This window comes from Mesocricetus auratus, unplaced genomic scaffold, assembly GCF_017639785.1.
Source record: "Mesocricetus auratus isolate SY011 unplaced genomic scaffold, BCM_Maur_2.0 Super-Scaffold_100009, whole genome shotgun sequence".
Classification (NCBI taxonomy): domain Eukaryota; kingdom Metazoa; phylum Chordata; class Mammalia; order Rodentia; family Cricetidae; genus Mesocricetus; species Mesocricetus auratus.
Genome location: NW_024429193.1, coordinates 54,714,993 through 54,786,935, shown reverse-complemented (window position 1 = coordinate 54,786,935; position 71,943 = coordinate 54,714,993). Strand labels below are relative to the sequence as shown.

Genomic DNA, 71,943 nt, shown 5'->3' with positions numbered 1-71,943 from the left:
CCCAGCCTCAGGGAAAGGCTTCCCCAGTGTATCAGCTCCACTCCAGCAAGACAGGGTCTTCCAGCTGGGGATGTTCACCCAGTGTAGCAGTTTTGCACTGCAGGAGGTTTCTCCAGTGAAGTTGTTACAGTTCAGCTCTGCTCCGGGAGAGCTGGCAACTCCGCTCGCCAAGGGAAGGTTTCCCTGGCAAGTGTTACAGCCCTGCTGGCTCTGCTCTGCCCAGGGTCGCCTCTGCTCTATCGCTGACGCAAAAGAAGATCATCACCCAAAGCTCACCCAAGGGGTTTATTGGGAGGGAAGGATCCAGGAGAGTGGCTGCCCTCTGCCAGAGTGGCAGAGGACAGCCTGGTAGCGCAAACAGACACAAGCTGAACAGACACAGGGTTTATATAGCGCTTCCAGGGTGGGGATTGGTCAGATTTTAGTGCTGAGCTCAGATTGGCTAGAGCTCTGCTCGAGGATTGGTTAGTTTTCTGCACAGCATTAGGGTCAGGTTTGGCTCTCGTTTCAGGGCCAAAGTGTGTTTCTTTCTCTGGTCCTTTTTAGTCTTTTGGCTCCAATTTTAGGGCCAGGGTGCATTTCTTTCACTGACTCTGATTCCAGGGACAAAGTGTGTTCTTTTGGCACTGGTTACAGGGTAAGGGCACATTTCTTTAGTTCTGGTTGCAGGGCCAAAGTGTGTTTCTTTGGCTCTGCTCAGGGTGTGTTTCTTTGGCTGGTCCCTTTTCCCTACAGTGGGAATTCTCAAGTAGGAAGTGTAGGACAGCAAAAAATCTGGGAAGACAGGTGCGGTCAGGCAGTGAGGGGCCTCATGGACCTAAGGAACTGAGAATTCTCAAGAGCAACAAGAAGCCTTTAAGTAGGCGAAGCTATTCTTTGAGGGACACGTGGTAAAACTGCATTCAGAAAGCCCAGTTAGAAAGTTTCTAGCATAGACCAGAAATGACAGCGCCTGGCTGAGGGAGATGGTAGGGGGACATTGGTGCATTTTGTAACCATTAGATATGCATACTCAACTGGATTTAGTACCTCATTAAATGTGGGAGGTGAGAGGGCAGAATCATGGATGGTAGTCATACTCATGACTTGCTCATTGGCTTTTCTCGATGTATTAATCTTGTATCCAGCAACCTGCTTGAGCATTCTGGCATTTCTAATGCTTGACTGTAAATGCACTTGGTTTCTGTATGTATATAATTATACTGACTACAAATAAGGATGGTTGAGATTCGCCGGTTTAGCTTTTTTTGTTGGACGTGTGTGTGTGTGTGTGTGTGTGTGTGTGTGTGTGTGAAAATGCATGTGTGCAGGTGCACATGTTGTATGTGCACATGTTGCATGCTCACGCAGAGACCAGATGTCAACATCAGGTGTCTTCCTCAATAGCTCTCAATCCTATTCTTGAGACAATGTCTTTCACTGAACCTGGGGCTCACAAATTCAGCTAGGCAGTAAGCACCAGGCAGCCTCCAGCCTCCATCTTCCTAGGTCCAGGGGTTTTCAGGTGTACATCCCCATGCCTGGCTTTTTACGTGGAGTGCTAGAGTGCGCTTAAACCACTAAGCCATGTCTCCAGAACTGTCTCTGCCTGGAGAACCCTCTCCTTCGCTTCCTCTGCCTCTTCAGCTCTTTCCCTTTTTTAATGACTTATTTCATGGGTGTTTCGTCTGTCAACATGTGTGTGCACCTTGTGTGTGTGTGGTGCCTGAGGGGACCAGAAGAGGGTATCAGATTCCCTGGAACTAGAGCTACAGATGCTGTGAGCTGCTGTGTGGGTGATGGGAAGTGAACCTGAGTCCTGTGTAAGAGCAGCCAGTGCTCTTAACCCCAGGTCCATCTGTCCAGCCTCTTCCTCTTTAGCTTTACATTCACTATGAAGCTTTAGGTTGGCCCTTGCTTCCTCCCACTTTCCAAGCTACAGGAGAAGCTGTGCTGGGTGCACAATCAGCTTCCTGCCTCCTCTGCTTCCTCAAGTACTGAAGACACCTTCTGGAATTGCCTGTTAATCTGCATTCACCATCAGTGCCACAAAGTCCACCAAGGCTGAGAGCGCCTCATTGTGTTTTTAGTGCTCAGACCTGGTGAGTGCTTATTAAATATGTATGAATAATAATCCCCTTCTATGCCCATCTCAGATAGCGGGTTCAAAATGGAGCTTGGGAAAAAAAGATCAGTCATGCTCTGACAGTTAAGGGTCTACCCATGGGTCTCTGCCATGCAAGAGCCACCACAGAGGAGCACAGTTCAACCACATCTCCAACAACTACAGATTTGCTGTCTCTAACTTCAGCACAGAGAACACTTAGGAGGCCCGGGCTTGCGGGAAAAGAATAGGGACCCCAAGAATAACAACACAGATCTGCCCGAGTGTGTCATGAACATGAGATGACTCAGATGTTCTCAAGTGGTGACACAGATTCCCTTTATTTCCCCAGTAATCCCCATGAGTGGGATGGCTTATTATCCTTAGTTGTTGATGAGCCATGCCATTTTTTCTATGAATTTTAACATTAATTCTTTGAGAATTTTGTACAATGTTTTTTGATAATGTCACTACCTTCCAGAACCACCTCCACTTCCCGACCTATCTATGTTTGTGTCCTTATTTTAAAAAAATCAGATACAATTGATGTAAATCGTATTCTTTTGGATATGTAGCCTTCTATTTGAGTGTGGTCAGCCCACCAGGAGCCACACCCTTGGGAAAACCAGCTCTCTCTTCCAGCAGCTGTCAGTCACCAATATCTCCTTAGCCAGGGTGGGACTTTGTGTTCACTTCCATTCTCTATGCTGGTCTGGCTTGTGCTTATACAGGTCTTATGAATACTATCTCAAATGATGTGAATTTCTATGTGCAAGAGGGATGGATGTGTTTAGTCAAAGCCATAATCTGTAGGAGACCATCCACCTTCCAACTTAATGTTTTTCCAAACATGACACAAAAACACGAGGTAAAGACCAAAATGTATTTATGTGAAAGGTTTTGTAGTTGGCCATGAGTCTATCCAATAAATGGGTCATCTTACCCGTATTCATTTAACAAGGTCTTTCAAGCTATCCTATGTGTCAACACCATTTTAAGAACCGAGAAAACATTGAGCAAAAGCAGAGTAGATAAGAATATGAGACATTTCTCTACAGTTGGTTTTATTCTTGGTTTTCCATGTCGGCACACACATGGCTTCACTGTCTTTAAAACCACAATGATTTGTTAGGGCAGGAGAATCAGTTACACATCCATCCTGTTGATAGGTGTTTGGATGGATTCCAGTTTCCTAACGTCTTAAGCAATTCTTCAGTCCAGCCACTTGTTTGTGCACCACACTTGTTTATTCGATCATCAACTCCGGTTAGGAGAGCTATTCAGGTGAAAGGTTATGCACTTTTTCATCTGGACAGGCACAAGTAAATCCCTTGCTCCTGTCTCTTGGGCTGCAGCAAGCTGTTGAACTTCTGGCCACACTGGAGAGGGTTGTCTCCCTTTGCCCTCAGTCAAAATGAACCTTCAAGCCAGGTGTGGAGGTGCACATCCGGAATCTTAGTACTGCAAGGCTGAGATAAGAAGATTACCTGGAGTTCAAGGTCAGCTTGTTCTATGCAGTGGTTTTCAGGATAGCCTGAGCAACAGGAGTGAGACCTCATCTTTAAAAATGTCCAAACAAACTGAGCGGTGGTAGTGCACACCTTTGATCCCAGCACTCGGCAGGCAGAGGCAGGCGGATCTCTGTGAGTTTGAGGCCAGCCTGGTCTACAGAGTGAGTTCCAGGGCAGCTAAGGCTACACAGAGAACCCTACCTCAAAAAACCAACCAACCAACCAATAAATAATAAAAATAAAAATGTCCAAAACAAACCGACCTTTGACATTTGCATGTCTCTGGAGGACTTCCTATATACTTATTTACATTATTTTCTCTATTTTTTTGCCTGCTGCTCCTTCTTCCTTATTGTTCTGTAGGAATACTTAAGTTTGTGTATCAGTCCTTTGAGTACAGGATAATGTCAAAAAGGCTTTCTCCCAGCCTTGTCCCTTAGACATTAACTTTGAAGATTTCTTTCTTTCAACATCGGAAGCGTTGCATAGTCCGCACAAACAGTCACTTACTATTTCAACGTTTGCTTTTTTTTATCCATTCATCTAGTGGGGTGGGGTGTGATGCAGGTGGGGGTCAGAGAACAACTTGTAGAAGTTGCTTCTCTCCTCTCACCGTGTGTGACTTGTAGGTCTCAGACCCAGATCATCAGGCTTGGCCTCAAGGGGTTTTAATCTCTGAGCCTTATGGCTGGCCTTGTTATGTCCTTGAAGGATTTAACATTTATTTAGAAAGACCTTATCACTTCTAGATTTATTTACTTATTTAGCATATATTCATGAAGCAATTATATGCAGGTAACTGTTCCATACACTGGTGAAAACTAGAGTCTCCTGTATTTCCCTTAGTAAGTCTATTGTTGGTGTGTTAGTTTACAAATAGGCTGTTACTTCTTTAGGAATTTACATCCAGGGATGGTATACCAAGGAGAGCTAACTTTCCTCGTGCCTGGGCTTGACTAGAAGACAACCAGCAAATGTGAGCTCCATGGCTGACAGCTGATTTCCATACATGAATGCTCTTGGGTCTGTTTTTAGCTGCTCTGCTGCTGAGCCTGCACCACACTGTTTTAATTACCATAAATTTGTAATATACTTGATACCGGGCAGCACAAGATTTCCTTAACTATCCATGCTCAATAGACAAATTTTTAGAACCAACCCAAACTGATTTCACACTTCTATTGTCATTTTGACAGAATTATATGGGACACGAATTAACATGGGGGTGGCCCATGGTCTCTCTGTAGTCCTGTTTCCACGGAACGCATCTATGCCATTTGGTTTAGTTTTTTTTTTCTTTCTATTCAAGAAAAGTATACTTTTTCACATGGATCTTGCATGGATGGTGCTAGACACATTTTAGTTTGCAGATAGAGGGTAGTTCATTCCTGGAGTTCCTGCCTAGGATGTTCAAGCCTCTGACTTGATCCTCCAATAAGTGCTCTAGGTTCCTAGTGATATTTATTAATTGCTAGGTGTCCTGGTTCTTGGTCAACTTGACACAAGCTAGGGAAACTCAGTTGAGAAAATGCTTCCATCTGATTGGCTTATAAGCAAGTGGGACATTTCCTTGATTAATATTTCTTGATTTATGAGTGATGGGGTAGGGCCAAGCTCACTGTGGGTGGTGCCACCTCTGGACAAGTGGTCCAGGGCTGGACAAAAAAGTAGGCCGAGCAAGCCATGGGAAGCAAACCAGTAAGCATCACCCCTCCATGGCCTCCAGTTCTTACCTTGAGTTCCTGACCTGACTTCCCTCCACGATGAACTGTCAACTGTAAGATATAAATGGAATAAATCCTCTCCTTTGCAAGTTGCTCTTAGTCATGGTATTTATCACAGCAATAGAATCAAGAGAGCATATTACGTAAAAGCAGCTTGTGTTGCACTGTAGTTATTAATTGGACGCTGCTGGCATGCAAGGAGACTATTAATTTTTTTCTGAAATGTTTCTTCTTTTCTGTTTATGTATTTTGTGCTGGAGCCCCATGAATGTTTTAACTGAGTAAAACCCAAAACCATTTTAAACTGACTAATATTCTTTTTCATTTTGAGACAAGGTTTCACTGTGTAACTCTGGCTGGTTTGGAACTTGCTATGTAGATCAGGCTGGTCTTGAATTCATAGGAATCACCCTAACTCTGCCTCGTACATGCTGGGGTTTAATTAACTAATTTCTGTTTTGGAAGTGGGTCTTAATTGCTTAGGCTGACCTGGAACTTTTGGCAATCCCCTTCTTCAGTTCTCTGAGTGCTGAGATAACAGGCAGGAGCCACCATGACCTGCTGATTCTATCACTTTTTTTTCCGGGTGTTTCAATGAGAAACCTTGCCTGAAGGGAATAAGGCAGAGCATAATAGAGCAGGGAACCCAAAGAACCTCCTCTGACTCTGCACATAGAGAGAGAGCTATAGAAGCTGATCAAATTGGTTTTGTTTTATTGTATTTTGTTTTTAAAACAAAGTCCTATTGTGTAGCTCTGAATGGTCTGAAACTCACTATGTAGATCAGGTTGGCCACAAACTCACAGAGATCCATCCATTTCCCTCTGTCTCCCAAGTACTGAGATTAAAGGCATGCACCATCAAACCTGCATTTTTTAACAATACTCAGCAAAATGATCACATGCAACTGATTTTCATAGGCAACAGGAATTATTCCCAGTGCTTTGTTATCCTAAATAAACAACACATATCTGATGATCTCATGCATTGAATTAGTGAGTTGCCAATTTTTTTTTAATGTATTTGTTCATTTTATTGTGGGCCTTGTGCACGCTAGGCAAGGGCTCTACAACTGAACTTCGTGCTCAGCTCCTAGTTTTTGGAGATAGAGTTTCACTGTGTACCCCAAGGCTGGTCTGAAACTCATTAGCTCCCTGCCTCGGCAAGAAAACTCCTCAGAAACGCAATGCAAGGAAGGAAGAGTTTATTTTGGCTCCCACTCTGAGGATACAGCCCATCATGGAGTGGGAGTCGTGGTAGTAGGAGTTCAGGGCAGCTGGTCACACTGAGTCTACAGAGTTGGGAAGCGGAGAAATGGAAGCTGGTGCTCAGTTTACTTTCTCCTTTTTATTCAGTTCAGGACTTCAGGCCATGGAATGCTGTCACCCACATTAAGGTGAGTCTGCCCACCCCAGTTAATATAGAAACTCCTCATTAGGTATTCCCAGAGGTTTGTTCCCATGGTGATTCTAAATTCCATTCATCGACAACCAAGGTTGACCCTCACACAGGTATATAGCACCACTCCCGTTCATAGAAGGAAGGGTTAATTTGGCTTGCCATTCTAGAGGGATAGGTAGATCTGTCACACTGGGGGAACTCGGAACAAGCAAGCGTGGCAGCTGGAGGAGGAAGGTGAGAGCTCACGTCTTAAGCTGCAAGCAGGAAACGGAGCAAACTGGGAATGGCATGAAGCTTTGAAATCTCAAAGCCTGCCTCCAGTGGCACACTTCCTCCAGCAAGGCCATGCCTCCTAAACCTACCCAAACAGCACCAGCTGGGGACCACGAGTTTCAACACACCAGCCTATAGAAACATCTGCGTTCAAACCACCACACCTGGATACTGCCGTTTTATTTTAAACCCTTCATTTTACGTGAGTCCTGAGTGAAGCACATTTCCCGCAACGTTATTCTCAAGCATAGCAGCTTTCCTTCCCTGGCAGCCTAGAGGCACCTGGCACACCCTTTCCAGTGGCTCTCACACTTCCCCGTGACGAGGGAGGCATGGCTAGGACTGCCGTTGGATAGCTGGTTCTCGTGAGATCTTTCAGTGCGTGTTACAGGAAACAACAGAAAGCTCTCCCATAGATCAAGGCTCTACAGGGCAGCTCCGAGTCTCCTGGGGTCTAAGCAGTTGGTTCAGGAGGACAATGACGGAGCTAGCTTGTGAACAGGAAAGGGCAGAAAATTGTGCTCATATCCACAGCAGGAAAAGTGGAGAGGGACAAGAGGGCAAGGACAACCTAGCTAGGTTTGGCCATCTTCCGTAGAAATGCCAACGCTTTCCCAGAATATATGCTTTTAGTTTCTTCCTTCGACACATCTTGGGTCATCTCTGGATCAATTGCCGAGCAAAGTCTCCAGTGTTTGTTGATGTTTTGACCAGGCAGTTTAACTATCCTTTCTGCCTCTCCTTGTTTCTAGAGGTCCCCAGAGGGTAACTAGAGAGACTGGGGATCCGATGAAGGGGAGGGGCAGATGTCAGGCGGTGTCTGTTAGCAGAAGCCCTGTGTCAGAAGGATTCTAATAGTGTCAACCACATTGTTTCCAAGACCAGGGCCAAACCGAGAATGCAGAATTCTAGGTTCAAACATTGAACGTTTCAAACCATCAGTGACCAAGTAGCTATCTATGGACCTGTGTGACTGTGGAGGCATGGGGAGGGTGAGGGGGTCAGAGAGAGCCCCAATGCTCGTTAAAAAAATTGCTGGAGAAAAAACGACAAAATAGGGGACATAGATGACAGTAGGTAGGTGCGGAATGCATGCAGCACTTTCTGTCTCCCTGCCTTGGGTAGCTTGGGTTGAGCTTGGGGGTAACTTTCACATAGGGCAGATAAGAGAAGGACTACAGGTGGGTGGGTGCTGCATTCACTCAGCATGCCCCTGGGGGTGGGGCATAGCCCTTCACAGGGAGTACCTAGTTGACTATAGCCTGAGCTTTGCTAGGCACTCACCAAACTCAGCCCCAAGGTGCCTTAGGCAGCTCACCGGCAATGTAAGCTCCCAACATGTGCCACAAGGTTCATCTGAGGAGAACTCTCTGCAGAGAAAAGGCATCATTGTTCCCTTCTGTGTGGACACCACCCACCCCCTGCCTACCTATCTTCCCACAGCTGACCCCAAGCCCTCAATGCTGATTGGAGGCTGCTAATTTTCAGAGATTCAGCATGAGTGGGGATGGCGTGTGCAGAAAGGGGAGGGAAGGAAGACGCCCTCAGAGCAGGATTTGTTTATGCAAACCTATCCTGTCCTCCTACCTTGGTCCTCCCCCAGCTGCTGTGCCTTACAGTGATGAGCACAGGGCCTTGGTGACGTCACCCCCTCTGCTGCCAGGAGACATAAATTCCATTTCCCAGAAGATGCGGCAGACTGTAGCTTCTGGGCAAACAGTGGCTGTAGCAGTAAATATTGGCAGAGAGACTTTTAAATGGAAGAGATGTGTAGACCTGGAGCAGGCAGGCTGCAAATCCCCAAATAGCAAAGGGTCTCGTGTTTCAGACCTGAAGACAGGACCCACAGTAGCCAAAGAAGTCACTTGAAGCCCACTTAAAAGTATCAGCTCCTAAGTGTAATCGTCAAACAAATACCGCGTTTGGCTGAGGAAGGAGACTGTAGAAGATCTCCCCTCCAGAAAAAAGGCCAGGGCACCACTCATTCCAGAGGGGTGACAGAAAAGGGCATATAGGGCACTCTGGATTGGGGGGGTAAGGAGAGAGGGAGAGCAGCTCTCCATGGGGAGATCTAGTAGGTCACAATTTTAGTCATCCCTGAGAGAAGTCACCAGAGAGTCATGGACTCTGAAGTTTAGTCAGGGTTCACCTGGAAAACACATTTAAAAAGGGGGGGGGGAGGTGGCAAAGTATAACTTGTGAACTTGTGGGAAAAGGCTGCTGGGATGTTTTAAATAATTGAAGTCAAGTTAACACGGCCTCACTCTGCAGAGTCAGTCCCTTCAAGCCCACCCGAGGAGGGAGACAGAGGCTGCTTTCACCTTGACTCTGTCCTGACACTTGATTCTTTCCAGCATGTTTTCCCAAAAGAAAGGCCAGCATCTGGGGACAGACTCCAGCTGTGCCAGGCCTAAGGCACTGAAAGCCTCAGGCTAAGGGTAACCCTGCCCAGGGAGGTGGCAGGACCCCAGAATGTGGTGGCACTTACGCAGCACCTCGTACCCGTTTATCCCGTCCCCAGACCATGCGCAGTGATCCTGGGGTCTCCTGGAGTTTCCTGGTGGACTTTGACACTCAATCCTACTCTGGAATCTTTCTTATGTGGGCTGAGAATGTAGCTGAGTTGGGAGAGTGCTCGACTAGCAGGCAGGAAGCCCCGGGCTTGATCACCACATAAACACATGGTGCTCACTTACAAGAGAGGCAGGAGGATCAGAAATCTAGGGTTATTTTAACTACCTAGAGAATTGGAGGCCAGCCTAGACTACAAGAAGCCCTGTTTGAAAAAAAAACAAAATGATAGTTAAAAAGAAAACAAAAAGACAATAGACTGTCTCCAAACTAAGAGATCAAATGAAAAAGAATGAGGTGAGAGGTAGGGGTGTCGATGGGGAGATATGGATCAACAGATATTAAACTCAGCTAGACAAGAGGAAAAACAATGTTCTGGACATCTATTATGTAGTGCAAATATCAGTAATTATGCACTGTTAAAAGTTACATTAGTATTCTCAACAGAACCAGGTGTGGCAGTAAGGCCTGTGATCTTCTTGCTTGATTCACAAGCATGATGGGTGGGTGGGTTGAGTTCCAGGCCAGGTTGAGTTATATAGCAAGATCCTTTCTCAAATAAGAAAATAAAGATGGATCGAGAGAGAAAGAGACAAACAGAGACAGAGAGAGATTGTCTCTCCCACCAGATAGAAGATTCCTCTGTACTGAGGAGTTGGTCTTGCCCCAGCCTCTAGTTGGGTCAGGGATGGAGGGGGATGATGGTCCTCCCCGCTCTCGCAGGGACCAACTTGGTCCAAGGCCTTTTGTCCCACAGGGTATTTGATTCATCCAGAAACCCAAGTCTTACAGAGCTCTACTGGGGTAGTCCAAGGCAGGAGCAACCAGGGAACCAGGCAGTGGTAGCACTTGGAGGATTGCAATCATTTTTTCTTCATCTTTATGTCACAAAGCTTAAGATTTGCTGTACTCAAAACTGGCTTACTGAGTAAGTGAGCAAATCCATTTGAGATTAAAAAAAAATACCTTGATCTGATCTTGACTCTGCCACATAAACAGAGCTCTCTCAGTTTGCCTTCCCTTGGCACGGTGTTCTATACCTTGTGGCATTGTTGGGAGCCAGGGAACTGAAACCCCTAAGAAGTTGATCAACTAAAATGTGCTAGAGGGGCTGGGGAGATGACTCAGCCGTTAAGGGCACTTGCTGAGCTGGCAGGGGACCACGATTCACTATCCAGTACCCAAATGGCAGCTCACAACTGTCTGTAGCACTGACTCCAGGGACTCTGATGCTCTCTTCTGGCTTCTGTGGGCACTGCACACACATGGTGCACTTACATTAAGACAACACAACATAAACCAACAAATCACTTTTAAAATGTGCTACAGATGAAAAAGTTCAAGAGGAGTGGGGCTGAGGTGAGAAGCACTTTCCTTGCTGTTTGTCTGATCTTACAGTTACATGCTAGATTCCTGTCTCCACCCCTGTCTAATACACACAGAAGAGATAGTCGGTGGGTGGAGGCTGGGAAGAGAATTCAGAATCAAGCTGCTGACAATCTCCTTTCTCTTAGCAGCAGCAACCTCCTTAAAAGAGCATCTGCAGTTACCATGGCAACCTAGAGCCTTCCCACTTCACATCCTTGTGTCCAGACTATGAATCCCGTCTTAGTCCTCTGAGAATGCGTCTCTGTATGTGTTCCTTGGAGGAGTGAAAGTGATCTAATATTAGGACATTGTGCACTCAGTGGTCATTAAGAGACCAGGAAGTACCCACAAGGAAGATTTTATTTACCTTCCATAATAGGCCATCTTTGATACTTTAGACCAGGGGACAGTACACTCCAGTCTCTAGAATACTGCATGTTTTTGCACAGCCTATGAGCTAAGAATGCTTTTCATAATTTTAGCTGTTTGAAAACTCAGAACGATGGATTGTGACAGTGAAGACAGTGTACAATCAAATGTCTCTGTCCATTTCGTATTCTCTCAGCCCACAGCATCCCCCTTTATTTATGCGTTGTCTGAGACCTCTTCTACAATTGGGACAGAGCTGGGAGTGAGTTAGTATGGCTCACCAAACCCTGCATATTTACCTGGGCCCTTGTCAGGAAAAGCCTACCCACCCCTGATCTTAGTGTCCAGCCTAGGGTCACTGAGGACTGAGTGTGACCTCTAAAAGGCCATGGTCGGGGTCTAAGTGCTAACCCAGAGAAGCCAGGTCTTTGGAAAAAACCATGCATGCTGCTTTATACAAAGAGATTCTAGAAGAAGGTGATGTGGACCTTGCCAAGGTCTAGGCCATTCTGCTTCCAGGAGATCTATATCCTTCAGCAGAGCCCTCTGGTCTGCTGAGGCAACTCTAGTGGGTAGCAATCCCCGTGGGTGCCTGGATATTCGTGGTTCTCGAATCCAGATGTCTCCCTGTGCCAACCTGTTCCAACTGGCATTTTGCAAATAGGTGCAGGTATACCCAACCTTGATATGCTGAAGGCCCTTGAACTACAACAGTCCGTTGGTCACCTGCCCTAGGTGGATGGCTGTGTCCCTGTTCCTTCAGTGGATAACTTTATGGCTTCCCTGCCGCCCTTTTATTGCAGTTACTGCCTGCAATCAGCTCTCTCCCTCCTACACTCAGCCTGCCTCCCACAGACTTACGTCTCCTTCCCTGGAGTCCTCACTGAACCTTTCCTGGTGTCACCATTAGGAAGGCTTCTCATAGGAGACACAGGTCAGATTCAAGCCCATTCAACACCAATAAACTATTGAATTAGCAAACTGAGGTTCAACACACTAGCAGTGTGTCAGACCTGGCCAAGTGTAGTTCAAGGTCTTACAGGTCCAGTGACACGAGGCATTGCTTCTGTCCAGGCCTGGTGAATGTCCAGCATTTATACAATGGCACTTGTGAACTGCTAGAGGACACTGGAGAGTCTAACTGGGCGTTTGAAATTAACTGTAGAAGTTAGATTGACTATTGATTAGGCAAGGGTTTGACCTGATCCAGGGGGAGGTGCCAAAGGCAGCTACGTGCAAGAGGAAGAGGGGAGTCACATAATACTATGGAGGAACAAACTCTGGTTGAGGTGCATGCAGACTCAGTAGGGTAAAGGATGCATTCAGACCCCAAACAAGGTCATGATGGGTGAAGTATTCATTACTTTTCTCTTTGCTGTAATAAAATGCCTGAAAAAGGTAACTCAAGGAAGTAAGGGTTTCTTCTGGCTTGTGGTGGAATAGCACAGTCCATCATGCTGAGGAAGGCATCATAGCAGGAACAGAAGGCAGCGGGTCACATCATTGTGTCTTCAGTCAGGAACAGAGAGAGAGGGAGGTGTAGCCCTTCTCGGCTCCCTCTCTCCTTTGTATTCAGTACAAGCCCCAGCACATGGAATGGTGCCACCCACACTCGGGGTGGACCTTTCTGTGTCAATTAATCCAATGGAGAGAATCCTTCACAAGCCTAGAGGTTTGTTTCTACAGTGACACCAAATCCCATCAAGTCTACAATCAAATTAACTATCACAGATGACAAATGGGGGTCCAAGTTTGCTTTCTGTTGCTGTGATCAGTGCTGTGACCAAAAGCAACTTGGGGACGAAGGTTTTATTTGGGTCATATCTCCTGAATTCATGTTCCTGGGTCATGGGCATTCATCTTTGGCTCCAGAGTGAACTATTTCTAACTCCTTTTGAGATGAAAACTGTGTGTTTTGTGTGGGCAATGGAAAGGTTTGTATGAACAAAATGTATGCATTTTAATTCAAATACACATGTGTTACTGGAAATTGCACCAGTGTGGGAGCTCTGCGTTTTAAACTACATGGTTTTGACACCAATGGGAGGCAGCACTATCTTACACATAAGGACTGTGAGACAGACAATGGTCCAGGGCTGCCCCCTTCCATGGTAGGTGGGTGCACAGTGCTAGACTGCTTTGGTGGGGAATGAAAATGAATATTCTTTTATTAGCTAGTTAGCTAGTTAGCTAGTTAGTTAATTGGTGTGCTTGCTTGCTTGCTTTAGACCACGTCTAACTCTGTAGCCAGGCTGGCCTCAAAGTCCATCCTTCCTCCTCAGCCTTTCGAGTGCTAGGATCCCAGGGAACAATCACCAGACCCAGTGTATTGGGCTCATTTCTGGATAGAAAATCTGTTGTGGAATATTATCTTAGGATGTGTTGTATCTGTTTATGCTGTGGAACATTTGTTTGATGACACAAAGATGTGTTGCATTCTTTTATGTTGCATTTGTTTAACTCTGTGAAGCTGTGCAATCTTGCCTGTCTAAAACAACTGGTTGGTATAATAAAAAGCTGAACATCCAATAGCAAGGCAGGAGAAAGTTTAGGCAGGGCTGGCAGGCAGAGAGAATAAATAGAAGGAGAAATCTGGGAGGAAGAAATAAAGGGACCAGAAAAGGAGGAGAGAAGTAAAGAAAGATATGCAGAAACAGAGAAAGGTAAAAGCTCAGAGTCAAAGATAAATGGGATAATTTACATTAAGAAAAGCTGGCTAGAAACAAGCCAAGCTAAGGCAGGCATTCATAAGAAAGAATAAGCTTCCACATGTGTGATTATTTGGTGCTGGGTCCCCCAAAGAGCAACGAGCCAAAAGAGAAACAGAGTAAAAACAGCCAATAACAAAAAACCCTCACTAAAAGCCCTTCCCTGCAGACTCTTCTCCTGGCTACATTAGATTAAGCAGGGTTTGATATCCACTCCTGGTTCAGTCACTGGATGGGCAGATGAGGATGCAGGTCTGGCTTGGATGGAGGCTATGACTGGGCAGATGTATGGTCACCGATGCCAGCAAGGCTCTTCATGCCACTTTGCATTTATATTGTGCTGTACCACATGTTTTAGACTACTGACTCTTGCAGTAACGTGTATATGACACTCAGGCAATTTACTGAGACCCAAAATAGTGGGCTTAGCTGCAGAGTTCCTGACTTTCGAGTTTGGGATTAGGGCCTGGGATTCTTCATTGCCAGCTCATCCTCAGGAGAAGCTGATCCCATGAGTCCCAGGACTCCACTTGGGGAACCAGTCCTTGAGGACGTTCAAGACAACCACTATTCCTTTAAGCTAATGCCTCTCTGCAACTGGTTCCTCCGTTCCAAGATGATCCTGTGGCCCATTTCACTAGGAACAGAGATAAGCAGGCAGGAAACACAGCCACATGGAGTAAGTCTTTCTCTGTCCCTCCAGCCACCTCCCAAATAACGGAGACTTCTTCGTAATTATGAAATCTCAGCCTTAAGATTAAGTTTGTTTCTAACTAGTTCTTATAACTTTCTATTCATCTACGTCCTGCCATGTGGCTTGTGGCTTTGACTTTTGCTCCTGCACGGCCTGCTTCCTCTGTGTCCACCTGGAGACTCCCCCTTTCTTCTTCCCAGAGCTCTCTCTGTCCAGAAGCTATTAGTCATTTAGCTTTGTATTAAACCAATCGCAGTGACATAGCTTTACACAGCGCAACCAAATGTTTCACAATAACTGCACCATCACATCTCCATTTACCCTGCGCTGTGATTCCTTGTCTGATGCTCTGGATGATTTTAGGCTCCCGCTAACAATATCTCCCTCATCCACTGGACATCGCCCCCCACCCTTCACCTGTCTGAGGATGTCACTCCTAGACAAGACCCTGTCTATGGGTTGTTACCACTGCAAACAAAATCCACACACAGCCAAAAACAAAACTATTTACCTCTACTCTGCCTTCTCTACAGCAAAACTGCAGGGGTTTCTCTTCTCATCCTCCATATGTCCTTTCCTGCCATTCTGTCTTGGGTCCTGTCCAATTAGACCTTTGTTCTCACTTCTGCACTGACATTGCTCTTGTCAAAGTTATTATCATAACCTTTGGTTGTTGTTTCTGTAACAAGATGCCTAAGACTGGGTAGTGTTAGGTCTGGCACTAAGGCAGGAAATGAGTGACTTCCAAAGGAGCTAAAAATAACCTAAGATAATTTGGTCATGGTCTACAGCATTCTAACTTCTCCTAACCATGAAGTTCAGTCTTACAGAACTGTTAGCACCCATCTACCTACACCCTCTCTTTAGGTAGTTTTACCCAGTGTCTCAAATTGCAATCTCACCCCTATGCCATGACTGCCATTTTGTAGCTTCAGCCCAGACTTCTCCACTGAATTCCCAACACTCTATCTTCTACTCCTTTCACGGTGGACTTGACACAGTGAGCACTTCCAGACTGACTTCCTTACTCCTCCCCAGCAATGTGTGAGGACACAGACAGACAGACAGACAGACAGACAGACAGACAGACAGACAGACACACACACACACACACACACACACACACACACACACACACACGAGTTTCTTCCCTCCTACTCTGAGCTGAGCATTAGAAACTCCATTCCTCAGCGCCTTGAAGCCATCTCTGACTCCCACATCTAAATACAAGCACAAACCTCTGGTTTCATGTTCAGAATGTGTGTGGGACCTGACCCTTTCATCGCACGGCTCCTATCTTCTGGCTCCATGTTATAGAAGCATGGGGACCAGCTTCCCCCACTTCTTTCCTCACCTACAGCCTCATTTCCAGGTCAGCCCAAGCTTGCATTTAAATGTCAACCATGTTCTAGAACCCCACCCCACCCCACTCCTACCCAGGGCAAAAGATAGAAGACCTCCTACCGGCCTGCAAGGAACTGACAAGGCTCCACTCTGACTTCACCATGGTAACCTCATGGCTATTTCCTGAGCATATCAAACACAAGCTTATCACTTATCTTTGACTGTCTCTGCCACTGCTGGGGATAGAGAACATCTCAATAGAAAATCTGAGACTGTGTTAACCTTTTGAACAAACATATTGAATTAGTTGATGGAACTGAGAGTTTCATGTAAATAAAGAAAGTGGTGTCTAAGTTATACCTTGGACATGAGTCAAATCAGTAGCAGTCAGTCCCATAGAGTCTGGTCAGCTATGTCCAACCCAATAAATAGACCATGTATCTAGTACACCCATACTGAAAAGCCTGGCCAGCCAGCTTAAAGCCGTTTATCTTTTCTCAGACTAGAAATTCTGAGCTCCAAACACTTAAAGAAACTCAATGGAAAACTCTTCCTGGTGTGTGTACAGGTGCACATGTGTGCATCTTGGTGTGGTGCCCAAATGGCAACTTTAGGTATCATTTCTCAGCTACCATCCTCCTTATTTTTGGTCTCTAATTTGCCTGGGGCTCATCAAGTAGGTAGGCTGGCTGGCTGGTGAGTCTGAGGGATCTACCTGTCTTTGTCTCCTTGGAGTTGGGGTTATAAGTATGTACCACTGAACTTGGCTTCTAATTTTTTTCCTGGGTTCTGGGCATTGAACTGGGGTCTTTAAGCTTTTAGCACAAGCACTGAGCCATCACCCCAAGACAGCAGTTCTCCTGACATACAAGAATGTCTCCCTGATTGATCTAGTTTGCCAACACTTTTTCTCACACCTTCTCAAAGCTGGTCACTTGTGTTCACACCGGAAAACACACCCCACTTGGTATAGTTCTTCCTCTCCTGTCCTCCCACAAGACAGTATACCTGATTAAAGCAGTCTGGCCAGCTAGGGAAGTGTCATTCTGATGGCTATGTCTAGTCACAGCATAGCCACCTGTACCTCAACAAGGAAATGGATTATTCTGTCAGGACAAATCATTCTTCCATTGACATTGATGTGACTTTTTTCCTTCATAAAAGCCAAAACCTTTTCTCATCCCCCAGACAATGTTCTTTGTTAAAAATAGAAAAACATAGCATCCTGTGAAAATGGCAAACATTTCCATTAGGAACTGACTTGCTTGGAGTCCAGAGCCAGCCAGGCATTGAAGAGAGTCCTGCAATGCTGGGGACCTGGTGGGCATCTCCAAGTGAGAGCCTTCCCTTCTGAGAAGATTGCATTTCAAATGGAGGGATGACCTTCAGGTTGAGATGCTGAGGTTGGCAAAGGAACCCAAGCAGAAGCATCTGCTGCAGCCTACTGGGAGGATACTGGACTGGCTGGCCAAAAGGCTAAGAAGGAGTTTCTTGTGTTGAAAGGGTGAAGGAAGGAGACACTCTTTTGGGAGTAGTGGTCCTTGGCAGAGTTCTTTTGGCTTCCTCCTCTCCCTTTATCCTTCTACAGGCTGTTTTCACTCTATGACCCTTTTGTAAACAATAGATCCTTTTGTAAACAATGCTCCCCCCCCCCCATTGTAAATTCTCAAGAGAAGCCAGACCACAGACCTGAGGCTGAAATGTTAAGAGTGAAATAATCTTTCATTGGATTTCAGGACCCACAGTATTTGGTGACCTTTGCAATGTGGTTCCTTAGACCTTGGCCTAATACATCAAGGAATGCAAAGCATGTCATTGTTATAAGATTTAACTTGCAGGCAAAAAAAGGTCAGGGTAGCTTGTGATGTTCTGGTCTTGAGGGTGGGGAGTGGGGGGAGCATGACCTAGACCATGAAGATGCTACAGCACATGGCATTGTGCCCATCGCCTCACTATTCCTCCCTTGTCTAGCCTTCCTCCTCTCTACTGAAGCCCTTTGACCCCCTTACTCCTCCAAGATGGAGCTTAGAGGACAATACCCCCACCCCATCTTCTAAGGTAAGGACCTTTGAATAAACTGACTCCTTCCTCCATGCTCTCCTCTCCTGAATATTAGCTTTTGGGCAGCGAACAGTCCACAGCTAAGCCCAGAATCAGAAGGGTTGGGACAGCTCTTATTATCTTAGCATAGTTGATCACAATGCTGTCACTCACACAGGAAATTTTGTTTAAAACAAGCCATGGGTTCCAAATGTGGCCGTAAAATCTCAGTGGAATTGACCATTAGCTCTCCATACTGACAAATGGAAGAAAAATCTCCATGGAAAGGCACTATGAGATGGGTAGGATATTTAGAAGCAGAGCAATGTGATGTAGATAATAAAAATCTGAATTCAAAATAACAGCTTCACCCTAGCTGAAACTAGACCAATAGACGAGGCCCCATCCATGTTGGACTTTGGCTGGCTTGATCTTGTGCGGGTATCATGCAGATAACTACAGCTGCTATGTAATGATGCATCATCCCTGCCATGCCCAGAAAATAGCATTTCTTCTTCCCATCTGCCAGCTTTTACATTCTTTCCATCCCATCTTCCACAATGTTCCCTGAGCCTTGGATGAAGGCAAGGGTGGTATAGATGATTCATCCACAACTGAGCATTCTTGAGCACTTGCTGTCCATTACTTATACTCAGCATTTTGACCAGTTCTGAATCTCTACATTAGCTACTACCCATTTTAATAAAGTGGGTATGAAAAGCTTCCCTGACAAAAGTTTAGAACAACACAAATCTATGGGGATAAACAGATTGTCTAGAAGGCAGCTTGACACCATGAATAGCAGTAGTAGGTTCTCTATGGGATCTAGGATCTCCCAAGTCCTGGGCTTTTGACCAGGTTTGCAGTACCAGGTCCATCAGGAAATTATTGATTACTCCATAATGATCATGCCACTATTGCAACAGCAGGCACATCTTGCCATAGCCTGGGATTCTTCATGTGTAACAAGCTCCACTTGACACCACTAGTGCTGATTCAAGGTGATGCCCAATTTTAATTATCGTCTTCATTGGATTAATAAACACCTGGTGCATTAATAAGGAACACCTTTTGGGCATGCCTGTGATGATTTTTCCAGAGAGAATTAACTGGAGGACTAATATCTAACTTGAAGCGCCACCCCATGAGTGAGAGGGGGCTAGGCTGAATGAAAATCAGGAAAAGGAGATAGCCACCTGAGTACCAGAAGCCCCCTCTTTGGTTTACTGAGCCACTCAGATGAGAGAGGCCCCAGCCACCCTGCCTTCCCCACTATGAAAGACTCTATGGGAGCCAAGAGAAACCTTTCCTGCCATAAGTTACTTGATGTTGGGGAGAGGAATGAGGATAGACTTCTGTGTGGTTCACTGTGCTGGTTAGTTCTATGTCAACTTGACACAAGCTAGAGTCATCAGAGAGGGAGCCTCAGTTGAGAAAATGCCCCCATAAGGTGAAGTTTTAAGGCATTTCTCAATTAGTGATTGATGGAAGAGGACCCAGTCAGTTGTGGATGGTTCCATTCCTGGACCGCTGGTCCTGGATTCTACAAAAGCAGGCAAGCAAACCATGGGGGAGCAAGTCAGTAAGCAGCACTCCTTTGTGGCCTCTGCATCAGCTCCTGCCTCCAAGTTCCTGACCTGTTTGAGTCCCTGTCCTGACTTCCTTCAATGATGAACTATGATGTAGAAGTGTAAGCCAAATAAACCCTGTCCTCCTCAGCTTGCTTTTGGCTATAGTGTTTCACTGCAGCAACAGAAACCTTAGCTAACACATCTCTCTGTGACCCAGTTACTCCAGAGCCCTGGGTCCACGCTGTTCTGATCATCTTTCTAATTCCCTGGGAGCTTGCTGGCCTAAATGACTGGTATCAGCTTTCTGATCTACTCCATCTGCCTCTCGACATTGACTGCATGTTAGCATTGTCATGGATGCCTGCCTTAAAAATGTCCTGACCGGAGGCATCACAGTGACCATGGGTTCTCTGAGTGGGGTTCAGAGACTGATTTGATTTTTGTTACTAATTACATTGTGTTGGAACAGGTATTTTCAAACTGTAATATACATCAAAATCTGTACCCTGAGGCCTTATCAAATCTCAGCTTACTGGGTCCCACCCCTATAATTTCTGGAAGCCCCAATTAAAGTTTCTAACAAGTTCCCAGGCAATGCCCAGTCCACACAGATCCTGGCAACACTTTCATAGCCAGCTTGTCACATGAACCCAGTTATGAACAAATCCATGGTATGAAGGGGGACCTCACAAACAAGGTGGCCACATTGGGATTCCAAAGTAAGTTCTTCAATGGAGACCTGAAATATGAGCTTTGTGTACCCTGACCTTCGGCCTTGGATCCCTAAACTTCCATGTATGAACTCTGACTCCCTTGCCAGAAAAGACTTTGTGGGGAGGCCCAGGGGCTGCATGGAGAAAGAGAACTTTGTGGAGTTCAGCTTTATAGCCTTCCTGGCCAAGGTAGCAGCCATATGAGTACATTTGTTTGGGATCCTCTAGAGCAGCCTCAACATTGAATACCATCAGGTGACTGTAGACAAAGCCACCCTTGAACAGAATCACCCAGCTGAGCCCTGCCCTAACTCTTGACAAAAATCACATTGAATAATATGGAGGCTGCTACTTAAGCCACTGAATTTGGGGTGCTTTGTTCTGCTTCAATAGGCAATCCGAATCATGTGTGGACATTCAAGCACTTTACCATACAAACATTTGACCGATGTCAGAGGAACAGATTCAAATACATGAGGATAGTATGGGCTTGTGAAGCTATGTGACATTTGGTACTATCCCCACTAACTTTGATTCCTGCAGCCAATTAAATGTCCCATAGATACACCTCTGCAGCCAAATACGCCACTGCTAGAAACAAGGCCTCCTTGTGAATTGTGCAGAGAGAGGCTTGTGTTAGCATCAAGTTCAAGGTTGGGGCTTGTCAAGAGGATGCAGGAAGAGCTGGCCAATTGTGATGAAGGCTGGAGAAGGTGGAGTCCTCACACAACGAGGGCTCTGTCCGCCCCGGGGCACAACATGGCTGTTTCTCAAGGTGGAGTTGTGGGTTTGAAAGCAATTTTCCTTTTGAAGAAGGGGATTTTATTTCCTCCTCTCTCCAACTCATTTAAACCTCCCCCAGCCCAAGGGAAATTTTTAGAACTGTATAATAAGGACACTTTCCGAATCACAGCCTCTTTTTTTCTGAGTGTTTCTTATGTAAATGCTCTATCAGAGAAACTTCCCTCTGCTTTACACTTCAATCCCGCTTTGAAAACCTGCAAAACAGAAACAGAAAAAGACACCTTGGAAATGCATTGAGTTTCATCTGTTTTCCATTTTTACCTAAGGCTCCTACCAAAAAAAAAAGTCTTTATTCTTCAAGTTAAGATTAATTTTAAATCATCTTGTGTTGAAATGGAAGAGCAAAGAAAAATGGTTCCTGTGCATTTGTTCTGTCCAAAGGCATTGAGGGTAAAAACTGAAAGTGACATCAGGTGGCTCACAGCAGGGCACAGTTAAGGGACTTTGTAAGAGGCTCCTCAGAAGCTGGGTGTCTCTCTCCCCCAGGAGAGGGCTGCCTGGATTCACAGTTTCCCTTTGGCCCTTCGCTCTCTTCCTACCTGTTAGTACAGTGGTTTGTTTCCAGGGTTGTGTGCTTGGCTTTGGGAACCCAGTGAGGGAGGGGCCAGAAGCACACGCCAAAGTAGTGGTTAGGGGAGGACTAAGTGAATGTGCTTAACCTACGAGTGCTTGAATGAATGGATTTGAATCCCAACGCAGGCACTTATTGGCTGCATAAAGACAAATCTTAGAGGGGAGGTAATGCGTCAAGATCTTATAAGACTTAATAGGCACAGGCTCCAGGCCCTCTCATGGAGCACATTATAATAAAGCAGCAAGGCAGAGGGAGAATGGATGCCAGAGGAAGGGTTAGGCTAAGGAGAAAATTGAGAATCTCCAAAGAAAGGAATCTTTATGTGGGGCTTGGCTGCCGACAAGGCCCCATCAGCAAAGTGCTGCACACGCAGAACCAGAGAACCCACACAGAAAGCGGATAATGGAGACACACCGTGTAACTTCAGTGCTGGGGAGGCGGGGAGACCGGAGGCGGAGGGGGACATGGTTTACTGGTCAGGGTTCGGGGAGAGACCCTGCCTCCTAAAATAAGATGCCCCTGGTTTCCACATGCACCTGGACAGGAAGACACACATGAACTGATACACACGAATACCCCCTCCTGCACATATGCACAAACAGCCTGTAGGGACTGTAGGTCAAGAAGCAGAAGATAACCAGGCAAAGGCAGTTTGAGGCAGCGTCTCTGGGAGACTGTCCACGCAGTGGCGGGCTGAGCCAGGTTTACCTGAGCTCCATCTAGGCTGCAGCTCGCCCTCACCTCCACACCTCAAGCAGTGTGTTCTTTGTCTGGGGCCAGCTGTGGCCACGAGGACAGCCATCTGAATTAACTATGAGAGATTGCTTTCTTTCTTTCTTTTTTCGTCCTCGGATTCCTAACCAGAAACAGAGGCGAAAGAACAATAATTCACTGCAGCCGCCGCCGCCGCAGGAAGGAAACAGTGAAATCAATCCATTCAAGGGAAGGCCCGGAGAAAATGAGAGAAGCTGCAGGGAGCTGGCCGCCTCTCAGGCTGACAGGGGGCGCCGCTGAGCCAGACCGCCGCCCCTGCTCCCCGGCAGGTGTCACCCTGCTTGCGGCACAGCATCGCCCTCTGGCTGAGAGATGCCACCCATCCAGCCCAGCTCTGCCCGGCGGGTGGCGCTACCATTGTTCTGGTGCCTCGGACAGAGGGGCCCCAGTGAGGGAACGGTAGATCACACACACACACACACACACACACACACACACACACACACACACGCACACGCACACTCAGGGTGGAGAAAGCTGAGTATCACTTTCTCCCTACTCCTCTCCCCTCCCACCGGCCCTCCTGCTGTATGAAAGGCCCCAGACCCGCAGGTCTTTTGACCGTTTCTCATCTTACAGGGAAAAAGGAACAGGAAGGACCTTTGGACATCTGTGTCCCCAGCCTCCCGGTGTCTGCTGGGAACCCTGAGCACCGCCCTGCCTGCCTGCCCCCTCCCCCAATCCCTTGACAGGCTCTGTGGCCACCACACACTGCAAGCTTCATTCAGGGGAAAGTGAAAGAAGATGGCCACCTGTCCCGCCCTGCCAAACAGAACAGCCCAGCGTGCTCGCCCAGCGTGCTCAGTTGTGCCTTGGGTGTGGTGGGCTGCAGGGGCCACCCAGGGTGTGGCCAATGACCCTTGTAGCAGATCCTCCAAGCCAGGCTAGCACCCAGACTGGCCTTCTTCTGCCGGCCCATCCCCATGCTCCTAAGCCTTTGGCGTTTCTTTCCCGTGCCTCCCTAAAGGTCTCACTGCTCCGAGAGAGAAAAGAATTGTGATCCGAATTGTTGTTGATGAAGCGTTTACTTAAAATCTTACTGAAGTCTAATTTTAGAGGCTGTGTCTGCTGACCTTATCAAGAGGCATGTTCTAGAGAGAGTCCCTGTGCTCCACTGACCGACCTTTAAGGGAAGATTTCAGCGATGACAAGCAGAGGCAAGGCTCGCCTTCCTGGGAAGATGGGCGTGTCCTGCTTGTGTCCTCATCAGCCTTGACAGAGAGGCAGATCCAGGAGGAATTCCTGACAATAGTGGGTACTTCTCAGAAGTAGCAGGGTCCTGTCCTCCCTTTCTCTCCATCTCAGGCACGGCAAAAGATAATTGCCCTTTCTTCCCTCTGGCAAACCCAGAGAAAAGTCAGCATTGCTGGCAGAGACCACCTCTCAACAGTAGACATGAATGCCTCCCACCTGCTGGATAGAGTTCCAACTGCTTGGCATGGAGTGGCCTCTTTAATTGCCACTCTTCCCATTTTACAGGCAGACAAAAGAAGTCACATAAGGCTTTGGCAATGCATCCACTCTTCTGGCTGCTTTCCTCACCAGGCAACAGCCCCACACGGAGGCACACTGCCCAGCCCTCTGACAGTGATTCCTCCCAGTCAGGAAAGGCCTGGACCCAGGTTTCTGAGGCCTGGGAGAAGGAAGTTTAGCTACAGGAGTGGCATGACTCCTCAGCATGGGTGCCAACAGACTTCAGAGCATGTCTCCCACAGTAGCCCAGAGTCCCCAGCTCTCTTGACTGTCCAGGGCAGGATGGTTTGGCACCCTTAAGCTCTGGTGAAGCCACTGGCAGCATCTAGATATCACCCAGATGCTGGATGATGGGGAACGCAGGGAGAAGGACCCTCTCGTAGGCTGCTCCTGCCTGGGTAGGACAGAGACTTGGGTCACAAGGGAATGGTTAAATGTGAAAATCTGTGGCCACAGCCTCCAGGCTCCAGGGATCCTGAGTACTGGTCCTTTTCTCTGTTCAAGAATGACTGCTCTCCAGTTCATCTTCATCCTGATGTAGCTTGAGGATGCCTGCAAAACCAGGGCAGAGCAGTGGGGAGAGAGGAAACCTCTAGGAGAGCTGGGTGCTGTGTCCTCCAGGAGAAGAGCGGAGCAGAACCCTGCTGGGGGCTCAGAGAAGAGGCATGGGGCAGTATCTGTCACCACTGTTAAAAGTTCCAGAGCAAAGCCCTATCCACAGGGATGCACAACCTCCTTACACATGCAGACATGCAGACACACTACTTACCCTGTCCCCCCACCCCCCCACACACTCACACACACACACTTTAGCACACACACACACTTTAGCACACACACACACTAGCACACTCTGTAGATCCCTATTAGTGCACAGCCCTATTTGGACGACTCCCCCCCACACACATTCTTCTTTCTAGTGGGCAGACGTGAAGACACAATGTGACAAGATGGTGAAGGCCACCCTGATGAGATACATAAGTCCCTTCCAATCACCAGACAGGTGCACACTGAGGGCACGGATACGGGATCCGTTTGTGGGGACACACTCCAGTACGTTTGTCTAGTGTTCCTGGGAGGCCCTTATCCTCATTAATATCGACTGTCAACTTTGACACAACCTAGAATTTCCTGGGGAAAAATCCTAATGAATAATTGTCTTTGTTGAGATGATCTGTAGACATGTTTGTGGGGACTTTTCTTCATTGTCTTAATAACGCAGGGGCCCACTGTGAATAGTACCATTTCCTGGGCAGTTGGTCCCGGGCCTATAGGAAAGCTAGCTAGCTGAGCATGAGCCTGTGGGTGAACCAGCCAGCATGCAGCACCCTCCATGGTTCCTGCTGAACTTCCTTGACTGGGAGCGAGTTTCCTGCCTGGAGGAATAGCAAGCATGTCTGCCTTCAGTTTCCTGTCCTGATTTCTCTCAGTAACAGAAAGTGACCTGGAAGTGTAGGCTGAATAAGCCCTTTCCTCTCCAGAGCTGCCATCAGTCAGTGTTTTATCAAAGCTCCAGAGTGAAACCAGAATGGTCTCCTTGGCCAACAGCCTTGCTCAGAGAGCTGGCCTGGAGCCTGTGTGCAGCAGCTGCCGTACACAAGGCTGCTTCTGGGGTCCCTGGAAACCCAGATAACTTCTCTGGATTTCTTAAAAAATTCTATTTCATAAATTAAAGTCATGAAGTTCAAAAGGAAAGCAAAAGAAATGCAAAATCTATCCAATGGTACAGAACTCTATACATTAAAAGCAGGGAAAGTTAAAGACACATTGTGTTGGTTACACCATCCATGAGATTATTCTTCAGCCAGAGTACATATAATAATGGACTCAAAGCTGTCCCACCCCACCGTCTATACCCTATATAGGCAATCCAAAGTGGACTTCGCTGTCTCCTTTTTCTGTTTATAGAAACACGTTATTTTATTAAATTGTTATTCAGAATGGCAGTCATACAAAGCCATACTATGTTGCAAAATTCAGCAACATAAATAATTTTTTGCTTAAAAATAATGTATCCGCTAATTCAATCCCTCCTTATCAATAGCTGTCCCTTTTATCAGCCCTAGAATCTCAAGATTAAAGTTAGTACATCTCAAACCTACTCTAAAGTAGTTTTTAAAAGGGGGGACACTCCATATCCAGTAGCTCTGTTAATGGATGTATGCAAGAAGTTAATGAAATTTCTCAGAGTTGGGGTGGCGTTAAACTGTAGAGGGGAAAGGGCTTCTTTTAAGAGCATGCATGACAGAAATGGACAGATAAAGGATGAAATGGCTGAGATCTAAGGAGCTTTGCCTGCCATGGGACCTGGGGCTCCCCACTACACGGCACTTCTTGGCTGCTCTATACTTAGGTTGACAAGCACCACGATGCCTACCATTTGTTCGGTATCTAGACCTGTAAGAAGAAACCCCAGACTCCAGGGGTCAGGTCACCTGCTTGTGGAGCCAAACTACCTGGATTCTCATTCCCTGTGGTACCACTGACCAACTGACTCCAACCACTCCGGGTCTGGGCTTCCTTCTGTGTAAAATTAAAGCAAACTTTGCCTAACCCTGGTTCCAGCACCTGAACTGAATGAGGAAATTTGAGCCAAGTGTTTGCATAGTTGCTACCCATCTCCCCCTCCACCCCTACCACCCCAACTCCCGGGGGTGGAGGAAAGATATGTGGGAAGGTACCTGGCCTGAGCAGCCAGCAGCAAGGCCAAAGGAGGCTGAGGCAGGACCAGATAGGTGACCTGGAAATGACCACAGGCCTGAGTCTGGGCTGTCAACTTTGATATCCTGGAGAGGAGAGACATAAGAGTGTAATTCCTGTAACTATATTTCTTTTCAGAGTACAGCGTGCTCTGCCAGAAAGGCTGCCATGGGAACATTTTCTCATTACTATATAATAACATCAGCGCTAATGTCCTCCTTCTCAAAGGAGTCCAGAGCACTTAGAGATTGCATACTCAGTGCCCAACTCTCAGGCCTTGCGCTGGTGACCGAGGCTGCCAGCCACCCCTACCAGGCCTCCACTGCAGTAGAGAAAACAGAAGCCAAGAGCATTACACAGAGTTGCTGCACTCAGCATCTTCACTGCCCTCGGGACCACACACACACACACACACACACACACCGCAGAAAGGTCATTTGCTTTGAAGCCGCCACAAAAGCCAGTTTGAGAAGACTCCAACGAGTGGGCTTTGTCTGCCCATTGCACTCAGCAGGAAACAGGGAGGACTGGGAGGGCTTTGCAAGCCTGTCTGCTCCAAGTGGGTGCTCCCTCTCAGCCTCCTTTGCGGGCTGAGTCGGAGAAGGTCACAAGCAATTGAGTGGGTCTTCTGGAAGGTAAGGGAGCAGGAAAGGGTGTGTGAGCCTTCACTGCAAGGAAGAATCAGTTTCCAGAGTGGCTTCTGCTCTAGGATTGGAACTCAAAGGCTGGCAGTGACAGATTTCCCCAGACCAAGTGCAACTCTCATGAGAAGACTCTTTGCTTTGTTCTACCTCGGGTCATGTTTGCTATTTTACTTTCAGATGAAGAGGGAAGTATCCCTAATGGGGTCATTCCGACCTGCTAGACTCCAGTCCTATCTAAAGGCCTAGCTACTGCCTGCCTTCACTGTTCCCAGGGTCCCACAGCTCTAGCATGTGGGAAACCCATGGTCACACATTTTATCCATGTTTCCGCAGAGTGTGGGTCTCACTTGGATGTCACAGGGCAAGGACAGGCCCGAGGTGCCTCTGCACACAGAGGTGGGGTAGGGGTGCTCAGACTTCTGTGATATCCAGTTGCTGATAGCCCGGTGGCACTGGCTGCGGTAGCAGCAGCCTCCTGGGCTGAGTTGAACTGTAGGGCTGAGCGGTCCTCACGCTCCACCCACAGGAGCTCGCTTAGTGTGTCAGAGAGCCGGAGAGGCAGGGTCTCCTAGCCAAATGTTACGATGAAGAAGGAGGTAACGAAGCTGGGCACAGGACAGTTAGCTATTTTACTTGAAGCCACACAGCTGAGTGTCGGGGCCACATCTGTCCTGGATAAGGCCAAGAGTGTGGTGAGAAGCTCCTTGTCCTGACCTCCTGGAATTTTTTAGACTGAGGAAACAGCCATAGATACATGCTTTCCGATTGTCAGTCACAGTGATAAGTCAGAGGTGGGATCCACCACTTAACAGTTCGGGGGTATTGGGCAGTCAAGTAGGAGCATGGTAGTTAGTTGGTAGTGGTAAAACTGCCTTAGACTTTCTGGACGGCAAGCAGTTAGGGAACTACTTTCCCCTTCATGTCCAGTTGCTTAGGCAACAAAGAGCAAAGAGAGAGAAAGAAGATGCATGCTTGTGCCCAGCTCCCTCCCTGCTTTCTCAGACAGTCCAGGACCCAGCCCTACGGTGCTACCCATTTTCAGACAGGTCTTCTCATACCGACATTAATGTAGTCAAGGCAATCCCCTACAGACGAGCCCATAGGCCAGGCTATTTAGACAACCCCTCTTAGAAACTCATTTCTCCAGCTACCTTTAGATTCCATCAAGTTGACAGTTGCAACTGGGTACTATCATGACATCTCACATGCTCTGGGCTTTGGATGTGACCAGCTTCTTCAAGCCCCTGTTACCGTGACTTCCCCACAGCAATGTGCCGTCACCTGGAATTGTGAGTCTCTCCCTGCACTGAGCCTGTTGGAGTAGTTTATCACAGCAACAGGAAATGAAATGAATACACGTACTTACGTACCCAGGTCACTGACAAAGAGCTTCTCCTTAACTGGTCTTGGCTCTTTGCTTCTCCCCCAGGTGGTGTTGGAAGTGAAATCCTTTATCACCCAGTAGAATGCGAACATGACAGCAATTGTGTTCAAAGTCGGCAAGCCCATCCCTCACTTGCAGAGATCAAGAAACTAGAAGCACATATATTGGATCCTGCTTGAGGTGGTTGGGAGAGGATGACAGGCCAGGGCATAATTGAGGGATGGACTGAAATACTGCTGCGAATTTGTATATTCCTCCTCTCCTTTCAGTTCAATTAACATACATCAAACCCAGGTGTGTGTCTGAGCAATTGCTAATAGCCCGTTTTTGTCAGACTCATAGATCTCAGCATCCAGGAGTTGTGTGGTGGAAGGATATCTTAATTTTAAAATAACTCAAAATACTGAAGGAACTTTTTACCAGAGCCCTGGAAACTTCAGTCATCCAAGAGATGAGCCTGCTTCCTGGTGGTCCCCAGCATGGCCCTGACACTGAAGAAATCTTTTTGGAGTGACACTGCTTCAAGAATTGTGCCAGCTGACCCCTCCTGAGGCTAAGCTGTTCCCTGCCACTCTGACCCACAGAATGGAGCTGGCAGGGTTAGCAGCAATAATGAAAGTTGCAAAATTGAGACTGCTAGTGTTGGGAGGAAATAGGAACTTTCAGGGTCTTTGCAGTCTGTGCTGGGTGAGTGGCAGTTTGGAGTGAGCCATTCACATGCTGCCATCAGCCGTCATATTGTGTCCTATTTTCTGGAGCATAGGGCAGAGGGCAAGCCTTCCAGACAGGGTAATCATGAGTCTCCTCTGTGTGAAGAAACAGACCCAAAAGACTAGAAGAGGCAGACCCTGGGAGACAGATGCAGGGAGGGTGAGAAAGAAACACCTGCCTCTCAGGCAGACTGAGGGTAGCCTGAGAACATCAGAATTCTTCTTCCTTCGCAATCTACAAGTAAGATTTTAAAGATCCTTGAGTCCAGAGAGTTTCGGCACTTGGGGTGACTCGCTTACTTTCTTGTTCCTAGAGCACAGTCTGTTCAGGGAGCTAGAGTCATCTGATTTCACGGCTGACCAGGAGGCAGCTCCTTTTCCAGTCAGCTTAGTGCTTTCCCTGTCCCTTCTCAATTGGAGTTCCAGGTCAGTAAGGCAGGCTTTATGAGAGCCGTTTCAGGGCCAGCAAAATGACTCAGCTGGTAAAGGTACTTGCTGCCGAACCTGATGCCCTGAGTTTAATCCCTAGGACCCACTGGGTGGGAGAGACTTGACCACCCCCACCAAAGTTGACCTGTGACTACACACACACACACACACACACACACACACACACACACACACTGATCCTCGTTTTACAAATGAGGACCTCAGTGCCTTAGAGATAAAGGGACTTGTTTAAAACCTCCCGACTATTACATGGCACGCAGGCTAAGTTGCTTTTCTCTCTGCTATGTTTCAATACCTGCTGGGAAGCAACTTACAAGAGGAATGGTTTATTTAGTGCTTGTGATTTGGAGGTACAGTCCATCGTGGCAGGGAAGGAAGGCATGGTGGGGGAGACTTGTTCACTTCTGAGTGGATCAGGAAGCAGAGACAGGGACCCATGGGCATAGCACCACCTCCATTCAGGTTGGCTTTCCCCCCTGGAACAAACCTTTCTGGACACTCCCTCACAGACATGCCCAGAGGCATGTCTCATAGGTAGACCCAAGCCCCGTCCAGTTGGCAATTAGAATTACCCAGCACGGAGGCACAGATGTGACGAAGCTGGGTGTCTGGGAAGTTTCTAAGATCAGTGAGACTCATCCGTGAGGCTCTGAGGGAGAACTTAATGGCAATGGGCGTGGTACAAGTAAGACTGTGAGGACCCCAAGTCTCAAGTGCTCCACCCACTGCCCACCTGCGGCCTACAGGGTTTTGTTTGTTTACCTGTTTAGTTCTGTCGCCTAGCAACAGCAAGCTTCCCCAAGGGCAGACAGAACTCATCACTCTCATTTGCCACCGAGTTCCTGGTGCCTGGAAGAGAATCTGGTGGTGATATCCATGCACAATGCCTATTTTTGTCTGAGTAAACAATCGAGAATAGGATCCTTCCTGGGTACCTCCTGGAAAGTTTGTTTCATTGTTCTCAGACAGCGAACCCAGGACCTTGCCTCTGCCTCTTGGAATGCTTTGAGAAAAGGGAGCCTTGGAGCTGGGCCTTCATGGGGAGGTTGGCCATGCTGCAGGCTGAGAGGAGAGCCGCTCGTGTTCCCGGCTGACATGGAGGAGAGGGCGGGAAAGCAGGGCTGTGTGTGAGCATCAGGGAGTCTGGCTGCAGTGTGCTATTTCATGGAGTGTGCTAGCTATTTCATGGAGGGCCGGCCCCAAGTGGCAACTGCTTGTTCAGCTGGCAACAGGAAACCATTCCAGTTCCTTTCACAGAGAAGAGGCAAACCAGACCTATGGATCGGTGGCTGGCTGAGGGGGGTGGGGGAGAGGAGTAAGACACAGGGTGGCTATTGGGCTGCTGCTGGGGGTGGGGTGTGATGGTAGCAGGAGCCCAGGTTGCAGGTGACAAGGATGTTCAAGGCAGGGATGCTGTTACTGTTAACAGGTAGTTCCATCACAGATAATATATTTGGGTGTCAGGAACATGGAGACTGAAGGCCTGTGAGGCTTCAAAGATAACACTGGAGTTCTTAGGTCAGTGCCAAGAGGAGGAAGTAGAAGTAGGCCAAGTTTAGCTGCAGTAGTGATGTGACAGTTTGTCCTGCGCATCTCGGGTCTGAGTGTCTCATGGGAACTGCCTAGTGAAAATGGCCACCTAGTTGTCAGAATATCAAATACGGGTGTGGTACAGCCTGCCCTTCTGGACCCCTGAGCCAATTATAGTCAGGGTAACACGACTGGAAAACTGATGTGCTTGCTTTTAATTTGTTTTGTTGTTGTAGATGGGGGTCTCACTGTGTAGACTAGGCTGGCCTTCTGGCCTTGAATTCAGAGATCCGGCTACCTCGGCCTCCTGAGAGCTGGGTTTAGTGGTGTGTACTCTTTGTGGCAGCCTGCAGGATGCTGGCCTGGCAAGGGACCGTGAGGCTCTTCCCTTCACGGATGACACAGTGGCTCTGATGCCTCTGAGGGAACAGGGGTTCCGTGACTTACTGGACCAGGCAGGCATTTTGTTCCTGTGATGCTGACAAGAGGCCAGTGACCGTTTATCAGACCTTCTGTTTCACAGAGAGCCCCTAATTCACACCCCTCTCCATGTACACGGCTGTGGAGATAGACTGGATTTTATTGTTGCCGCTCTTGGAAATATGTTTGGCTGCTAGGGTCTCCATGAGACACACAGCTATAGGAGATCAATTCCCTGCTTCTTACTCCTGGTCTTAATGTCATACACTGTTATTGAGGAAATATGGCCCTAGAGGTGGAGGGCTGGAAGCCAACCAAGTCTTTTACTGAACCCTCAAATTCCTTTCTTCCTGGCCTAAGGGACATTGCTCCAATCATAAACTACAGGACTTTAAAAAAAGCAAACAAACTTCAACTGCATTGCAAAGGTCACCGGACCTGTGGAGAGAGTGGGTGAATGATTAGCTTCTACAACAGTAGGCTCCAAGGAGATTTACAAGGTTCAAAGGTGCCACATGAAAATTTCAATCCAGGGCAAATCCTAAGAAGTCTTCCTCCCCAATCTGTCACCTCAAGAACTCCACCCACTCGCCTTCTTGGAGGACACTCTGAGGCTGACAGGGTGTGTCAAGGGCAGGCACCTGCTCCACCCCCTACCCTCAGACCAGGTCAGGAACTGTGGAGACTTCTACTTGGAAAGCCATCCTGGTCCGCCTCTCCACGTGCCTCTTCTGTCACCTGCACTATGAATGACCGGTAATGACACCCACGAACGCCCAGGCAATGACCTTGGATTCTTTTTTGTCTGTGATTTTTCAAATGTTCACGGGTAAATCGATAATGCCTACTCTATTTCAAAGGACGGCTGAAGGGATCAAATGAGATAAAGCATAAAGAACCCCGGAAATGTGCAAGACTCTTGTCTCTGAATCTTGGGGGCCTGTCCTGTTCTTTTCTAGAACATTGTCACCCTCCACCCATCTGTTCTCTGCTTGGGGGGGGGTGAGGGGGGTGCGCTTGTACTTTCCCTTAGGAGTACATGCTGTGGCGGATCCCTGGCAATCAACATTGCCCTTCGCCAGCCGCATCCGTATCCAGAGTGATTGTGGGGAGCCTGTGGGTCAGGATAGCCTGTCTGCTTGGGAGAGGGCCACAGTGTGGTGGGCTGCTCTCGGCCACAGCCACCGACTGTGGTCATCAGCCAGTCAGAGAGGAGCCTAGCACTCCCTGACTCCTCCATGGAGCAGGCACAAGCGGGGCCTCCATGGCCAGAGGGTCTCTGTCAGCCAGGAGTGATGGTCAAGCTCGTCCTGAGCATGGCCCATCCCCTGTGTTGTCGGTCCTTACTCTATTTTGGAATACATGGTCTGGTCACACATATGGATCCTGCATGGAGAAAACCAAGGGCAGAGGGCATTCTTGATGACCTTCACCGTGGGGACAAAAGAATATTCCAGAAGGAGGCAGAAGAGGAAAGAGCAAAGTGAGAGAAGCGTGTGGGCTTGGGTGAAGGAGAAAGGAGTCCAGACCCTTTTGTACCATGGCTCACCAAGTGAGTTCCCCATCTATGGCTGTTTCTAGGGCCGGAAACACTGGTTAGGTTTTGTTGAGAGGGTTAGTGCTGTGTCCCTCGTAGACTATTCTCATCCCCTCCAGGTGGGGAGGAGGAGGCTTCCCTCTACACTTTGAGCAAGTTTGGGCTATTATTGGCTGAGGCGATTTGCTGAGTTACAGCCCAGTTCCCTCTCCTGAGCACCAGTCTCCTGCTCCTTTGTGCCCAAGCTCTCCTGGGGTGAGTGAATCCTGACAGGACAGTCATGAGGTACAGTCTGAGAACTCAAAATATAAAGCTGGCAAAGGAAAGCGACTCCATCCCAAGCAACGCTGTTGAATGAGAGGAAATGAATGGTCTAGACTCAGAAACAAAGAGATGGCGAGGGAGAGCTTCTTCCCAGACCACTGCTATTTGTTCCCAGGCTTGGCAGGAAGGGAGACAGCCTTAACTCCCTTCTGACATCACTGTAGACATGCTGAGAGTGTTTTGTCCACACAGTGCACCTCGGGCCCCAGTTAGGACAGTTGAGTGCAGCAGACACCAGCTGCATGTAGGGAGCTGCAATGAGGTGCTATCAGTGAATCTTCTCCAGTCAGCTGCATCAGGCTTTACCCTGGACCGAGGGAGGAGCTAGGCTCTCAACAGAAGACAGGCTTCAGAAGCCAGAGGCCATCTTTCTTTCTGATTGTGATCTTCAGCATCTCAAAATTACTTTAGGAAGAGCCTCACCTGAGCATCAGAACCGTTGAGATCAAGTCCAGCCCCACCCCCAACCCCCAGAAAATGCACGTTATGGAGCAAAAATCCACCTTCTATCACCAATCCTTCCCTCTGCGTCTGCATTTAGTAAGCAAGCATTCACAGAGCAACTGCTCAGCACCAGGCATCATTCTGGGTGCAGAACACAGAGTGAACAAAATAAAACAAGCTCCATCCATGCAGCCAGTATGGGAGGGTGACAGGGTAGTGGGGAGCTCGCCATGCTAAGCTGGGAGGAGTAAGCTATGCCAACATATGGGATGGAAGGTTTACAAGCCAAGGGACAACTAGGCACAAGGTGTGCAGGAATGCACTTGGTATTTCCAAAGAAGAGCAAGCAAGCTGTCGTGGTGGAATGGCTCAAAGGAGACTGGTGGCGGTAGCCAGACTGTGTGGGCCTTGCAGGCCACCGTAGGGATTTTTAAATGAAGTGATGAAAGGTCACTGGAAGGATTGGAGCAGTGAAAGAACACGATTCAATATGCAAGTGTTTAAGAGCATCTGAGCTCCTGGGGTGGGGGGTGGGGAGGTGGGTGAGGTGATGACTTAGTCCAGATATGTGAGGAACTGTAGCTCAGGACCACGCACGGAAGGCAGGACAAGACACGAGGTCCAGTTGGCTTGGACCAGGCCAGCGTCATGACAGGCCCTCAGCACATCACCTTCTCCACTGACTGGGTTAGAAGGATGGCCTCTAAAACCTTTCTAAGTGCACTCTTGACATAGAAAGAGGCTCCTTTGGTGCTCCAAGATAAAGCAAACCCAAGAGCCCTGGCAGACAGGGAGGCAGCAGAGTTGGCACTGATCCTTGGGGCCAGGTGGAGTCCTAGAGGTCTGGAGCCTTACATCAAGGGCTGTAGTTATCTGGGGAATGAGGAAGAATGTCTGTGCCTTGCCTGGGAAGGAAATATAGCACATTCTGGAGTCTCCTGATTAAGTCTGGGTAGGAAAGACAGCATTTCCATAACAGGGTTTATGAGAACAAACCTGCTACAAATGAGATTTGTATACCTTGATATTAACACTGGATGGTGGAAAGTCATGTAGATGCCCCCTAAGGATCAGATGTGACTTTGGATGTTTTCTCTCTGGACTTGTCTATTTGTTGGCTTGAAAACCCACAAACATGAAATGTGATTTAAATGACCTTGGTTGTGTTTTTGGATAATTGGGAGATTTGAAAGTAAGTCTCTTTTATGTAGCCCAACTTCAATCCAGACCTCAATTTCCAGAGATGAAAGTTTAAAGGAAAACCAAATATTCGCATTAAAAATTAACAAAGCACACAAAGAAACAAACACTAGCATTGATTGTCAAAAACAAAAAACAAAGAATAAAACCCAGCAATGACTCTCTGGTCATTTCAGATACTAGAATGCTGTTACATGGAATAAAATCTTTTATTGTATTTAAAGATGTAAAAGGGGAGCTTAGAACAGGAGACCCTAAAGTGTAATCACATGGGTTTGAGAAATGACCAAAGAAACCCTTAAATAATAACCAAAACTGTAGAGTTAATATTCAGTGGGTACAACCAACACCAGATTAGATGCAGCCAAAGAGAACTAGTCATTTTAAAGATGGGTGCAAACACACACACACACACACACACACACACACACACACATACACACACGTACAAACACATGTACATACATACACACGAACACACACACATACACCTTCAGAATGTAGTTAAATCTAGAGGTAAAATGATGGGAAATATGAAAGAGGTTGAAAGTTACAGAGGATAGAATGCTGAGTTTACTCCATATCCACATTGGGTTTCCCATAGGAAAAATGTGTAAAGTCAGTTTTAGAGTTAAATGCGAACGATTCCCTAGAATTATTGGAAATTACTTTTCAAATTTAGGAAATCTAATAATCCAAAGGAAAAGAGGAGAAACACACACACACACACACACACACACACACACACACGCACGCACGCACGCACGCACGCACGCACACAGTGGGAGAAAAAACATTAAGAACATTCAGAAAGAAAAAGGACATACCCTATGATAAATGGTCAACTGGATGACTTGTCAATAGTCATAAAGCAGGCCAGAAGACAGCAGAAGACACATTTTTAATGTGCAAAGAACAGCTGTGTGAATCGACAGTACCAAATTTCTCTGAAGAACAAAACTGCTAGCGGACTGCGCCTTCAATGTGTATTCTCAGTACAGAAAACGCTATCATGTGTATTCGAGGAGAAAAGGTATGACACAGTCTGAAGTTCCAGACAGTAAAGATGGTGTTAACTGTGTAGACCGAACAGAATAGAACTTTATGAAATAATGATAGAAAAATATCCACTTTGTCTATGTACCCATTTGTATGGAGTGTCAGATGGGCTAAAACCAACATCCTAATTGACAGCAGCAGACAGGGAGGGGGTGATGGGACCCCAAGGTTGTTAAGATTCTTGTCAGATTAGAGTGAAGAAGTTGGCTAGCTCTAGATTTCAGTCTGGTAATCATTGAGAGAAACTAGACAGAGCAATAAATTCCCAAGCAAGCAACACAAGACAATAAAGGCAAAGGAAAGGCAAGGAAAGACATCTTAATTTGAACAGAGTCGGAAGGCACAGGGAGAGGACAAGATGGGTCAGCTGGAATCCAAGTGACAATAGAGGAGCAATGAAGCCACATGGACGCTGATCGTGACACATAAACGTGGCCCCCAAACACAAGCTAAAGAACTCAGCTATAGGTTGCATCTTGACAAAGTTTGCCATTAAAACAACAGGTTCAGTAGCAAGAGGATGCTGACCGGAAGGTAAAGCTACACTGAGAGAGGCTAACTAAAGTAAGATGGAGACTCTCCAGCAAAATCCTACACAGGTAAAGTGGTCACAGGGTTAGAAAAGGCCACATATTTTTAAGTGTTAAATGCTTCTGTTAATTGGGAAGATAGTAGCACTTCTGAGCCTGCATGCCCCTAACCACATAGTTTCACGATTAAGCAAAAGTTCAATGAAAACAAAAGGAAACTGAAAAACTTGTGACACCATGGGAGACTTAGAAACAATTTTTTTTCAGTAAATGTTGGGAAATGCAGAGAAAAAAGTCAGAAATATAGAGAAGTCAAGCAGCGTGTGACCAGGTGACCTGACATTTATTGAACTTCAAATTTATAATTGTGTACCTTCTTGGCATGCACATAGGACAATGAGGAGGGGTCTAAAAGTTGGTTGCCTAGAATGTGAAGGGATTGGGTTTTTCAGACCACCTCTGTGTTTAAGAATGAAAGCATAACCAAGCCACCTGTCTGAGTTACTTTTCAACTGCAATGACAAAGCAGCTTGACCCGGGCTACTTATAAAAGAAGGTGTTTAAGTTGGGGATTAGTGTTATAGAAGGGTAGAGTCCATGACCATCACCACAGGGGACGCGGCAGCAGGCAGGCAGGCATGGTTCTGGAGCAGTACCTGAGAGCTGAGATCTTTCTCTGCAAGTAGGAGGAAGGGGTGGGCTTTTGGAACCTTAAAGTTGTCCCCAGTGACACACCTCCTCCAGCTAGACTACACCTCCTGATCCTTCCCAAACAGTTCCACCAAACAGGGATGGAGTATTTCAAACATCCAAGCCCATGGGGCCCTTTCTCATTCAAACCTCTGCTCAACTCAATGTGTTTATAAGCAATAACATTTTTAAAACTTCAAAACCCATGGGACCCTATTGGTCATCTACTGTCATTAGGTCAGTTTGTGTGGCTTCTGGACACAGCTAACACTGTCTCCTTAAGTTCTGTGAATTGTCCATTCTGGTGGCTACCACAGGGGGCCTGCAGCAGAAAGGCTTTTCTGTAGTGGTAGTTTTGATTGTTTACATTTTTCTTTAATAGACCTATGATAAACAAAACAAAACCTCCAGATATTAACATAAAAAAATAAGTAAAACCTTCAAAGCAGCTCCCACATTTGAGACAAGTGCTCTCCCGCTGAGCTATATCCCTAGCCGTTCCATGGCTGGTTTCCGTTTTTATAGTGTGCTTGGTTTGGGATGGTGTGGCTATGAGACACAGCAGACCATGAAGGAGTAGGCATCGCCATGACAAGTGTTTCCATAGCAGCTATCCTGTCCCAAGGACCAGGTTTTCACATTCGTTTGCCCCCTTTATTGCTTTCGGTGTGCTAGGGATAATTTCTAAAAGGTGTTTATTTTCTCAAGGGTCTGGAGGTCACAAGTTCAAAGTCAGGATGTGGGCAGGGCTAAATGCTTCGATCTCTCTGTGGCTAGTCCTGTCCTGTGCTGCTTCATAGGGTGGCCCGTCCCTCCCTCCAGGCACACCTCCAGTGCCCCCTCTATGAATCTAGTCTCTTTTTGAGGACACCAGCCAGACGGGATTAAGGGCCTACCCACAGGCACAAGCATTTTAGCTTGTCTCTCTCACAGCTGTCTTGTGAGATGTTGGGGATTAGGGTTGCAGCCAGTGAACTGGGGGAGGGGCAGCACTTGGGCACCAACAGCTGCTTTGGGAAAGTTGGAGACTTAGAAGTCAAGCAACCGGGAGAGGAACAGAGGAGAGCAAGAAAAGAGACATCAATAGAGGGAGCCACTGTAGGTTTAAAGAGAAATCTGGCACTAGGAATTATACAGAGATCCACAAGGATGACCCCAACTAGGAACCTAAGCAATAGTGGAGAGGCTGCCTTAAATGCCCTTCCCCTATAATGAGATTGATGACCACCTTATATGCCATCCTAGAGCCTCCATCCAGTAACTGATGGAAGCAGAAGCAGACACCCACAGTTAAACACTGAGTCAAACTCCTGGAATCCAGTTTCAGAGAGGGAGGAGTAATGAGCAAAGGGGTCAAGGCCACTCTGGGAAAACTCACAGAAACAGCTGACCTGAGCAAGTGGGAGCTCATGGATCCCAGTCTGACAGCTGGGGAACCAACATAGGACCAAACCAGGCCCCCTGAACGTGGGTGTCAGCTAGGAGGCCTGGGCAGTCCATGGGGCTTCTGGCAGTGGAACCAGGATGTATCTCTCGTGCACAAATGGACTTTGGGAGCCCATTTCCCATGGAGGGATACTCTCTTAGTCTAGATACACAGGGGAGGGGCTAGGCCCTGCCCCAAACGACTTGACAGATTCTGATGATCCCTCATGGAAGGCTTCACCATCCCTGAGGAGTGGAGTTCATCTGAATGGCTAAATACCTGTCATTTCCTGAGAAAGCATAACCCACACACGGAGGTGTTATGGGAAATGGAAAAAGTCATCTGGAAAATAAATTTTTAAAAAAGGAGGAAGGTAGAGAGGGAAGGAAACAGGGAGAGATGAATCAGCAAGTAAGAGGACGTTAGAGGACCCAAATTCAGTTCCCAGCGCCCGTTTCAAGCGACTCATGACTGCCTGTGGCTCCAAGTCTAGGGAATCCAATGCCCTCCTCTGGAATCCTCGGGCACCTACACACACAGAGCATGTGCACACAGAGACACACAGGCATGTCTTTATTTCCTTGTTTTAATGAAAACAAACCCAGAAAATGACCAGAGCCAAGAAGCATGGTGAGCAGACTTCACGTGCTGGCCATCCATCCTGGGGAACGCCAGAACTAAACACCAGCAGTGTCAGGCTGGGCCACCCTGCAGGTTCTCCTTCAGAGCTCAGCTTTGAGCAAAGACTGGAGCTTTAGCTAAGGCGCTGTTAGACGCCAGCAATTTAGCATCAGCAGAATGAGAGAGCAGGGTGTGGCTTTTAGACTAAGGCAGTAACAAATGAGGGACCCACAGGCGCTGACTCTTCTCATTTGTTAGTGCCTGCTGCCCTCTGCTGGCCAGATGTGGGAACCACCAAGACTCCACAGAACAGGCTATTTCTCCGCAGTTCGTGGCCTTTGGGTCCACCCTCTCTAAACTCCACACTGTTTAAATAACAGCTCAGTCAACTTCACTTTTTTCATACTGTGAGTGCATGACTGTTTTAATGTTTTCTTAAGACATTTACATCTTAGAAAGAGAAACAGAAACAAAACCTCCTTGTTACAGCTGCTGCCTTCTCAAAAAGAGAAAATAAAAGCTTCTGGTGATCAGAGAACATGATGATCAGAAGGCAAGTCTTAATGATTAAAACAGAGCATAGGTTTGCTAATCATTTCATGCTTCCAAAAAAACAAAACAAAATATGAAGTTAGTTCAATAAGGCAGGTTTTCAACTTTTTAAAAACTGATTTACTGTGTGAAAACTTGGGGAATCCCACCATCCGGTTGCAGTACTTTTGAAAAATGATATTGATTTTCACCAAAACAAAATCAGAAGTGGTGGACAGGGCTATAATTCCAGCTACTTGGGAAGCTGAAACAGGAGGGTTGCAAGTTCAAAGCTCACCTGAGTTACTGCTCAAAGCTGACCTAAGCTACTGCCACTGCTGCTTGGATGCCCACTAGAGGCAGATGGAAAGACCCTGTTGCCCAATCTGTTTCTAGGACAGAGAATTAAGCTGGGCCCTAGGCCGGAAGCTTTTCCCTAATGGCTGTTCTAGAAAGTGCTATGCAGGCTGCTAAGGACAATTGTCACAAACGGTATTCCTCCACTGTAGACCCCGTGAGCTACCTTCCAGGCAAGATATACCCACTGGTTTAATCGGGGCATGACTGTTATGGGTGACGGAAATCAGTAGCTTTGTGGACTTGAGGCCTGCTTCTTAGGATTCAATCCACATCTTTGGCTGTAAACCCAGTCAAAACCTTACAGCCGGAGACAGGATAGGCCCTAGAGGGGAGCCTCTGCTGGTTTTTGTGAAGCAGCCATTATATGTCTAGCAAGATGCCTTCAAAATATTCATGTTGATGAGTGTGGATTGTTCTGACGTCAGCGGTCGCTGGGGAAGCTGCTTTTTGCAGTGGTCAGAAGTGACTGCCAGCATGCTGGGAAGCTGTGGCTGCTGAATGGTCAACCTTAAATGGGACACCTTTGTCACCCTCTGCAAAAAGGCTTGAGGAGTGTCATGGGGACGAAGGCAAGAGCTGATGGAATGGTGGAGTGCTGTGGCTGCTGTCTTCAGCCACAGTAGTGCAATTGTACCCTTGAACTCGCAGAGCCCGTGGTCACTCAGACGAGACTGGACTCATGGGCACTCCGTCATGGACAGGAAATGATCACAAGTTAATGGTTGGTGGGGTCTAGAGGAGCATTATCTTCAGTGGTATAACCACTAAAGTTGCCCACATTCCTGAACGGAACCCTTATTAAAGTCATTGGTTTATACACATGCATACACATTCATACACAACATTTCATATACACATGAAAAATCACAATGAAACCAATCGTTATGTATAACTCATATATTCTAATAAAAAACTAATAAAAATAGAGCCAACCTGGGCTACTTAGTGAGATCCAGCCTCAAAATAAAGTCCATCTAGCTCATTGGCAGGGCATATGCTCCGTGTGTCAAAGGTCAGGTTCAATCCTCGACACACAGGCATCTTCAAAGTCGCCAAACCAGTGGTTTGTGCTTTTAGAAATATTGCCTTGTTAAGCATATTTGTTACAGCAGGATGTTCAAATGTCGCAAAGGATCCCCCGGAGTTGAGACACATTAAGGAAATGCCAAAAGCAGCTATTCTGAGAGCACCTGGAACCCCCCCCCCACTGCGTGCAGGTGTGTGATGCTGTGAGCCTCGGTACCCTTCAGAATGGAGAGGTGCAGAGGCCACTGTCACCAGAGCCATCATCTGAAGTGTGCTTGTTGGAGGTCAACGCTGCACCTTTGGTCCCAGAACACAGTAGTACCAATTCCTCCCCAGCTTTCCACAGCCAGGGCCCCATGCCTACCCAGCCCAGCCTGCCTGAGGTCACCATTCTGGTCCCTTTTAGCTGTCCAAATGTCCCCCTTGGAATCTCTCTGTGACCTTTTTCTAGCAGACTTCTGAGTTCACCGATCTGCTGTCCACTTCCAGTCTTCTCCAGGAAGCATGTCTTGCTCTCTCTGGCATTCTCAGTGCCGAGCGAGTGTTTATGTGTCCGCAAGCGAGTGAACGGACCGAGCTAAGGAAGACATCCAGACGTGAATGACAAGGCTGTGGGTCCATGCAAGGCCAAGCATGGAGCTTATTCCTGAAGTGGAAGCCAAGTTCTAGCCTTGACCGTGGCAGACAGGGCTGGGACTAGAGTCAGGTGACGAGCAGAGCCCCAGCTACACCCCTCTCTTGGATTTGCACTAAACCCTCACGATGACTCCATACAGTCAAGAGAGGTACACCAGAACAGCTCGCGAGCCTGGATTGCTGGCCACAGCTTGGCGCTGGAGAACAGAGAGTCCTAAAGAGACACTACCCACTGGGTATGTGAGTCCTGGTCCAGCCAGCTCGAGTAGTCTCCAACAGCAAGCTACTATCTGGCCTGCCCAGAGCCCATCTCCAGTCCCCTTGGCAGACAATAAGAACCTGAGCAAGGAAAATCGGTCACTTGGGGAAGCAGGATGAAAGCTGTCCCCAGGAGAGGTAGGGAAGGTGAAATGCTTGTGTGGCCTAGGGCAGGAGCATTTGCCTCTGACGAGGGAATTGCTGGCCCGCTTTGGTGGCCTCTGTCAGCACAGGTCCGGCAGCTGGCAGAGGAGCCACCCTGAGAATGAGGTCAGGAGAAAGGAATGAAGCAGGGCTCCCTGGGCCGCCTCAGGGCAGTGTGACCTGAGGGTTCTTTAGGAAGAAGGCCACTTTCTGGGCCACGGCATCCAGCTCACTTGGGTTGGCTGACTGAAGGAGGTTGCTCTTTGGGACAAAGTAATGTTTCAGGAAGTGCTGGCTCACACATCTGTGCAGCTTCCGGGCCAGGCGCAGGAGAGCCTGATGAAAGACCTGCCAGTCCTTGAGGTGTGGGTATTTCTCACAAGTCCAGAAGAGCACTGTCTGTGGACGAAAGATGGTGGGAACAAAATGAGTTTCCATGGCAATGGGAGGAGGACCAAGTCACTCTGGGAAAACTGGATTCATCGGGATCTCACGATCCATTGCCTCACCCGGGTCTGGGGCTTGCCTAGCTGACTCACACCCCCATTTATTCTCTCCCTTTCCTCTGACACCTCGACCATCAGCAGTCCTGGTGAGTCACACCCTGCGCCAAGTAGAGGCCCTCTGCCTCCTAGCATACAGGAAGCGTGGAAGCTCTCGTTCCCTGGACCAGAGAGATCAGCCAACATGGCAGCCTCCTCCTTTCTTCTCTGCATCCAGCTCTGTCTCACAGGCCCTCCTCTACCTCCCAGGAGCTCTATAGGGTCACTGAAGATGGCCCCTTAGCCGGCCATAGCCCCCCTGCTCTCCCGTGGCAGTCTCCCCTCCCATAAACCCAGGCACCCTGCTAAACTCCCCCCTCTCACTCCTCCCCGCCTCCATCTACTCCAGTGAGACATCTCCTCCGCCATTAATTCTGAATGCTGCCCTCCTAGAAGCATCAAAAGGCAGGGCAGGCCTTTTCCAGCCTCCCCTCTTCTCAGCTTTCAGTGGATCTGACTGTTGGCCACACCCTGCCTCTCCAACCTCTGCTCTTTTGGCCTCTAAGACAATGCTCTTCCAGGCTTTCTCCTCGAATCCCAGCTACTCCTTCCTCCGCTCCGCACCCACCTAAGTCTGCTTTTCCCTGGGGTTTCTAAGGACACCCCGTCCCCTGCCTGGCGCTCAGTGTAGAGCTTCCTTCTCAGTGAGATGAAGGACTCACACTGCACATTTCCCAGCCCAGAGTCTGCTACCGACCTGCTTAGTCGTGGGCATTGGAAAGTTACCTCCGTTTCAACATGCCCAGACTGAACTCATGGCCTTTCCCACAAACCTGCTCTGCCTCTAGACCTGCTTAGCCAGACAGCTTGTGCCAGATACAACCTGGGGCAGCATTCGCCCTGTCACTCACAACCCAACAGTCTAACTTGCCTGTGCCTATTCCAACTGCCAGCCAATCTGTAGGGTTTTTTTTTTTTGCTTGTTTGTTTGTAAAGTGTAAATATTCATTATTATTTCTTTAAAATCTAAATAACAGTTCCTCTCATTCTTGGTTAACTAAGATACAAAACAGAGTCTCCCTATGTAGCCCTGGCTGGCCTCATATTCACAGATATCCTCCTGCTTCTTCCTCCTGAGTGCTGGGCTTAAAGATGAATGCCACTGCACCTGGCTAAGGATACAATACTTAGCATGTTCTGTGAGGTTTGGTCCCTGCCTTGTTTGCCAGCCTTTTGACCGACAGACACATGTGTCAAGAATGACATGGAACCAGCCCAGGTATCAACAATGGATGATCAGGCACACAGGGCACAAATACACAATGGAGGACTGTTCGTCCAAAAAGAATGTAACCCTGTCCTCTACAGCAAAACAGAAGGACATGCATTAAGTAAAATGAGCCAGACCCAGAAGACAAACACTGCATGTTCCTCCTCACACGTGGTAACTGAAAGATGAAGTTGACCTGAACATGGTGTGCTGACGACTGGGAATTGGGAAGGGGTGGGGTGAAGGAGGGCAGGGCAAAGGAAGGTTGGACATGATTGGTCCACCTTGTACACAAATATAAAAACATCACGCCAAACCCAATTAGTATATGCAATTACACACAACATTTGAGATTGTAAAGAGTGGATAACTCTCCAACTAAAGTGTACCTGGGAAAACTAGGGGGAGCAGGGAGGAGGGAGGGAGAGAAGGAAGGAGGAAGGGCAAAAGAGAGAGGGAGGGACACACATGCACCTACACACAAAGAATGAAACTAACCACATATCTCATCAGATACAAAAGCGACTCAAAATGGATCATGGAGTTAAAATGTAAGGTGTGAAATTACGCAGCTAGAGAAAGCAGGGATGACGCTTCGTGTTGTACCGATAACAGGCAGAGTTCTCAGACAAGACCCAACAGCACAGGCAACACGAGGGGAAATAGAATCGTGTGGACACACTGAACTCAGAGGCAACCATCAGTACTGCAGAGCGGTCACCAGGGTGAGGTGGAATGTGGGGGAATGTTGCCAAGCGGTACTCCTAAGGGGTTAATACTCAGAATACACACAGAACTCAACAACAAAAGAACGAACAACACCATGAAAAGTGGATAAATGGGAGGAAATTTCTCCAAAGAAAATACACACAGGCAACAAGTATGTAAGCCACAGTATTCAGGGAAATGACGGGCAGAGCCACAGTGGGACACCACACCCAGGCTGCTGTTAAAAAGACAAAAATAAGCCAGATGTTGGTGGCTATGCTCTTAATCCCAGCACTCAGGAGGCAAATGCAGGTGGATCTCTGAGTTCGAGACCAGCCTGGTCTACAAGGGTGAGTTCTAGGACAATTAGGGCTACAGAGAAACCCTATCTCAAAGAGAGAAAAAAAAAAAAGACAAAATGGAGTAAAGTAAGAAGACAGTAAGGACAGGGCACTCATATAAAATAGTGAAACCTTTATGGAAAACAGATTGGAGGCTCCTACAAAATTGAAAATTTGGGTATGTATACCAAGGACATGACACTAGAATATTAAAGAGATGCAACGCTCTGGTTATTACAGTATCATTCACAATAGCCAAGAACAAGTGATCAACCTAGGTGTCCATCAACAAAAGAATAGTAGAGAAAATGTGGTAGCCCTACATGGTGAACTACTACTCAGCCACAAAAAATGAGTGGAATCCCGCCGTGCGCAGCAACACGGAGCAAACGGAGGCGCTTGTGTTGAGTGAGATAAGAAAGAGAGGGGAAGACAAACACTTAGGCTCACGGTCACATGCGCACTGATATGGTGAGTCCCTCAGAAGCAGAAGTCAGGGAGGGGGGAGGGACAGGGGCAGGCTGTGTGGTGATGCAGCCAGCACAGCCGTGCGCAAATGGCAGAGATTCTGTTTAGAAATAACTAAGGCAGTTCAAAGGCTCCCAGCACAGGGATGGGATAAACATTTGACGGGACATGCCGTCACCCTGGCTTCACGTGGTGAATGTTCCGCGTGTCTCAAATCATTAGTCTACACCTCACAAATGTATGCCATACAAGGTGTTTATTTGTATAGTAAATCATCCCTAATGTTGCATCAAAAAAGAAGGGAGGACAGAGAGGGGGACAGAGGAGGGAAGAAAAGGGAACTCAGGAAGGGAGGGAAGAAAATTGAGTCACTGTCATCCCTGGCAGGTGTATGACACACCGCTGAGGTTTTTATGTCCCCCTGAGCCGAAATGCACTCAGTGTGGAAACCCTGGGATTGAAAATAGTTCCCACGGCCCCGTCCCGATCCTGTCCTGCATTGGGACCCACCTAGAGACAGTTGCCCTGACTCCCCTCGCCACACCCCATGCTCACCTGCAGGTGGTGGGTGGTGATGACTGGCCTCTTCCCTGGACACCACACATCCTCCTTCAGCTGCCTCAGGACCTGAAAGCACCGTCTGCGGCAGCCCCCATCCTCATCCAACTGCTCAAATAGCACCTGTTCCGCCTGCGGGAAACTCAGCTGCCAATGATAGCTGGACCGGGCCACCAAATTGAACCCAAAAGACTGGAAAAGAAGAAAGGATTGGAAAAATGAGAAACACGATGCTGGCTAGAGAGCAGACCACATAGACCTAGGGGCCCAGGCCCAACAGCACATGGTATGTCTAGCGGATGGAATATTATTCAGCCAACAAAAGAAATCAAATCCAGCCATTCACAGGAATATGGATGGAATTAGAGTACCACGTGCAAAGAGCAGTGACACAGAAAAAGACAAACACATATTGAATGTTCTCACTCACATGTGGGTGGCAGAACATGGAAGCCTGCATGGCAGTGTGGAAAGACACAAGCATCTTGAGTACAGGCAGGGAGCAGGGCTGGCTCAGCTGCCTCTACCCGTGTCAGAGCCTTTGAGGACTTACCAGCCTTCACCTAAGTCCCTGGGATCTGCCCCACACTCATTCCGCAGGCCCAGGGTTTCTGACAAGCTCATGGGTGGTGCTGCACTGGGGGGGGGGTTAGGGTGGGCATGCACTTGGAACAGCAGCTCTAAGGAACCCCGTTTCCCTAGTAAGCCGTTACATGGTCAGTAATGAGATGGGAAAAGCTGTTAGCACTCTACAGAATGAGCCCCGCGTGGTCACCCGTACCTTGATGCACTCCACTCTGTCCGGGGACGGCCACCGCGTCAAACACCTAGGCCACTGGGCTTTCTCAGACCAGACTGTGGGGATCTCCACAGTAGGGGCCAGCTCCATCTCTACCTGGCCAGTGGACGTTTCTATGGCAACCCAAACAGCAGTTCGGTTTGCTAGCACACTGACCTTGCCTGATGGGAAACAACCAGAGAGACATTTGGTAAGAGAACGCTTTTGCTTTCCATTCATCAGGGTGAAGGCAGGAATCATGGAGCAGATGCTCTGGGCAGCTGTCAGTGTGGCTGTCACTCAGTGTCAGCTCTGTTGACACAGAGAGTCAGCCAGGTTCACAACCTTGCCACCTCCAAAGCTTTCCAGCATGTGTTATCTGTGTGTGTGTGTGTGTGTGTGTGTGTGTGTGTGTGTGTGTGTGTGTGTTCAGGAGATAGAGCCCAGGGCCTCACACATGCTGATCACAATACCTCTGAGCTATAATCCCACGTCAGAGGGTTTCCACTTAAAGTGACAGGTTCAATGAAGGGAAGTCACGGGAAAGGGGGAAAGGATGGCATTGGCTATTGTGAGATGGAATCTGACACTTCTCCGTCCTGCTCTGTTCCACCCGAGCACCTCAACGCTGGTTTGGGACAGAAGGCAGGCGAAAGTATGGACAATTTTGCTAAAGGGTGGCCCTGACCCCACCCTCACCCAGGTCCCTTCCAGGGGAGTCCTACTAGCCTGTTTTTCATCGGAATCTGTCTCGAGGATGGTACTTGTTTCTATCATCCATCTTGGGAGCCAGCTTCACCCAGATGTAGTTATCATCCTAAGTCCATCTGATCATGAACACCGCCCCGCCTCCCCACCCCCCTCCCCTGCCCAGAGCATATTGCAGCTGAACTGGAAGGGGTCAGGTGCATGGGAGAGGTTTCCCATTATTTCGTTTTCCAAGCAATCAGAGAGGAGGAAATAAGTGTGTGTGGTGAGTTTTCTGAGCCTACCCTCATTGACAAAGGGCTCCTCTTTTCAAAACAACAGATTTATTATTATATATGCACATATACATATATGTATGTATTTGTGCACTTGTGTGATTTCATGTTCACCAAATGCACGCAGCAGCCTGCAGAGGCATGAAGAGAGCAACAGAGTCTGTAGAACTGGAGTTACAGAATGCTGGTCCTCTATAAGAGCAGCAAGTAACCCTAACCACGGAGCAATCTCTCCAGCCCCAACATGTGAGTGTTTTTGTTTGTTTGGCTTCCTTACAGGTAAGAATGAGGGTCTGTCATTTCACTGATCCCTTCTTAGAAGGAAATGGAAGCCTTCCACTGTGTTTGGCTGCCCCGAGGAAAGCATGTTGTTCTGAGTCAGTTAAGATGGCTGACTGTCTATATTGCACCAGAGTGGCTTTGACATTGCTTCAGCCTTGTTTAATGAAACCTCCTCCCAGGTCTGGCCCAGTGACTCACCCATCCCTCCTTTCACTAGTAGATATCTCCAAGTGTTAGGAGTGATTGAACTTGGAGCTCATCGGCCTGGCCCACATCTTGCTTCTGCAGAAGCATGTGGCTCTGGTGTGTGACCCTCAGCTAGTGACTTAATCTGTCTCCGTCTTTTCATTGGTGAATAGGTACAGAACAGATTTTATTTTTTGACAAGGTCGCCTGTATCTCAGGCTGGCCTTGAACTTTCTATCCAACAGAGGATGGCCTTGAATTTCTGATACTCCCATCTCGTCCTGGCAGAGTGTAGGCATCAGAGGTGTGAACTAACATGTCTGATGTATGCAGTGCTGAGGATCAGATCCGGGGTGTTATGCATGCCAGGCAAATATTCTACCAAATATGCTACCCCAGTCTCCAACTGTCACAAGAACAGAATAATCCACACAAGTGCTTTCTATAAAGTAAATATCTATGACTATGACCAGGATGGAGACTTACAGAGCTGTTCTGTCCAGACAAGCAAACATTTACAAATGTATCATTTGACACTGAGTTCCACAGCCTGTGTAATTTTCATAATACGTATGTGCCTGCATATGTCTCACTCAGCCAAGGCTGTGCAGTCTGCCAGGCAAAGGTGCCATCATTTACTGGTTCATTTTTCTAGCATATCATTTAGATATTTTTCTCTAGTTGGTTATTACTATTTTCAAACCCAGAGCAGAGGATATTCTTGGCCATATTTCTTTGTGTGCTTGCAAAAGTTTCTTTGTTGAATCTCCAAGTATATAGTGGACAAATGGCCCTTTGAAAATGAAACCCTGAGTTTTGCTCCCAAGAGCATGAAGATTCCTGTTTCACCCGACCCACGAACACCCAGCAGGAGCACAGTTCTCACACTTCACATAGCTGTTAATCTGCTAGGCATTTTAAATGTGTTTTTACTATTGTTGGGATTCCTTGTTGTTGTTGTATTAGATTTATTTTAATTACATGGTGCGTGTGACTATATGTATGTACGCAGGATGCAGGTACCCAGGGAGGTCAGCAGTGGGTGTCAGATTCCCTGGAGCTGGAGTTACAAGCCTGCTAGGAACCGAACTCATCGCTCTGAACCACTGTGCACCTCTCTGGTCCGGATTGTTGATTGTTTCATTTTATAAGACAGGCTCTTACTTTGTAACCCAGGCTGGCCTCAAACTTGTAGTAATCCTCCTGCCTCAGCTTTTCCAGTGCTGGAATTACACGCATGCACCAGCCACTATGTCTGGTAATCTGCTAAAAATTTTTTACATTTAAAAAAAATCTACATTTTCCTTTAAAAAACCATTTATATTCTTCCCCTAAGAGTCCTGTTGGTGTCGCTGGTTTTTCCTTTTCCTTTGTCTGGTTTGCTTTGTGTGCCATTGTTTCTGTTGTTCAGCTCATCTTTTCTCCCTCCTGGTGTATAGCTGCTTCTGTAATTAAGGAATTTAGCCAGTTTCCCCACATGTGCACATGTGTACATGTGTGTTCATTAAGGAATTTAGCCAGTTTCCCCACATGTGCACATGTGTACATGTGTGTTCATTTATGCATATGTCACCCTGTACTGTGGCTTCCATGTTTGCAGTTGTGGAGGTCAGCGGGTTCTAACAGTGCTGGGCTTCTGCGACAGAACTTTGTAGTGGGTTGGTGCTTTCCAAACAAGCGGTCTCTCCACCTGAGTTCAGTCAGATGCTTGCTGTTTGCACGGAAATGTGCTGATAAGCAAGGTCTTGGGCAGGGGTGTGGAGGGGGGATTTGCCATTGAGGTTTGGGAAGGGCACAAAACCCACAGCCTGAGGTGTGTTTGTCAGGCTGGTAATTTCTAAGTCTCAGCAGGGTTTCCTGAGGATGAATCCCAGCCACACCCCTGAGTCTTCCCTTGATCAGCTCACCTGAGAGGTGACAGGTTCTCACTGCATTTTCCACCAGCGTCCGGAACACTTGGAGGACTTTGGCAGGCACAATGTCCCCCTCTATGTTCACATCTGCCTGGTGCCACTGCCACAGGGTCTTCATGAACTGCTCAGTCTCCAGCCACTGCTGTAGGCCCTCAGGGTCCCGCAAAGGGCAGGTGAGCTTGGTGCCCTGCAGGCTGTAGTACCGCCAGCGCTGTGTCCTGGCCCCCTTGTACCCTGCAAGGCCTTTCAGAGGGATGGTGACGTGGAACAGGTTGGGGGCCAAAACCTGGGATTAGAAAAAGAGAGAGAGAAGCTGAGTTCACACCCGGGAGAGGTGACAGGTAGAGGGGTGGCGACCTGCCCAGCCAGGCAGCTCACGTGACCATCCAACCCTCAGCAGTGTGATGAGGTAGGCAGAAAAGAGACCAAGAGGCTGCTGAGAATTAAGGTTTGTTGTTTGTTTTGCCACAAACCCATCTGAGGCTGTGGCAGACAGAGTGACTCAAGAGTTCTGGGTTTTGTGAGGCCACAAGTTAAGTGTGAAGAAAACCCAGTGCCCTGAAGGGACCTGGGTTTAGGAGAGAAGAAAGGGAAGGGAAATACATCCACTCACACACACACACACACACACACACACACACACACACGCACGCACGCACGCACGCACGCACGCACGCACACAAACACACGCACACACACACAAGGTCTCTGGCTGTGCCTCTTCCTTCTCTGAAGTCAAATAAGAGGTAACTTTGATACCACTTCCCCAAGTAAGCAACCCAAGTCTCAGAGGGGCTTGCGGATCACCCTAGGGACCGTGCCAGCAAGCGGAAGAGCGGAAATTTTAATTGAGTTCTTTCGCTAGCTTCTTCAGTGGTTCTGCCCTGGACTAATTCTGCATCAAAAGAGGATGTCCTGGGACAGCTGAATGCTGTGACGTGAAGGAGAAGGCGACAGAACTTTGAAGTGCCACCCTTCCTTCTTTCCTGTGACAATGACCCAGGGTCAGTATGAATGACTAATCCTTGCAGAATCAAGGTGAAACGAAAGCCTGTCTGTCTGGACAATGTGAGCCATTGAGTTGATTCTGTCTTTAATGGAAAAATGGATCTGAATCCACCCACTCCAACTCTCCGGGAACCAGTGAAGCAGTGGGCAGGAAGAAGGCAGACATAGCAGCCTTACAATGCAAGGGACACAATAAACTAGTTAGCAATGCAAATCTGCCAGAGGGACCCTGAACTCTGGCTGTGCCTGGGCAAACTTACTGGCACCCTCTTTGTTCATTCAGCCACATCTTCTGTGAAGAAAGTTATGGCAAGTCCAACAAGAGTGAACTTTTGTCCCTAGTGAGCGATTCAGCTGATCCTGCTCACTTTCAGAGAACATTTGATGGTTGAGATGATGGTACCATCCGACTTCTGGAGTCCAGAGGTTGGATTAAATAGGGGGGGCAGACACCTAAACTGTAAGTGTATCTGAATCCACTTGCACGTGAGTTCAAGGGTGCAACGGTGGGGCTGGACAGATGGCTCGGACCACACGGCGCTTGCCATACAAGCGTTGAGAACTTGAGCTCTGATCACCAGCACCCGCAAAACTCATGCTGGTAAGCACAGCACTGGGGAGGCAGAGGCAGCGGCAGGCGGACAGATCCCTAGGACTTGTTGACTATCCCGTGTAACAGAACCAGTGAGCTGCAGGTCAGCAAGAGACCCTGTCTCAAAACACAAGGTGGGGAGCCACTGAGGAAGAGCCTGATGTTGACTTATGGCTGCCATCAGCACATCCACACCCCTGAACAGGAGCATGACCATTCACCCACATCCCCCAACAACATCAGGTAAAGACTAAAACTACAAACAGTGCTCCATAAATACTTATCAAGTTTAGTTCAAGATAATAACTAAAGCCATTTTATGTGTCCTTCCTTCCTTCCTTCCATCCTTCCATCCTTCCTTCCTTCCTTCCTCCTTCTCTTCCTCCCTCCTTCTCTCCTTCTCTCCCTCCCTTCCTCCCTCCCTGCCTCCCTTCTTTCCTTCCTTCCCAGGGTCTCATGTATCCCAGACTGGTCTCAGACTTGATGTGGATCGGTGGTGGTTTGAACCAGAGCATTCCCCCTAGGCTCACGTATTTACACCTGGTTCCAGCTTGGGGAGGTAGTGTGGAGGAAGGATGTGACTGGGAGCCGACTTTGAGAGTTCAGAACCTGGCTCCACCTCCAGTCCACTCTGATTCATGTTTGTGGTTGAAGATGATCCCTGCTCCTGCCGCCTCACCCGCTGCTTGCTGCCAGGCTCCCGCCGTGACATATAAGCTCAAAAGAATTCTTTCTTCCATAGTCAGCTTTGGTTACGGCATTTTATCACAGCAGCAGCAAAGGAAAACAGCAAACTAATACAGAAACCAAGGGCGATCATGCACATCTCGTCCTCCTTCCCGAGTGCCGAGATCACAGCAGTGCTGGGGATCAAACCCAGGGCTTGGTGCATGCTAGGCCAGCAAGCCCACGCTAGGCCAGCAAGCCCATGCTAGGCCAGCAAGCCCGTGCTAGGCCAGCAAGCCCATGCTAGGCCAGCAAGCCCATGCTAGGCCAGCAAGCCCATGCTAGGCCAGCAAGCCCATGCTAGGCCAGCAAGCCCATGCTAGGCCAGCAAGCCCATGCTAGGCCAGCAAGCCCATGCTAGGCCAGCAAGCCCGTGCTAGGCCAGCAAGCCCATGCTAGGCCAGCAAGCCCATGCTAGGCCAGCAAGCCCGTGCTAGGCCAGCAAGCCCACGCTAGGCCAGCAAGCCAAGCCCATGCTAGGCCAGCAAGCCCATGCTAGGCCAGCAAGCCCATGCTAGGCCAGCAAGCCCATGCTAGGCCAGCAAGCCCATGCTAGGCCAGCAAGCCAAGCCCACGCTAGGCCAGCAAGCCAAGCCCATGCTAGGCCACCAAGCCCATGCTAGGCCAGCACTTTACTGACTGAGCCACATCTCCAACCCTATTTTAAACCTTAACATATGGGACAACACAGGATGTATTTTGAGCTCTTGATCTAACCGGGAGCATAGCAGGGAATTTTTTAGTTCAGTGATGTGGTGTTTCTCTCTCCAGTCCTGGGGCTGTATCTGCCTTATTGAGACTGGTCTAGGGAGGAAGAGGTGGACAAGTATTCTAAAATGATAGGATCAAAGCCAATTTTACAATCTTCATCCTAGAATAAATTTCCAGAAATCTGATTCTGCCCCCAAATCCACAAGTCTTTGAACCTTGTGAGTGGACCCTGTACCAGGTGCCCATGCTCATTCCTCATAGGCCAAATGTGCAGGCAGGGCACCAGATGCTGGATATGAAGCAACAACAAACATGCTCCCTAAGATCAAGGCTCTTACAGACTAGTGGGGAAACAGACCATGTGAAACCAATGCAAGGTGAAAGAGGTTTGTCTGCAGGAAATCTGAGAATGGCAGGATTCAGAACAACACAGAACCCTCTTCCTGTTTCATAGTGGACATGAGTGTGCAGTCCTGCCTCCAGGCTCCCAGGGGGTCTGAGGGAGATTGCTGCTGTCACGCATTGGCCCTGGTGGCTACACTCAGTGGGATCCCTCAGCAGAGAGGGACTGTGCTGCAATCCTACAGTCTCTCAGAGCTGTCTCTGCTCTTCTGCTTCCCCCGACCTGTACCCCAGAGACCACCACCCATCAGTTCCCTCACTTCTGCCTAGTTCCTTAGCTATTCAGTAGGTGCTTAATAAATGAGCTGGTGCCTAACCCAGCTTTGACCATGAGGCAGCATGCTTCAGATTCAGAGTCTTTGTAACAAGTTCTGGCTTTAGGACCAAATAGGACTCAATCATTCCCTTTGGCTTCCTCCACCCTAACCTCTGTGGTCTAGGAGTGTGGGGGCTCCCACAAGGGAAAACTTCGTGGGGTATGTAAACGGTGACTGGAAGAACATCTGTACAATGGGGCAGCACTATGTTCTCAGTGGGATAAGCACCTCTCCCACATGGAGTTCCTCCCATCCAAGGGTTTGGGTGTTTCCTGGAGCACTTCAGAGAGCCCTGCTTACCTTAATGCTGTCATTGTACGTGACAGAGGCAGGCACGGCTTGGAATCGACTGTCCTGGAGGCTGATCTCTGCTGTCAGGTGGTGAATAACTTTCTGCACTTCCTCCACACTCTGGGAAATCTGCTGGCGCCTCAGGTCCACCTGGGTGTGAGGGGATCAGCAGAACAGTTATGAGACCTGAGGCACCTGCGTAGGTGACATGGCCCAGTGAAGCTAGACCCAAGTTCAAGGCAAGAATCTTGCCTCCCAGGACTACAAGCAAGTTGGGCTGCTTAGGTCTGGCAGTGACCAAAGCGACACTTGTTTTCTTCTGTAACAGGTACAGTTGCTCAAATCTGTCCAAGACTTACCCTGGGCAGAGGCTGGGGACATAGCAGAAATCAAGGCAACAGCAAGGATGGGGGAAATGTGACACACATCTGTGATCCCAGAATGCTGGAGGTAGAGGTAGGAGGATCTGGAGTTCAGGACCAGCTCTGGCTCTGCAGTGAGTTCAAGGCCAGCATGGGTCACACAAGTCCCATCTCAAAATGCTTAGCAACAGATGAGACAGATGTACAGTCCCTCTGGTTGAAAACACATGGCTGTGCGTGCAGACTGTAATGCTCTACATACCAGTTTTGAAAAGTGCCATAAAGAATGCTGAGTTAGGGTAAAGACCAGTGGATAAGGTGTGGCTATTTCAGATAGAGAGGTCAGAGAAGGTCACATTTGAGTTGAGTCATGGAGAGAACTCTGGAAAGCAGATTCCAAAACTACTCAAAACAGCCAGATAAGAAAATTGCAAGTCAAAGACATTTGACCAATGCTAAGTCATCCATCACTCCAGGCACCTGAGAGCTCCTACAGAGCCATCACATACAGAGACAGAATGCAAGTCTCAGAACACACCTGTCTGCATAGGTCTCATAGCCCAGAGAGTCAGTCCAGTGATATTTATTTATCACTCATTGTATGCAGGGTACAGCTTCATGCTGGGTCACAGGAACAAAGCAGACAGACATTGACTATGAACTTACAGCACTGGGAAAACCACATGAAAGAGAATGCACATGCCGGGGCTCCATCGCAGGGAAGTGTGGGGTGGATACAGCAGAGAGGAGATCTCTTTGATATGAACCACTCCATATACAAAGTACTGTCTTTGGAAAACAAACTTGTGCTGTCCAGATGCCCAACACTACACTGAGCAGCAAGAGACAATAATGAGGCCCGTAATGCTGCAGACCCGAGAATCTCGTTGGAAACATCAAATACACAAAACAGTCTTTTTGAAGCCCATGTATCGTGCTTTACCATAAATACAGCAGTCCTATCAGTAGTTTAACAGTTTGCTTTTGCCGCTAGCAGCCATCCTCCTCTTCCATCCCTGCAATGCTCACCCCACTACATTCACCATGGGTAACCCATGGGTCACGGGCTGAGGGAACCTCTTTGAAACGCTGTGCCCTATGGAGGCTCTGCATCCTCTGGGCTGCAAGTGAAAGAAAGGTGATCATAGGAGAGCAGGTTCAAGATGCCAAAACTAAAGGAGGATGCCTTTGGAAACCTTTGGTTAAAGGTCCCCACAGACAGGACTTCCCCTGTGTTTGATTCAACTCCATTCAGCCCGTTTTCACCGAACGCCTACTTCTTGCTGAACTGTGTACTTCATGGCCAAAGATTACAGACGGTCATTCCGATGGATTAAATTTGCCACAGTCAGGTTCTGGGGAATGACATGCATAGGATGCTGTGGATGCCAGGCAAAAGGACAGTTGTCTCAACTGGAGGCCAAGAGTCCTTCCTGGAGGCAGAAGGTGAGGCTGGAGGGAGTCAGATGGGGTCTAGGGATCTAGCTCTGGCTGAGTGGACGCTTGCTAATGCTCATGGAGCCCTGGGTTCCACCAGTACAGACCCTGAGCACCCCATGCATGCCCATGTCCTGGTGCCTCGGAAGTGGGCGCCGGAAGATCAGCAAGTCCTGGGAACGTGGGGCCTTGTCTCAACATGTGTATGTGAGGCGGCAGGTCCTGAAAATAAAGGTTGAGGCCAGTGCCCCAAGAGTCTGCAGAGTTTCCCAACCAGAACAGGGAGCCAATGGGGATGAATTCATGAGGGCAAAGGGTTACCACTTCTCATGAAGCTTGACCATGGAAGCAAACAAATTAGGTAAAACCAGCAGGGCTGGAAGCAGGCTCTCTTAAACTGACACAAGCTTAGGTGTGTCTAAACACGGAGGAAAGTGTCACTGCTGGAGGAAAAGGCTCACACATTGAGGAGGGATTTCCCAGGAGGAAAGTGTCATGCAAACCCTCAGGAACCCACCACCACATTGTCTCAGAGGGAAAGAGGAGCGGGAGAGATAAGGGAAAGAGGGGGTGGGAATTGGAGAGATTTCCTGCTTGAAGTCTGTTTTCTTCACAGGATAGGAGATAAGGCAATATGCAACAAGCGCCAGACTCCAGGTAATAGACTAGACCAGCTTCCCAAGGGATGAGGGACGGCTTGGGTACTTGTGTAAAGACGTGAGTAAGGAGTTGTAGACATGGTGAGGTCCATGAGGCTGTGGGGTATGAGTGAGCTCAGCTGTGAGAGAGTCCAAAGCACTGCTTAGCCTTCCAGGTCAGGCTGAGGTGCTCGGTCTGGGGTGTGCTAGGCAAGAGGTGGAGGGGGGGAAGCTAGGTGGGGTTTGAGTCATTGAGTAGGCTTTTCCAGCTTGAGAATAGAATGCATATAGCCAGACAGGTAGATTGCAGGGCACTGAACAGGGATGGATCTACTAAATGAGTGAAGTGAAGAAAATTATATAGCATCATTACATTACAAGTGCCGAAATAAAGAAGCCACGCAGGATGCTCTGACTAGGTAGATCACTGACGTCAGGTGGTGAGGAGGAGGTGTCATTGTAGCTAACTTCTCAGAAGGCATGGAGGGCCAGGGCTAATAATCCCAAACTCTCCAAATCTTTCAGTTTATGGATATGATTCCACAGAATTTGAATGTGAAAAACCCAGTGGACACACACACTCACTCACATTAATAAGCTAAGTGTCCTAAGTTGATTTCTATTGCTATGATAAAATATAGACCAAAAACTTGGAGGAAGAAAGTATATTTGGCTTAGACATTCCAATCATATTCCTACACCCAGGAAGTTAGGGCAGAAAGCTTCAGGCAGGAACTCAAGCAGAGGCCTTGGAGGGGTGCTGCTTAATGCCTTGCTCTCCACCGCCTGCTCCGCTATCTTTCTTATACAACCCTGGACTACCTGCCTACAGTGGGCTGCACCCTCCCACAGCAACCGTCAACCAAGAAAACTCCCCCACAGACTTGCCTACAAGCCAATCTGATGAGGGCATTTTCTCAATCGATGTTCCCTCTTCAAAATGACTCTAACTAGACCAGGCATTGTGGCACATGCCTTTAGTCCCAGCAGTTAGGAGGCAGAAGCAGGGAGATCTCTGAATTTGAGGCCAGCCTGGTGCTACAGAGTGAGTTCCAGGGCACCTAGGGATATGCAGAGAAATCCTGTCTGGAAAAACCAAACAATAGCAACAAGACTCAAGCTTCTGTCAAGTTGACAAAAAACGAACCCATACACTAAGATCCATTAGAGCATTGGCACTGGGGTGGGGGATGGGGCAAAACACCCCAAAGAACAGCTTTCTTCAGAACAAAAATTCTTCCTTGTGAGTGAACTTGACCACAGACTGGACAGTGACTGGGCAGAGCAAGACTGGACACATCCTGGCAGGTACCTATAATCACTCTCATTATCCGGGTGCTTAGCTCATCATCCTCATGTGTTCTGATCTGCAGACATAAAGGTCAGGAGGGAGGACTGGGCTGCCTGGAAGCTAAGACGGCAAATTCCTCTCTGTCACTTCTTACACTTGGGTGCCTTAAACTCAGCATCTTAGAATTATTCCAACTTCAGAAAGCATCTTATCTGATGTCACTGGCTCTCCTGTCACACTGGCAATTAGAAGCAGACCACATGCACGGGGTTTCCAATGCTATTTTCCAGCACCCCCTGCCACACCCTCGAGGACAAGAGTGCTGTGAATAGAACTCACCCCTTATCTTCTTCCTGGGCCTAGAAAAGCCTTTCAGAATGGAGTCAGGGCTCATGAAACAGTGAGTCTAGAGCTGCTACAGACTGTTCTTGCATCCCACAAGCACACTAGGCTAACACAGTAGAAGCTGGACAGTGATGCAGGTGTAGACCAGAGCCCCAGGCAGGTCTGTCCCCACAGTGCCTAGGTTGCTGAAGCTGGGTACCACTTCATCAGGTGGTATCTGCCCACTACTTCCACACTACTGGTCATGTGTGTAGTGACAGGCTCTTATAACTACATCAACACCAAGCAATCTACAGCACTGCATGCTGGGGATCCCAGGCCTGGTCTCAGGTTGCATCCCCAACCTAGACATTGATGCCCACCTCAACTACTGCCTTCCGTTTATTGTGACTGAATCCAGAGAGACAGAACAAGAGGATTCAACCTCTGGGTGAGGAAATGTAGAGATGCAGCCTGAAGCTGATTGCAGAGTGATTTTGGTAAAAGATGGATGCTTTCCCACAAGTGCAGGCCTCTCCAAGCCCAATCTCAGAGTCCCTTTCCTTTATAGACTCTCAAATGTCAATAGGGCAGCAATACAGTCTCATCGCCAAATGTATTTCAAGCATAGAAAAGTTTGAAAATAAATACAAGGGGGAAATTGGATAATTGAAGAAAATAGACTCAAAACAAAACACAATCCAAGCTTGATCTTGGGGGTCTATCCAAGTTTTTCACCTATCTCCTCTCTGACAAACCCAACAAACCAAAAAACGGTCCATTCTCTTTGTCAAGGGCTGCATTTGTGGGTGTGGCAGAGCCCAAGCAGAACTAAGCCACACTGAGTCAACCAGACACGCAAGGCTAGATGCTCCAAGGTCACCTGGGGCAGCAGATGACGCCTTCACTCCATAGCTTTGCCCAGGGCCTCCCTCTCCCCGGGTGCGTCTACGTGCCTGCGCACATGTCCCTGTCTCATCCGAGGCTCCCCCCCACTCCTACCCAGCCATTGCCTCTGGGTTATTGTTGACCCACAAATCCTTTGCTGCTATTAATAGTTCAGGTTTGTGAATAATTTACTGTTTCAAATATAAATTATTGGGAATTCAAGACTGTTCCCTGTAACAACACTACGCTGACTCACGGCACGGGTGTTGCAATCTTCTTCCTTGAACTCCGTGGAGAGCCAACTGAGCAGCATGCAGGAAAATTTGTATGGGGCTGGCTGCACCGAGAACAGGTGGTCTACATACATGAGCATCACCCAGGGGGAGGGCAGGGAGGAAAAAATGACTTGAGAGCTTCCTCCCAGACAACAAAAAGTTGGGCTGTTAATCTTGGAATTGCTTTAAATCTAATAACTGGTTAAAACAGAGCACAAACCGTCCCTGTCCTCTAGGCTGCCAGTTTAAAGAGAACGCCATGCATTTATTGACAGAAACAGAGGAAACAGTGGGCCTTCTTCTCTGCTCAGTTCTATGAGGAATGCCTGGACCACCTGGTATTTGCAGCTCCAAATGCTGTAGCAGTAGCACACCGGTAGCAGCACTGTGAAGCTGAGGTTACTCAGTCCTTCTAGGGTGCTGGACACTTTGTATCAGACAGGACTACCCAAGCTTCCTTTACTGCCATATATGATGATGGTTCCCATTTTATAGATGGGGAATTTGAAGGTCAGGAACAACTTGTACCAGAGTTAGTAAGTTACAGACAGGCCATATTTGCTACCTCAGATCCTGCTTCCCTAAAAGAAAGGGTAGCTGAATACAAAACTCCCGTCAAATGGGGTGGGTGGAGAAATTGGGTTTCCTCCTGTACTTTTCTTCTTCATTTATGGAAACCTAACACATCCTCCAAGCCCTCATCTCCATTCCTCTTTCTGTGGACCACTTCTCCCATCAGAGCCAAGGCCCTTCCTTTCGCTCTGCAAAGCTCTCCATTGCAGCCCTGGGTCTGCGTGCGTGGCAGCTAGCACTCAGTGACTGTACACAGGATGCTCCCTTCTTCCTGGGGAGTTAAGAACAATCTTCAGGTGTGGCCAGCCATCCCTCGGGCACGCACGGCATTTCTTTCCCATTAGCATCAGGTCTTGAGCTGCCCCAACCACAGAGCAGAATTTGACGTAAAGTGGGGGTTCTATGTCTGCATCTATGAGATAGAGAAGTTTAGGAGAAGAGGCGCAGCCCGTAGAGCCACCAGACTCTAGTTAAGTCTTTTCATCTCTATAAACGTCTTCCTCTATAGAAATGGAGAGGGGAGGAGGGAAGGGGACTGGGAGAAATGTATAGCTCAATAAGAACAAGTTAACAAAAAAGAAAAAAATTGGCGGTTGGTTGATGGCTACATTAAATAAGAGTTTCCTGCACCTCGACCTGCCAGCGCCTTTCAGAGTGTGTTTCCTCATCATCAGTGAACTCTGAAGGGATTCAGACCACGTCTGTGCAAGATACTCTGGGAATACGGAATGTGTCCAGGAAACGGTTGGTCCCTCTTAAAAGGTAGAAGGAATTAAACCTTCACAGGGTGTAAGTCAGCTACCAAAACTGAACTAGGAGAGCCAGTGAACAATCAATAAACAGTATCTGCTCCAGAGTTCCCAGGATGACAAGTGCTCTCTGCCTGGGTGTTATGGGAACCTTTAAGCTAACTCTGAACAACAACAAACAACTCCTAGGCCTGAAGTCTGTTTAGGACATAGCTCTTACAGGGCGGATATAGAGGCTGGCCCACCTTCAGGGAAAGAGACAGAGCATGGAGGGCTCTGTCAGACTGGGGCAAAGGGCTCCAGCCTCTGGGAACTGGCTGGCACACATTCTAACAAGCACTCAGCCCAGGATTTCCAGGCCGGACACTGGACCTACGCTTGCATGTATTCTGATTCTTTTCATTCCCACAGGAGACAGAAATCCAGATTCTTATGCAAAGTATCTATAATTGAAATGTCTATGAAAGAAAACTTGAGAAAATGCACTGTAGACCGAACAGGCCATGCATGAGCCCAGGCTGGACCACATTGAGAATACCATTTACCATTTCTGCTGGTGGGAATGCCCAGAGACAGGTGAAATCATTTGAATGCCAAGCTAAGAAAGCAGGAATGCTGTTTTTCCAGAAAACACAAGACCCCAGGAAGATGCCAGTCAACTGCTTCTGTGTAGAGGAGCCATGGGAAATTACTTTGTTCACTATTGTTTTTTATTCATGTAGATTTCCCCTTGATGGTTTTGTCTAAAAAGCACACTCCTGTCTCACTGTGATAACAATCTTTGCTCTGTTTACACATAAAGGCATGAAAGCCAGAGACCAGTCCCTACCTCTCAGCTTAAACCTTTTTGTTTAAACATTAACTGCAGGCCTTACAAGCTTCACAAGCAAGTCCAACAATGGAACATCTTAACTTGAATAACGTTTAAGGTCCCTACAAAGTCTAACATCTAAAAAGCCTGAGATTAAAATTAGCCCTTTTCTCTACCTCTTCCTTCCTTCCTCCTCCCTCCCTCCCTTCCTTCCTTCCTTTCTTTTTCTTGAGGCAAAGTCTCTCTATGTAGTACAAACTCGTCCGGAACCTACTCTGTAGACCAGTCTGGCCTTGAACTCACAGAGATATGCCTGCCTCTGTCTCCTGACTGCTGGGACTAAAAGTGTGCCCCACCACGCCCAGCTTATAAATGAAATGATCTTTTTAAAGATGTATGTTTTATTTTTATTTTACATGTATAGGTGTTTTACCAGCATGCATGTCTATGCACAACACGTGTGCTTGGGCCAGGTGTTACACCCCTAGAACTGGAATTACACATGGCACAGACAGTACATATGGTTATGAGTCACCATGTGAGTGCTGGGAATCAAACCTGGGTCCTCTGGGACTGCAACTAAGGCTCTCAACCACTGAGCTATCTCTCCAGCTCCCAAATAATATCTTTAAAGACTATCAGTTATGCAGTTTGTAAAAAGCTTTGTCTTAAGTTCATTTGCTTATTTTTTTTTTTTGAGGCAAGGTCTCATGTAGCCCAAGGATACTTTCAACTTCTGATCCCCCTTCCTCCACCTCTCAAATTTTGGCATCACAGGTATGTGTCATTGTGCCTGTGCCTGGCTGGTCGTTTCCCAGTGACTCCATTCAGACTCTCCTTTTATGGAAAAGAAGTCTGAGGCTAAAGTAGATTAAATGGCCACATTAAGTGGCAGCAATAGACGAGGCAGAGATCTGCTCTGCATTTTGTGCCCAGCATTCTTCTGTGCACCAGAACCTCAGGCAAAAGCCCTGACTGTGTGAACTTCCTCAGCACGCTGAGGCTAGTGGTTCTGTGTTCTCGAGAACCAGCTTACAATCTCCAGAAGCAGGGGAATCCTTCTGGACCAATGTCAGTGGGGTGGAGAGGGCGAGGGTGTGCCCAGGAGAGGCAGGCCTGGCTCACCTTACTCAGCAGGGAATCTTGTAAGTCTCCCTCTGGAAGAGACTTCATGGCTTCTTGGTCAATCCCTAGTATAGCAGCAACCTTCTGTTTCTTTTCTCGACGGAGGACAAAGCTGGTGGGCAGCTTTCCCAGCAACGTTACTCTCTGGATGAAACTTCTCTGGAACTGTGAGCATGGACCAGAGACCTGGCTTCTTCTCACCTGCTCGCTGCCGTTTTCCTTTCCAACTTGTGAGAATTCATCCGCCATCTTTCAGGGAATTACAGAAAGATTCAAAAGGAGATTTGATGGAAATGGATTGGAGCCCACCTGATGCTGCCTGATGTTGGCTAATACTGGCTTTTTTATCCTCATTTGTCCTGACACCAGGAGCACCTTGGTGCCCAGTATCTTTACATCTCCTTGTCCTTATCTGTTGACAGTAAATACCCCCAGCCCTCCAATGCAGAAAATTTTGCAATTGATTTACTTCCTTACCCGTAAACAAATAAGAAATTGCAAACAAGTCCTCTGGTTTCTCACCATTATGACCAGCACAAGCCTTGTCAATCAGATGAGGGCCAGAATCAGCATTTGGAAGAGTATGAGCTCACAGATACACTTGTGAATACAGAGGCAAGTTTACATAGACACACAAATACACACTCACAAACACACACACACACACAGAGAAAGAAACAGGCAGACACACACATACAGACAGAGAGGCACACACACATGCAGGCAGGCTTACAAACAGGCGCATACACGCAGAGAAAAGTAGGGCAGAGTCCTGCCTCTCACCTGCTGACCTTAGAATGTGATTTCCTTGTCCCACTTGATGGCCGACAATCAAAATAAAGTCAGTATAAACAGGCCCCTTAATAGTCTAGGACTCATCTAGTTTTACCAGTAAAACTCATCCTAGACAATAGCTCAGACAGTAAGTGCCCAGTCTGACTGGCTGGTTAGTACAGGGGGAAAAACTCCAGCAGCCTGATCTTCCTGAAGCTGGTAAATACCACGGTCTACTGTCTGTGATCCAAAGGACTGACAGCCTAGCTCACATCCGAGCAAGCCTTCAGGCAGGCAGCTCCCCAAACCAACCTCCTTCAACGCGGCTCACAGCCAATCCAGCCTTTCAACTCTCTCCTGTGGCCTCGAATTTGCATATCCTCCCAGACAACTCCAGGTGAGAGCCACATCAGACCCCACCCACCTCCTTCTCCTAGGTGTTCGGCTGCCTTGTCCAGGCTCCATCTGCCAATCCAGGACTTTCATACCAGTCCCGAAAAGCTACAGCTTCTGCAAGGATCCTCAGAATCCCCTCCAAACTTCCTTGATTTCCCACCTGCTGTTCCGTGTCCTGGAAATCCCCTTCGTTTTGGGGCACATGCTCTCAGATGGTCCAGACTCTCCTTTCCCCCGGCTTCTGTTCCCCTGGTCAACACTCCAATCGACCACATGAGTTTTTCACAAATGAAACAAGAGCCTCTTCCCCTTAAACTGCCTTTTGGAATTCTTTCTCCACGTCACTCTCAGTGGAACCCAAGTCCACATTTCCCCCACATACTTTTGGTTTTGCCCTTGGCTTCTGCTTTTGCTGGAATTGTTACCTCACAGTCCCTTTCCTGATAACAATAAAGCTGCCCTGGGTTTCTGGAATCAAACACCCAAACCGTCAGCATTCTCACTCTGATGCCAGCCCATCTCAGTTACGCCAGTACTGAAGATTAAAATTTTGCATCCAGAAACTTCTATTGCTCCAATTTGGGAAGACTATTGCCAGGTATGAACAGGGAAACGGGATAATTGAGCTTCTCCGGGAGGAACCGGAGCTCAGGGCAGCTGTGAGCTCAGAGCAGCTGCCTGAAGTCACAGTCCCACTAGACACACATCAGAAAATCGGTGTGTTGTGTGAACACAGCATACACACACTGCAAAGCTCAGTTCCTAGTGGGTACGGTTCCACAGCACAGGGCTGGACACAGACACAGCTCCTATCAGAAAGTCTGGAGGGAAACAAGCTTGCCTGGCAGGTAAAGATCTCTAACTTACCGGACAATAAGTTAGCAAAAATCTGGGGAGTAAGGGTGTGCTTAGGGCCACCGAGTGGGACCCAGTTAATTCAAGTTTTCCTTCCTCCTTGGGAAATAAAAATCCTCAGTTTTCATGATTCATAAGCAAGGCAAACTGAAAATGGAAGCCAGCTTTATCTCAATTTACACTGCGAGGACTGGACAGTTGACATGGCTCAGCAGATATGTCTGCCACCTGAGGACCTGAGCTCTATCTCTCCTCACCTCCCAGGACCCACATGGTGGAAGGAGAGAGCCAACTGCCTCATGTACACCTCTACACACACACACACACACACACACACACACACACACACACACGCAAACAATAGATTAAATTAATGCAATAGATAATGAGGATCAATAACATGTTTAATGTCTGTTTAACAAAGTAGTCAAGATATTTTGCTTATTCATACTTTTGGATTGGGGTCTGGTAGTGTGGTGTGTATGCAGAGGTCAGAGGACAAGCTCAGGTGTCAGCTCTCAGGTGGCTTCTACCTTCTCCTTGAGACAGAGTCTTTCGTTGTCTAGGGAACTTGCTGCGTAAGTCGGGAGCTGATCACAAGCTTCCAGGCCTCCATTGCTGGATTTCAGGAATGTGTCTCTGCAGACAGTTTTTTTACATGTGCTCTGGGGGCTGAACTCACGTCCTCATGCTTTCAAGGTAAGAACCTTACTAAGTGAGCCAGCTCAAGGTTTTCAAAAATCTTAAATCAAAACTAGTATTCAGTGAGGCACCCTGGGAAGACAATGCCTACCTAGGCTCACCCTGTGTTTTTCCTGGGTTATCAAGTGGCTAACCATTTCAAGGCAAGAAGGGGTAAGATTAGGCTGACCAAAATCATCTTACATGTGCAGATTTGTTAAAAAATAACAGGGTTACAAACTCTGACTTACTCCTTTATGGATTCGATTTAATGCCGGAAGAGTCGAGTCCAGCAGCTGAGAAGAGAGGACAATGGACAGAACTCACAGCAGTGAACTCAGAAAAGAATGGACATGGATGAAGCCCACAACGGTGAACTCAGGAACGGACGTGGATGAAGCCCACAACGGTGAACTCAGGAACGGACATGGATGAAACCCACGACAGTGAACTCAGGAACGGACATGGATGAAACCCACGACAGTGAACTCAGGAATGGACATGGATGAAGCCCACAATGGTGAACTCAGGAACGGACATGGATGAAACCCACGACAGTGAACTCAGGAATGGACATGGATGAAACCCACGACAGTGAACTCAGGAATGGACATGGATGAAACCCACAACGGTGAACTCAGGAACGGACGTGGATGAAACCCACGACAGTGAACTCAGGAATGGACATGGATGAAACCCATGGCAGTGAACTCAGGAACGGACATGGATGAAACCCACGACAGTGAACTCAGGAACGGACATGGATGAAACCCACGGCAGTGAACAAGCTGCAACAGACTTCAGGCCTGCTCCTTGGGTCCAGGGAAACCTCTATTGCACACAAGGTTCACCAGTAAATATTTATTTGACCTCCTTAAAATTAATGGTATTGTACTACAAAAACTATATATAAATGGTAAGCAAGGCATGGTAATTCATACCTCATAGCTTAGAACGAGCGATACTGAGGCAGGAGGATTGCTTTGAGCTCAAAGCCAGCCTGGGATGAATGTGAGACCCTTTTCCAACTCCTGCCTACCCCTCCCAATACCATATAAATAAATGATCCCAGTTTGGACAGCAGGAAGGGAAAACCCGTGTTTCTATGAATATCCAGGCATCCCATCTATCTATAATTAATAAAATACTGTAACATACAAAACATTCCTTCATGTATTATAAATTCAATTACATATACGACTCTGTGACCACTTTAATTATCATCTCCTTTTATGAAAAGCCTGATATAAGAGAACTTAGTATTGGATGTGGCACAAGATAGGATCTTAGTGAATATTTATCTTCATGATCTGCTTTATTCACTGAAGACAAAGGGTCTTGTAAGGCATCCTCCCATCTCTCTGTTGGGTCAGATCATGTGGGTCATTCACCACAGTTCCACTAAAGAGCTGTCTGCCTTCCTCTTGTACGGAGGTCATGTGACCTTTTGTCTAGGTTCAGAGGCAAGGGTTCCCAGGCTCACACACTTAGATGGTCAAGGCCGAATCTAAAATAAATCTGGACAGTGTAGAAACAGAATAAGGTGAGACCTGGAGTGATTTCAGGAGAGATGGCTCAGTCAGTAAGGTCCTTGTTCAAGACTGAGGACCTGAGTTTGATTCCCCAAACCCATGTAAAATGTCAGGTGTAGTATCTCATGCTGGGGAGATGAAGAAAGGAGGATTCCTGGGGTTTGCTGGCCAGCCAGTCTAGCTACTCAGAGAGTTCCAGGCCCGAGGCTGTCCTGTGACCTCTACACTCACATGAACACACACACACACACACACACACACACACACACACACACACACACACACATAGAGACACACACACACACAGGGGGGAGGAGGCAGAGACACACAGAGAGACAGAGAGAAAGACCGATACACACACACACACACACACACACACACACACACACACACACATAGAGACACACACACACACAGGGGGGAGGAGGCAGAGACACACAGAGAGACAGAGAGAAAGACCGATACACACACACACACACACACACACACACACACAGAGAGAGAGAGAGAGAGAGAGAGAGAGAGAGAGAGAGAGAGAGAGAGAGAGAGAGAGAGAGAGAGAGGTCTGCACCTGAGGGAAGTCACTTTTCACAGCCTAATGCTGGCAGGAATGCTGAAAAACAGCCCAATAATGAGAGCATGTGAGAGCCCAGAATCCTCACATCTTTGTGAAAGCCATAGCTGCACCTGGCCATCTGAAGAACAGCATACTGTTATCAGCTACTGTGATTACCCCAACACTTCCAGAAAGAGCAGTACCCCTCAGAAAAAAAGAAAGCAAATGTTTGCTTAACGGCAAGGGCTCTGCCTGATGTACAACCTGCAGTCTGTGAGAGTGGGAAAAGCCAGGCTGCAAGCTCAAGCTTTTCACAGGGCAAAGATTATCTGGCTTAGGTGCAAAAATATCTAAGAGATGGACCTGGAGATATTGCCCAGCAGTTAAGACTATGTACTGCTTTTGGAGAACTGGGGTTCAACAGCTCACAACTGCCTAAAATTCCAACCCCAGGAGATCTGACACCCTCCTCTGAACTCCTCAGGCACCTGCACTTACATGGTACATACTACAAGCAACAAGCATGAACAAACACACACACACACACACACACACACACACACTCTGATATAATTTAAAAAGATGAAATGTTTAAAAGGAGAGAAAAAGTATGAGAAATGACTCCACGTTGGCTGGGGCAGGGATATTTCCCAGGCCTGTGCCTGTGGGTTCGAGTGTCCATCCAAGTGCACAAGATCACTAGCACACTTTTCTGGATCATTCTCCTTCAGTGGACTAAGCCCAGAAACCAGCCTGGAGACTCAGTGTTTAAACAGAGAACAGTTATCAAGGCCATGAAGCTCTTGTTATGGCTTGGATAACACTTTATTTTCAAATCAAATCTCTCTGCCTATTTTGGAAAAAAGAGCATTGTATTTTCATTTAAAACTCCCTGAACCCAACCAGGGTGCCAACCCAGTCATCTGAGACTGAGCTATTTTTAAGTTGCTATCACCAGAAAGAGTGAGAGGATGCAGGAACCAGTTCAGGAAGTAGAAGACTTTTCACTCTTTTTTTTTTTTAATGCTGTCTGGTAACTGTTGAACTACTCACCTCAGTTTCTGGGGATGTCTGAGTCAGGAGGAAATATCTGGTTGGTGGAATCCACAGTTTCAGTTCTTGGGCATTTAGAGGAAAGGCCCTGTCAACTACCGGACCCATTGTTGTTCATGAACCATGACAAATCTGTCTGAATGCTTACTCAAAAGAGACCAACATGAGGATGTACACAGAGATAAACATTTCCCGCCATAGATTTATGCAAATATGGTCCCTTGATCTTGGATAAAGAATACACAAACCCGCTGAAGAAAAGACACGCAACAAGTGGTATGAGCAATGAATGGTATGAGCAATGCGTCCACCATAGGAAAGGAAGTCAGACTTTAAAAGACCAAGTGGACATGGCTCATAGGCCTCAGTGAAAAGCATAAAACCCAACTCTGTAGAAGGAAAGGCAGGGTAAGCCTCATGATTTCGGGTTAAACAAAGATTTCTTAGAAGTGACAGCGCAATAGCCCTAGCATAATTCATTATAAAAGGGGAAACCAAGTGTAATAGCACCTGGACCTTGGCCTTCTACGCTCCGGAAGTGTGAGAATCACTTCTGTTGTTTACCCAACCCAGCCTATGGTGTTCTATGACTGCCCAAGAAGAGGGGTGCTCCTCTGTGGAAGAACTCACTTGTGTTTGCCAGAGCTAGGCAGAAGCATCTTAGTGACTCCACCCTTTACTTCATCACTGTCACCAACCAACCCATCACCAGTTGTTCCCTTAACCCTAGGTTGACCTCACCTGAGAGAGGTAAGCACTCTACCTCTGAGCTATATCTCCAGTCCACCTTGGGTTATTTACTTTTCTAAAACACGTTTCAGCTTCTCTCCCTGCCCCCACAAGCATCTGAAGACAACTTTATATTCCCTCTTTGGCCACAGGAAAGTGACTGTTACCCCTCCCCCAGAGGACTCCTTTCCTTCCATGATCTCCCTTCAGAAGACTTAGTAAGTACTCTGTGAATAAGACTGCTGAGGCCACTGTGCTCAGAGTTCCTCATAGGAAGGAAGAGCGATTGCATCCCCTAGGACTTATATATTGAAGCTCATGTATTAGCAGCATGGTCTCCAGTGCGCTGGTGCTAAGAGGAAGTGTGGGACCCTAAGAGGTGGACACTACTGGGAGGTCATTCTGTCTTGAGGACCACTGCCATTGGATGGCTTTGCAACATTTCCATGGCATCTTGGGTCGGCTAACATGAGTGGGTCTTTACCAAAGGGCAAGCTTTATGAATGTCTTTATGTCATCTGCCACAGAGTCCTCAATGAAAGCCCAAGGCCCAAATAAGGGAATGTTATGCTCTTGAACATCTAGAACTGTAATTTATAAGTCACTTTCTTTAGAAATTATTCAGCTTCAAGTATTTTGTCAGAGTGGTTTAAAATAAGCCATTCTAATATCCCAACACTTTCCCTTGGAAACAAAGGCTCACAAATAGAATAGACTGTGTTCTTCCTGGTGGAGATAACAATCTCACAAAGTAGTGCTAGAGGCCTCACCATCTCCCCTCCACCACTCAGTGACTACAGTGTTTGTTGTTGACACACGACAGAGAAAATCAAGTGCCAAGGAAAGTGTGCCTATTCCCACACAGGTTTATCGGAGCATATAGTCTACAGTTGATGCTAAGAAAATAAAACTTGCCCAAAGGTCAAGTACCCTTTCAATAAGAGTGATCAAGGTCAGCCCATCCACACAGAGGACAATGGCGGGAAGAACAGAGGGGAAGTGAGTTATGATACCCAACATCAGTCAGTCTTCATTATTAAACGACTCGTAAAAAATAACCAGAAAACAGTGTCCAATGACAGGTACCAGTTGAGATAACTGGTTTCTAGTTGGCTTTACTAAACTTACTAAACTTACTGTAAAAAAACACAGTTTTTCTTGGACCAGATCTCTGTCTCAGGGCCTAGGTTTCTTGGTGACAAGCTGATCTGCAGAACTGTAGTATTCTTGCACTATCTTCATATAACATGTCTTCACGGAAAGATCTCCCATGCTCTTGGATAGGTAGGATCAATGTAGTAAAAATGGCAATCCTGCCAAAAGCAATCTACAGATTCAATGCAATCCCCATTAAAATACCAGCACAATTCTTCACAGACCTTGAAAGAACAATAATCAATTTTGTATGGAAAAACAAAAGACCCAGGATAGCCAAAACAACCCTGTTCAACAAGGCAACGTCCGGAGGCATCACTATCCCTGACCTCAAGCTCTATTATAGAGCTATAGTCCTGAAAACAGCTTGGTATTGGCACAAAAATAGACAGGTAGACCAATGGAATCGAATTGAAAACCCAGATATTAACCCACACACTTACGAAAATCTGATCTTTGACAAAGAAGCTAAAAATATACACTGGAATAAAGAAAGCATCTTCAACAAATGGTGCTGGCATAACTGGAGGCTGGCATGTAGAAGAATGCGGATCGATCCATGCTTATCGCCATGCACAAAATTTAAGTCCAAATGGATCAAAGACCTCAACATAAATCCAACCACACTGAACTTCTTAGAAGAGAAAGTGGGTGGTACCCTTGAACGAATTGGTACAGGAGACAGCTTCCTGAACATAACACCAGTAGCACAGACAGTGAGATCAACAATTAATAAATGGGACCTCCTGAAACTGAGAAGCTTCTGTAAGGCAAAGGACACAGTCAGCAAGACAAAAAGGCAGCCCACAGAATGGGAAAAAATATTCACTAATCCCACATCTGACAGAGGGTTGATCTCCAAAATTAACAAAGAACTCAAGAAGCAAGTCTCCAAAACATCAAAGGACCCAATTAAAAAGTGGGCTGCAGAACTAAATAGAGAATTTTCAATAGACGAGTCTAAAATAGCTGAGAGGCACTTGAGAAAGTGCTCAACATCCTTAGCCATCCGGGAAATGCAAATCAAAACAACTCTGAGATACCATCTCACTCCTGTCAGAATGGCTAAAATCAAAAACACCAACGACAATTTATGCTGGAGAG

The 71,943-nt window shown here is 47.5% G+C and overlaps 1 protein-coding gene across 1 annotated transcript; it reads right to left on the bottom strand.

The window, feature by feature from the left end:
- Positions 1-40,072: 40,072 nt before the first annotated feature.
- Mab21l3 (mab-21 like 3) lies at positions 40,073-64,181 on the bottom strand. Its single transcript, XM_021230928.2, has 7 exons — positions 63,900-64,181; positions 63,109-63,357; positions 54,645-54,785; positions 50,583-50,874; positions 47,228-47,406; positions 46,444-46,638; positions 40,073-43,018 (listed from the first exon to the last, which is right to left on the bottom strand). Exons 2-7 carry the CDS (start codon positions 63,355-63,357, stop codon positions 42,785-42,787), a joined length of 1,290 nt encoding a protein of 429 aa, XP_021086587.2. The 5' UTR covers positions 63,900-64,181; the 3' UTR covers positions 40,073-42,784.
- Positions 64,182-71,943: the final 7,762 nt, after the last annotated feature.

Excerpts from the sequence above, each read along its gene's own strand:
- Mab21l3 (XM_021230928.2), bottom strand. The coding sequence starts at position 63,357 with ATGGCGGATGAATTCTCACAAGTTGGAAAGGAAAACGGCAGCGAGCAG. Across the intron at positions 50,875-54,644 it reads CGTACAATGACAGCATTAAG|GTTTTGGCCCCCAACCTGTT; the intron begins GTAAGCAGGGCT and ends TTCTAATCCCAG. Across the intron at positions 47,407-50,582 it reads GAGAACCTGTCACCTCTCAG|GCAAGGTCAGTGTGCTAGCA; the intron begins GTGAGCTGATCA and ends GTTTCCCATCAG.